Source organism: Boleophthalmus pectinirostris, unplaced genomic scaffold, assembly GCF_026225935.1.
Source record: "Boleophthalmus pectinirostris isolate CB_2022bp ecotype Guang Dong unplaced genomic scaffold, ASM2622593v1 HiC_scaffold_12, whole genome shotgun sequence".
Lineage (NCBI taxonomy): Eukaryota > Metazoa > Chordata > Actinopteri > Gobiiformes > Gobiidae > Boleophthalmus > Boleophthalmus pectinirostris.
This window is the reverse complement of record NW_026571018.1, coordinates 3,326,463-3,397,309: the sequence shown is the minus strand read 5'-3', so window position 1 is coordinate 3,397,309 and position 70,847 is coordinate 3,326,463. Positions and strand designations below refer to the sequence as shown.

At 43.7% G+C, this 70,847-nt stretch overlaps 9 protein-coding genes across 11 annotated transcripts in view; 6 read left to right on the top strand and 3 right to left on the bottom strand.

Moving 5' to 3' along the window:
• nup98 (nucleoporin 98 and 96 precursor) overlaps positions 1–1,113 on the bottom strand; it is a 49,846-nt gene extending 48,733 nt beyond the window's left edge. For 2 of the 3 annotated variants that reach the window (XM_055148804.1, XM_055148807.1), the window contains exon 1: positions 931–1,113. The gene's annotated coding sequence lies outside the window, so the exon portion shown is untranslated. Of the gene's footprint in view, positions 1–539; positions 716–930 lie in introns of those variants that run through there. The other variant, XM_055148805.1, reaches the window with a different exon arrangement.
• Positions 1,114–9,174: 8,061 nt separating this feature from the next.
• LOC129407485 (odorant receptor 131-2-like) lies at positions 9,175–10,149 on the bottom strand. Its single transcript, XM_055148691.1, has one exon. The coding sequence runs from the start codon at positions 10,147–10,149 to the stop codon at positions 9,175–9,177; it is 975 nt and encodes a 324-aa protein (XP_055004666.1).
• An 8,896-nt stretch (positions 10,150–19,045) lies between these two features.
• On the bottom strand, positions 19,046–20,017 carry LOC129407484 (odorant receptor 131-2-like). Its single transcript, XM_055148690.1, has one exon. It carries the CDS (start codon positions 20,015–20,017, stop codon positions 19,046–19,048), a length of 972 nt encoding a protein of 323 aa, XP_055004665.1.
• An 8,505-nt stretch (positions 20,018–28,522) lies between these two features.
• On the top strand, positions 28,523–29,548 carry LOC129407483 (odorant receptor 131-2-like). Its single transcript, XM_055148689.1, has one exon. The coding sequence runs from the start codon at positions 28,523–28,525 to the stop codon at positions 29,546–29,548; it is 1,026 nt and encodes a 341-aa protein (XP_055004664.1).
• A 4,087-nt stretch (positions 29,549–33,635) lies between these two features.
• Positions 33,636–34,598, top strand: LOC129407482 (odorant receptor 131-2-like). Its single transcript, XM_055148688.1, has one exon. The coding sequence runs from the start codon at positions 33,636–33,638 to the stop codon at positions 34,596–34,598; it is 963 nt and encodes a 320-aa protein (XP_055004663.1).
• Positions 34,599–40,280: 5,682 nt separating this feature from the next.
• LOC129407481 (odorant receptor 131-2-like) lies at positions 40,281–41,306 on the top strand. The gene has a single exon (XM_055148686.1). It carries the CDS (start codon positions 40,281–40,283, stop codon positions 41,304–41,306), a length of 1,026 nt encoding a protein of 341 aa, XP_055004661.1.
• A 14,527-nt stretch (positions 41,307–55,833) lies between these two features.
• On the top strand, positions 55,834–56,796 carry LOC129407480 (odorant receptor 131-2-like). Its single transcript, XM_055148685.1, has one exon. It carries the CDS (start codon positions 55,834–55,836, stop codon positions 56,794–56,796), a length of 963 nt encoding a protein of 320 aa, XP_055004660.1.
• A 4,873-nt stretch (positions 56,797–61,669) lies between these two features.
• Positions 61,670–62,677, top strand: LOC129407479 (odorant receptor 131-2-like). The gene has a single exon (XM_055148684.1). It carries the CDS (start codon positions 61,670–61,672, stop codon positions 62,675–62,677), a length of 1,008 nt encoding a protein of 335 aa, XP_055004659.1.
• A 7,053-nt stretch (positions 62,678–69,730) lies between these two features.
• LOC129407478 (odorant receptor 131-2-like) lies at positions 69,731–70,738 on the top strand. The gene has a single exon (XM_055148681.1). It carries the CDS (start codon positions 69,731–69,733, stop codon positions 70,736–70,738), a length of 1,008 nt encoding a protein of 335 aa, XP_055004656.1.
• The last annotated feature ends 109 nt before the right edge of the window (positions 70,739–70,847 follow it).

Here is a 70,847-nt window from a genome sequence, read left to right as displayed (position 1 = left end):
AAAAAAACCAAAACATTATATTTCATACAATTGTGTTGTAGGTGTAGTTGACTGTATTATTAGAAGTAATTATTGATAAATCGCAATATATCATCCATTGATTTAGTATCGGGATGTATCGGGATAAGGTGAATCGTGATATACTGAATCATGATATGTATCGTATTGTTAGACTAAAGGCAATGCACACCACTAGTATTTACCTTTTATAAGAATGTGTCATCATTTAATACACTGTGAATGCCAAATGACGACTCCAAAGCAAAACTTTACCTCTAAATATTAACCAATCAGGCTGATATTTTACATGGAACATTTTTGTCATGGGTTAGACTCAAATACAACATCGGGAGGAAAGAAATTTGAAACATTTATGATTAAGTGGACCACCCTAATGTCGCAGCTACATTAAAAAGAGGATAAAAACAGCCATGGGTTATTTTTTTTCAAGTATTTTGGGGTAAAACTGAAACTAGGACGTGATGTTTACTGGTTAACGTGACCCTCCGCCACACGTGGGTCTCCCCCCCAAACCGAACCTGACAGTCTCCGGGATAAAAACACCGGGTCCGGGCTGACCGTACGGGTATGAGCGCTTCTGCTTCTCAGGATGTTTCGGTACGAGAGCTGAAACTTGTTTGTCGAGATCTGCTTTTACAAAAGTGAAAACATCCGTAGCTTTTAGCATTAGCTTCATTAGACAACATCCCCCGACACAAGCGAAATAAAACCAAAACTAAAACAGCACACGTGCCAACATTACGCACGAGTAAAACTATAAAGAGACGTGTTTATATTCTCACCTAATCACGTGTTGTTGAAGTTATAAGCGGCTTCTCTGCTAAGTTACCAACTAGCATCGCGGGCTAGACCCAAACCTTGTACCGTGTCGCTCAGAAACGGGACTAAATGCGTGGCGTGCGGGTTTACCTGGTGTCTCACGTTGCCCGGAGTGTCGCAGTGTTTCGGGGAGTTTTTTTATTCGAGTCTGGAAAAACTGCGGCGCCGATGATAAGGTTTTATCTTCAGACGCACACTTAGCGCGTTAGCTTTAGCCGCTTAGCTCATCGCCGCCGCGGAGGGAAAACTGACGGACGAAAAGAGACTTACGCTCATTCAAACGTCATCACGCACATTGCACACACGGCCGATTGTTTTTTTTTTTTTTTTTTTTTTGTTGTTTTTTTTTAATACAAACAAATACGCCACCTTATAAAAGTAAAACGGAACTGAAAATAAACTAAATGTATAAAATGTATATAAAATATTTACATATAAACATAACTTGTAAAGCGTGCCGGAATGGAGGCAGCGGGAGGCTAAAGTGAAGAGAAACAATGTGATTTTTTTGTTTTTTTTTTTTTTAAAATAACAATAAAGTAAATAAAATAAAACAATAAAATAAATACACACAATGCAATGTTAATACAACAAAATATAACGCAAGAGGTCTTATGCATCTGACTGCATAAAATAATTTATTATAACGGCTTGTTTAGATTTAATGTGACGTAAGGATCTCTTAAATTGCAAAAAATCATGACGATATACATTAAACAAGGGTTTTATATTTGAGATTTGCATTTATGAATAAATTGTCTGGCTAGTAATAAACAAGAATTATAGAACAGTTCCTTTTTATTGTCTAGCAAAATGACTCCATATTTTATATCTTTATAAGTTACATTTGGTAAATCTGTGTCATATTCCACCATCCACAGTTTGAATGAGTTCCAAAACGTTCTAATATGGTTACAATAACAGAACAAATGTTCAACAGTTTCTATTTCATTGTTACAAAATGTGCAGGTTTTGGACTCCATATTAAAACGTTTTTTCAAGAATTCATTACAGGGGTAACTATCATTTAAAATTTTAAAGTGAATTTCTTTGGCTTTAGGGGAGATTGGAAATGAGAGATAATTTGTTCAAATTTTTGTATGATATTAACTGGAAAGTCTTTAAGTATATTAATTCATTTTAATGGGAGAGGACACAATTTGGTAGTAATAATGTTCCTTATTACTTTATTTGAGCAGTTTTTGTCTTTAAATTCAAATTCATCTATGGTGAGTAAAGGGAATTTTGGTGTAATTTTATCATATGTCAACATACCACTAACTAGATTTAATAATTCTAATGGGAGAGCTTTGATGACTGTATTATATTTCCGTTTTGAGCATTGTAAATCATATTTCTTCATAAGAGCGGGAGGCAAAAGTGAAGCGAAACATAATGTGATTTTTTTTTATTTATTTTTTTTAATACAAAGAAATACGCCACCTTTTAAAAGTAAAACGGAACTGAAAATAAACTAAATGTGTAAAATATATATATTTTTAAAAAATCATATAAACATAACTTGTAAACAATTCCGGAATGGAGGTAGCGGGAGGCAAAAGTGAAGCGAAACGTAATGTGATTTTTTTTAATTTTTTTTTTTATACATATTTTTTATTGTAAATACAAACAAATATGGCACCTTATGAAAGTAAAACAGAACTGAAAATAAACTAAATATAGAAAATGTATATTAAAAAAAATTCATATAAACATATGAGGCAAAAGTGAAATGAAACATAATGTGAATTTTTTTATTTAATTTTTTTTTTACTTTTTATTTATTTAGTTTTTCAAGTATTGTGAAACAAACAAAATACAAAACCTGGGGTACTGTTCCACTGTTATAAGGATATAGAAGTCAAGTCTCTTTTTCTTTATATTTCAACCATTTTGTGCAGCGTTTAATGAAGAAATGTCCTTTGAGACGTAGAAAAAAGTTAGTCGTTCTGTGGAGTATATTTCTTCTATAATGTCGAGCTGCTGGTTCACTGACGGTGGGTCCTTTTTAAGCCACCTTCTTGTTATTGCTTTTTTTGATGCCAAAGTCAGTATCTTAAAAAGGAATCTGTCCGCTTTTTTCGATCACCTCTCCAGGCAGAAGGCCGCACAAAAATATCTTCGGGTCCTTGGGGACAACATAAGTCAAGATCGCATCTATTTTTTCCATCACATTGTTCCAGAACGATTTTAATTTTGTACATGTCCAAAAAATCTGAGAGTGACTGGCGTTTGAGCGGCCACACTGTTTCCAACAATGAGAATCAAACCCTTGTGCTCTAGCAGGAATTTGAGGAGTAATAAAGATAGTGCTGTCATGTAATTAAAAAAATTGAGAGATTAATTAATTATGATCTGTAATTAATTAATCTAATTAATCTCTTTTTAATCTCACCTAAAAATTGCTGAGAAAAGCCTTCAATTTGAGGTATTTTCATTTAAATTCATTATTACATTATTGTGGCAGATCAAAAGACTGATATAGAACAAAAAATGTGACTTTACAAAGTCATTTATTGTTTAACAAATCTCTCCAAATTGTCTGTTGAGCCCAAGTCTCCATGAATAAGAAACTGTTTGCTGTAAAGTAGCAAAGACGAGGAAATCTGAACATAATAACTTTTGTCTACTTAAAGACAATAAAAAGTCCAGTCTTTCCTTAACCATATTAAAAATATTATTGATAGAGAAATGCTTTATATATGAGATCACTGGTTTTAGTCCTGGTTTAGACCTGGTTTAGACCTACTTTAGTCCTAGTTTAGTCCTGGAATGGATTAATCCTGGTTTTAGTCCTGGTGTTAGTTCTGGTTTAGTCCTGGTTTAGTCCTGGTTTAGACCTGGTTTTAGTTCTGGTTTTAGTTCTGGTTTAGTCCTGGTTTAGTCCTGGTTTAGACCTGGTTTAGACCTGGTTTTAGTCCTGGTTTAGTCCTGGTTTAGACCTGGTTTAGACCTGGTTTAGTTCTGGTTTAGTCCTGGTTTAGACCTGGTTTAGACCTGGTTTTAGTTCTGGTTTAGTCCTGGTTTAGTCCTGGTTTAGACCTGGTTTAGACCTGGTTTAGTCCTGGTTTAGTCCTGGTTTAGACCTGGTTTAGTCCTGGTTTAGTCCTGGTTTTAGTCTTGGTGTTAGTTCTGGTTTAGAGGCGCACAGGAGGAAGTGTGGTTTACGCAGCGTACGCGAGAAAACGTACGCGGCTCACGGGAGCACGTCGGTGTCCACGCAGTAACTACGGAAAGAAACGTGGTCCGCGCGTTCTCAGGTTAATGACGATGATGAAGGTGTGTGTTTGTGTGTGTTTGTGTGTATTTGTGTTTGTTTGTGTGTGTGTGTTTGTTTGTGTGTGTTTGTGTGTTTGTGTGTGTGTGTGTGTGTTTGTGTTTGTGTGCGTGTGTGTGTGTGTTTGTGTTTGTGTGTTTGTGTGTGTTTGTGTGTGTGTGTTTTTTGTGTGTGTTTGTGTGTTTGTTTCTGTGTGTGTTTGTTTGTGTGTGTTTGTGTGTGTTTGTGTGCGTGTGTGTGTGTGTTTGTGTGTGTTTGTGTTTGTGTGTTTGTGTGTGTTTGTGTTGTGTTGTTTGTTGTGTGTTTGTGTGTGTTTGTGTGTGTTTGTGTTTGTGTGTGTTTGTGTGTGTTTGTGTGTATTTGTTTGTGTGTGTTTGTTTGTGTGTGTTTGTTTGTGTGTGTTTGTGTGTGTTTGTGTGCGTATGTGTGTTTGTGTTTGTGTGTGTGTCCCCTCATGTGGCAGGTCACTATAGGACAGTAGTGCAGATATTATGAGTCTATGCAGGTTGTTTTCACCAGTGACATTTAAGTTGTAGGTGATTTTATATTTGTTATTTTCTTTTATATTTCACGTCGGGAGAATAATTTCCAAGACACGAATGTGTTTTTCCCTGTGCACTGCTGCCTCTGTTCTACTGGCTCTTCCACCTCGTCCATTGTGTGACTGACGCCGCCAACGTGAACATGACGTTTACATCGCTCTTACTGCGTGCGTTTTGTGTGGGTTTCCGGCAATGAGTGGAATTACCGAAATAAAAAAAAATTATAAATGTGTTTTTTTGTGTGTGTGTAAAACAGATTTTATAATAAAGCAACTCGCATACAGAAACAGTAAAGTTAGAGATTAAAAATGAGATTAATGCGATTAAAAAACATAACGCGCTAAATATGACTGTAATTAATTAATCGCAATTAACGCGACAATGTGACACCCCTAAATAAAGAATTGTGTAAAACACTTCCACCCGAATTCCCTTCAACTTTTGGAGCTAGTTGTTGTTTGTTGTGTACTGAAACATAATGTGATTTAATGGAAAAGCTGGGATTAATTTCAGAATTAGACTGAGACAAGACTTAGACAAACTTTAATGATCCACAAGTTTTTATTATTTGGACACAGGAGCTCACTCTTTGCAATATAATACAATAACAAAGAGTTAAAAAAAATATAAATGGTAAATAAATAAATTCTAAATAAGTAGCAAAAAAAAAAAATAGCAGGAGACAGGTGTCAAATATAAATGTAAATGTACAAGTAAAAATAAAATAGAAAGATAAGTAATAAAATATAAAATCTGCTTTATACAAGAGGTTAGAATATCACAAAATATAAAAAAATCAAGGACAATTTGCTCCAAAAAGTCTATTTTGCCTCTTCAAGGATCAGGATGCGAGAAGACGACTTACTGTAAAAAATATCTTTTAAATTTAAGAACACATTCCTGTAGAGTTTGGGCAGTACTCTTTCTTTTCAGAGTACTTTTCTAGCAGCATAATTTTACTTCTACTTGAGTAAGATATTTACTGATAGTACTCTCACTGAAGTAAAGTTTGTGGATACTTGACCAATTCTGACGGTGCCTTTCTACACCACAGGACCTGCTCCAAACCAAGGAGGCTGTGTGGATCTTCACTCAAAGTGGAGAGAAAGGACAATTATAATTCATTAAAGAGTCGATATTACTAGTATTAGTATTTGCCAGAGGTACTCAGGGACCAAGATGTTGTTTTGCAAGTCTCAAGTAAGTCTCAAGTCCAAGTCGTCTGCTTTGAGCTTCAAGTCATTTCAAGTCTTTAAACCAAAAAAGTGCCAAATAGAGTAAAGATTTTTGCTATTTATGTGACTTTTAAGCTCAATTGTACTTAAAAAATCATGGTACATTCATATAAGAGTTGTAGAAATGCTCATTTTTCCTTTTTAAATGTCTTGACAAAACCACACTGGCACATATTCAAGTTGTTTTTATTGTGGATGCAGTGTTCGTTCACACTAATCTGAAAACGACTCCAGAGACGGAACGAACTGGTGCCTCCAGCTTCCACGAATTCATCTGAGTACAGATCTGATCTGACACCGTGTGGACACCTGAAAGCACTGATACTCTGATAGGTCTGTCTCTGATTAATATATATACATACATACATACATACACAGTCCCTGACAAAAGTCTTGTCTCTTATCCATTTTGTAGAAACAAAAGCCTATAACCTGACTTTAAATTAATCGATTGGTTTTAGAAATGTCTCATATGAAGCTAAAACCCTCCCAAATTATGCTCAATATACTAAAATAAATTTGCTTCACTGAAGAAAGATTGATCATTTAATGAACACAGAAAGGTCAGATTTTGGCAAGACAAAAGTTTTGTCGCCTACAGAAAAGTGAACAAATAATTTACTTCAAATACAAAAATATGTTGCATAACTTCATTGAATGAAGTCGTGGTGCTGTGAGATCCAGATTTAATATCTTGTCTGACTTCCATGAGCTTGAAGGACACATCCATGTGGTTCAACAATGATTCATACAATTTGTTGATGAAGTCATCAGGAATAGCAAAGAAAGCGTCTTACATGCCTCCCAGAGTTCATCAAGATTCTTTGGTTTTCCTTCCATGCTTCCTCTTTCATTCTACCCCAGACATGCTCAATGATGTTCATGTCTGGTGACTGGGCTGGTCAGTCCTGGAGCACCTTGATCTTCTTCACCTTGAGAAACTTTGATGTAGAGATAGAAGTATGCGATGAAGCACCATCCTGCTGCAAAATTTGACCCTTTTATGGTTGGGAATGTAAGAGGAACTAATACTTCTTGATATTTTAGGTTATTGATATTTGCCTTCCACCCTGTAAATGTCTCACACACCCCCAGACTGGATGGAACCCCAGACCATGATTTTTCCACCACCAAACTTAACTGTTTTCTGGGTGAATCTTGGATCCATGTGGCTCCAGTAGGTCTCCTGCAATATTTGCGGTGGCTGTGATGTAATTCACCCGAGGATTCATCTGAGAAATCCACCTTCTGCCACTTTTCCAGTGTCCATCCTTTTATCAGGCTGTGGGCCTTGGCAAAAGCCACACGGTTTTTTAATTGCCTTTTGTTTAGTGCTGGTTTCTGTGCACTGATTCGACCATGGAGGCCATTTCCAGACAGAATTCTACAAACTGTTGTGGTTGACACAGGGACTTGAGGTGACCAGGCCTGGTGGAGTCTGCTGCAGTGGAAAAGGGGCCTTGGATTTTTGAATCAACAAACGGTCCTCCCGAGCAGTTGTCTTGCGGGGTCTGCCGGACCTGGGCTTGTCAAAAACATCTCCAGTCATTTCAGATCTTTTTCTTATTCTTTGTACTTGACGCTGAGACACATTGAAGGTGTCACCACCTCAGCAGTGGATCTGGTCTTCAGCCTCTTGATAATTAAGGCTTTGGTCTCAGGGTGGATCTTAGGCATGTTGTCAGAGGTCAAGTTGCAGTTGATGTGAAGGTCTGGTGTGCTGGGTTCTTTTTATACACAAATACTAACTGATTGATCAGTAACTGATCACAGGTGAGGCTGTAATCTAGGATTGGGTGCATCATATGACAAGACGACAAGACTTTTGTCTTGCCAAAATCTGACCTTTCTGTGTTCATTAAATGATCAATCTTTCTTCAGTGAAGCAAATTTATTTTAGTATATTGAGCATAATTTGGGAGGGTTTTAGCTTCATATGAGACATTTCTAAAACCAATCGATTAATTTAAAGTCAGGTTATAGGCTTTTGTTTCTACAAAATGGATAAGAGACAAGACTTTTGTCAGGGACTGTATATGTAGTTTTTTTTTTAAGGAGAAGCATCAAGTCTTCTCAAGTTACAAGCCTCAAGTCTGAGTCCATGTCACGACTTGCAAGTCCCACCTCTGGTATTTGGTATTTTCTGATCTGTTTTATAATGTCATTTCCTCATCACGAACAGACCTGGAGTTGTGTTTTGTTTCATTCATACACGTTTAACACACAAACCCTGTGTATTTAAGCTGAGTTCTTCTCTTAAACTTAGAACACTCTGCTCCACCTGGTGATGTAATGTGGTAATACAGGAAGAGCTCCTCTGTGTTTTTAAACTCTGTACATCTTCACTAGAATCATTTGGGTCATTTCAGCCCTGGAATTTACACTCTCTATTCAACTATAGCTAAAAGGAGCTGTTAAAGGGACAGTTTGGACATAGGGCCTCATTTCCTCGTGATTCAGAGTGTTGGAGACGTGTGGAGACACTTTTTAAAATATTCCATCCAGTCCTTGTATTTGCAGAGGTCACTGGTGTTAGACTAGTGCATGTCAATGGTCATAGTTTATCCTGCCACTAAAAACAGTCTTACCCACTCCACAAAACACCTGAAGTAAATCTATTATTGTGTTTATAAGGGTGTCTGGGCGCTCCCTTAGAGATAGGGTGAGGAGCTCAGTCACACGGGAGCAGCTCGGAGTAGAGCCGCTGCTCCTCCACGTGGAGAAGAGCAGCTGAGGTGGCTCGGGCATCTGTTCCGGATGACTCCTGGGCGCCTCCCTCAGGAGGAGTTCCGGGCATGTCCCACTGGGAGGAGGCCCTGGGGCAGACCTAGGACACGCTGGAGGGACTATATCTCTCGGCTGGCCTGGGAACGTCTCGGGGTCCCCCCCGGAAGAGCTGGAGGACGTGTGTGTGGAGAGGGAAGTCTGGGAGTCCCTTCTCAGACTGCTGCCCCCACGACCCAACCCCGGATAAGCGGAAAAAAAGGAATGGAATGGAATGATTCTATCAACACAGACATTCACATGGACAGTCTGGTGTAATAATAGATGGCTCACTAGGTAATGAGACCCTATGTCCAAAATTCCAAAATGTCCATCAGTTGATATGACATCACGAGGTGGAACAGAGCATTTTGAGCTTTAGAGATGAAGACAGACTAATAACAAAGAGTTACTCAAACATGAGAATGAAACAAAATACAGCTCCAGATGTTTTTGAGTACAGAACATTATAATAGTCTTTAAAGCTCACGAGTCCATTTTGAGAAACACAGGACCTTTAAACTTTGGCCGACCTCTGTAGAGTCATGTGCAGTTTGACAGGGCCGAGCCTGACACGGACGCAGCAGCAGAGGCGCGACAGGAGCAGCGGGCGCAGTTTGGGGTCGCGCAGTCCGTACGTCAGAGCAGAGACGCCGCGCGGAGTCAAGATGACCAGTATATAAACCACCACGAAGAACTTCCCCACCAAGTGCTGCTGCCCCGACTCCTCGACCGTCGTGAAGAGCGTCATGTTCAGCGTCGAGACCAGATTCAGAAACAACTGGAACATGTGCAAGAGCAGCGTCTTCTTTGCTTTATCCGCAGACTCTTTTTGCGAGGAGGCGGCGTGAGCGACCACCATCACGGCCACGAAGGAAGAGGAGATGATGAGGCTGCACGACAGGAATAGGATGTAAGTGAAGACGTCGGAATACACTTTGGATCCGGGGTTGAGCAACATCCCGACGTTGTTGCAGTAGCTGGGCATCAGTAGAGTCGGCAAGTCACGGAACGGGAACCGGAGAAGGAGGACGACGCGGGTTAGGATGTCTGCAAAGCTAAACATCCAGGTTAAGAAGATGCAAATGAAGGTGTTCCTCAGAGTGACAACGGCGGAGTGTCTGAACGGGAAACACACGGCGACGCAGCGCTCCAACGACATGAATATTAACGTGTACGGAGAGATGTAGCTGGTCAGGAAGGAAACCATGGCCAGACAGCCGCACAGAGGGTACGAGATCCGGATCTGAAAGGAAGCGAGGAGGTACAGAGTCTGGGCCTGAGCGATGAGCACTGTGTCGCCGAGCACCAGGTTGAAGAGCAGGACGTACCGCGGGCACTGGGAGAACGAGGGTTTACTGCGCAGGACTGCGAGGATGGTGCCGTTGATGATGAGGAACAAGCAGCAGGGGGCGGAGGTGGCGCACAGGAAGAAGACCTTGGCTCCGGTCAGGTTTTCAGACGACGAGTTGCTTTGGAAGGAAAACTCCATGATCCACACCTGAGACACAAGTTTACACAATTTAACAACAAGTGACTAAAGTGCTATGAAGGGACGCTTAAATTATCCCGACAGACCCCCACCCCGACATTCCGTCATTCCGACATGCCCGAATTTCAGTACCTTCTATGTCGCCATTCGAACAACCTACTCATAGTCTGGAGCATCACTTTTTTGCCTTGTATACGCCGTGTCTCTAAACCAGGACTAAAACCAGGACTAAACCAGGACTAAACCAGGTCTAAACCAGGACTAAACCAGGACTAAAACCAGGACTAAACCAGGACTAAACCAGGACTAAAATCAAGACTAAAACTCGGTCTAAACCAGGTTTAAACAGGATTAAACCAGGATTAAATCCAGGTCTAAACCAGATCTAAACCAGGTCAAAACCAGGACTAAAATCAGGACTAAAACCAGGTCTAAACCAGGACTAAAACCAGGACTAAACTCAGGTCAATAGCAGGACTAAACTCAGGTCTATAGCAGGTCTAAACTAGGACTAAAACCAAGTCTAAACCAGGACTAAAACCAGGACTAAACTCAGGTCTATAGCAGGTCTAAACCAGGACTAAAATCAGGACTAAAACCAAGTCTAAACCAGGACTAAACCAGGACTAAACCAGGACTAAAACCAGGACTAAAACTAGGACTAAACTCAGGTCTATAGCAGGTCTAAACCAGGACTAAAATCAGGACTAAAACCAGGTCTAAGCCAGGATTTAACCAGGAATAAACTCTTCCCATACACCACCTTCCCACACGCAGAGCGCGACTGAGACGGAGACCATGCCGGGACCAGACTGGGACCAGACAACAACAGTTTTTTTGACTGGCGCCCCCCTGTGGCACCTGATTTTCCCAGTGGAGTCCCATTCAAGTACTAACCAGGCCCGGCCTCTGAGCTTCTGAGATCTGACGGGATCAGACTTTGACGCAATCCAGTCGCCTTCTGCACACAGGACTGTAGAGTTCACACATAAAAATTAGGGCTGGGCAAAAATAAAAAAATTTAATCGCGATTAATCACATGTTATACGCAAAACCAATTAATGAATTAAAAAGTAGAGTATAGCTGCTCTTTTATTGGAAATGTAAATGAAAGAGCCAAACATTTGTTGTGTAAACAGCATTTCTTTCCCAGGGGAACCTCAGAGTCTTCAAGGTGTTCAGGGAAGGCTCAAGAAAAAATATGGAATGGACATTTGTACTACTAATATATTTATTGAATATTTTTTATGCTGTGAGTAATGAACACTACACTAGTAATAATTTCTAGATCAGTGTTATAAACTTGGACTGATATTTCTTAGGAAACAAAGGGTTAATATAATGGAATGGAAATGGACCAATCACATTTTTTCTTCCAATGGTATCTGGGGAAATCAGTGATTCCCCCTGCAGCACTGAACTAAAGAAATAAACTCAGTTCAGAGCCGGTGCCCGCGGCTGAAAACGCGGCTGAGTCCGCAGCCGGAGCCGGAGCCTGCGGCCGGAGCCGGAGCCGGAGCCGCTCGGGCACGTTGCATCTCACGTGGTCAGAAAAAAGTGAAAAAAAGTGTAAAGAAAAGACGTCAAACTTAAAGAAACGCTCGCGGTGGACTTTTTCAAAATAAAAGCCAGTGAGAAACAGACGTTTACAATAAAATAAATAATAAAAACTGCGTTAACGGTGTTAAAATAATTGTCAGCGTTAATGACTTAATTAGTTAATGCAAAGTTAACGCATTAACGTGCCCGGCCCTAATAAAAATTTATTTTGTTTGCAATGTGAACATTTCCTCAAAAAAAAAAAAAGTTATTTATTGCAATTCAAGTCATGCAAATCCAATGACGAGCTTGAAATGGTACAAAAAAAAGGTTAAAAAAACACAAGTCCAAGCTCTGCCAAAACTACCTCAGGAAAAAAAACAAGTTGGTGAGTTTGAAAACCTGGAGAGTCCAGCAGCAGCACAGTGTCCAGACTTAAACCTCATGGAGCTGGTTTCGGAAGAACGGGACAGAAAAGTGTCACACATTTATGGAAACTTCTGCAACAGACTTGGGAAGAACTTTCTGAACAATATTTGATTTCTGTTGTAAAAAGACTGAGCCACGAGTGTGTTCAGCTGTTCTATCTGCAAAAGGTGGACACACACATCAAGCAAAAGTTTAGAATACGTTTTGGTCAACAGTAAAAAAATGGAAAAAGTGTGGTGTTCTAAAACTCTTGACGTGCATTGTACTGTACACATAAAAATGATGACTAAACAGGGAGTTAACACAGAACTAAACCAGGACTAGAACAGGACCAAACCAAGTCTACATCAGGTCTAAATTAGGCACAAACCAGGACTAAACTTAAACACATTTCCACCTGAATTATCATTTCCTCATCTGATTTGTCCAAAAGGCCCAAAGTAAAAAATAAAACAAAATTACAAATCATCACGTTTTGTTTTTTTTTGTAGTAGTAGAAATAGTTGCAAAATACCCCAAATACTTCTCTGATACAGTTTTCGGGAGTATCACTGCTGCTCCCAAATAACAAGTTAATGACAAAAGTTTTCACAATTAAAACTGTTAAACTACGACTTTGGTGTTTTAGCATTAAGATAACATTTTTGCATCGCATTAGACATGGAGTAAAGGATAGTATTTATCATTGAACAAAATAAAAAAATATAGGATTTGGATGGTAATAACAGTAAAACACCAAAAAAAAACAAAAACTGATATATGTTTAACTAAATCATCACAAATGATGACACAATTATAAAGGTAAAAACAGCTGGAAAAGACTACAAAACATCTAAGCCAGATCAAAATCAGGGCCGAATCAGGTCTAAACCAGGTCTAAATCAGGACTGAAACTCATCTAAACTGGGTATGAATCAGGACAGAACCAAAGGACAAAAAAATAAGCGTGTACCAGGACTAAACTAAAAAAACTACCAGGCCAAATCAGATCCTGTACAGACACGGCATCATAACTGGGACTAGAGATAAAAACAAGGACTAAACCAGGACCAAACTGAGTCACCTGATGCCGGACGTACACTGTGCGATATTTTCGGTCGTGTCACTCAGCCTCAGCTTAAACTGTACGAACAAATCTCAGGGTTTAAAAGTTCACAGCTCACGAATCATGTTCTCACACTGTACGAACCGACACTCGGACGCGACCTGCCTGCACACACTGTACACTCACGTAACGACCGGAGATGTTGGTCCGGAAGTAGAAAACCACGGAATTAGAGAACCACAGACACAATGCTGATCCAGGCAAAAAACAGAAGCACTGCCTTGACAATTTGTGCCATTCTCTGCGCAGACAAGCCCAAAAAGAAGAGGCGATGAATCTGATCAAAGAAATGTCTGGGCAGGCGTGGGCAGTACGGGTTGTCAGTTCTTCAGAAGGAACTGGTGGTAAGTAGCATCAAGTTCTTCACCAAACTTGTGTTCTGTGTTGTTGGATTAGCTGCGCCTCCATGTCCTGTGTCCAAAACACTCACCGGCGCCATCGTCCTCCACAGCCTCATATCCTGCTTCCTCTTCTGCCTCCACACATGCTCAGGAAAATCGGCTCGTGGAACGACTTCAACAGTAAAACCCTCACGAGAGGCGACTGGATTTCAAACAGATTTGATTTTCTTGCGACCTACGAATGCCGATCAGGAGCTATAAATCAGTTTTTTTTACCCCATGTTTACGACACGAAGCACGACACACGATGAAGCCAAAACTCGATCCCCAAAACAGTCGCACGAGTGAAAAATCGGCTCAAAAATCGCACAGTGTACACCTGGCTTAAGACCACTTCAATGAAAATTAAGACCAACATTGCACCCGTTATGTGGACGAAAAACACCAGATCCAATTTTAATAATGACCAACCAACTACCAGCATTTTATCTAGAATCTAAGAGCCGCTGTGGATTCGGCCCGATCCCTAAAAGAGTCGCACAAGTGAAAAATCGGCTCAAAAAGGGTCAAAAATCGCACAGTGTACACCCGGCTTGAGGATTAAATCAGGGCTGGACCAGGACCAAACCAGGACTAAAAGAGGAAAAAGTGAAAAGCCTCAGTTCGGAGACTCTGCACAGTGAACCTGAGGAGAAGCAGCGTCAGTATCACCGGCCTCCCTGTCGCCCTCGTCTGAGCTCCCACAATGCACCGCTTTAAATCAGAGGTGTCACGTGACCTCAGACAAAAAAGGACTAGGACTCAGATTAAAATGTTGACATGAGCTGATTAGTTTAAAGTTTGGATTTCACCAAATGTTTTCTCATGTTTAATGTTTTTGAATGTGACAGAGCTGAATATGGGAGACAGTAAAAAGTCCCGCAAAGTCAGAAAGTCAGACGGCCTTGCCACTTGAGGTCCTCCTGGGTGGTATTTGCCCTCATATCAATAAAAGTCTCTCCCACTGTGGTCACCAGCTTCACCACAGACACGTTTTGCACAGAATCCCGCTGTAAACGAGCAGCTTTTGCCCTCATCAGCTGTAAATTTCACTCTTTAGACTGTTTAAACTGGGGCTCAACACGGACTTAAACCTGGATCAGAACAAACCAAGTCTGCATCAGGTCTAACTTGGGTTCAAAATCAGGGATCATTTCCTCCCTGAATTCGATGTGTCCAACAAATGCTCAAATGTGAAGTAGTTTTTAAAGAAAGTGGTAAAAATGTACATTTGTGTTTTTCTCATCAGAGCATCAAAGTGTCGCTCTTAAGTGAAGTTTCCATTTAACAACATCACTCATTCTCATAAACAGGAACCTGCATGTAACGCAATTTTGTTAGGGTTAGGGCCAGACTACGACCACAAAGGCTGCATCAGAAGATTGTCCTTTTAGGAGCCTGAGTGTGAATGAAGAGACAGACAGGAATTTGAAGTTTGGGTGAAGTATATTGAAAATAGTTTAACAGAACAAAACAACAACAAACAAAAATAGAAAATAAAAAACAGTCCAGTTATTTGGTATTTTAGACCAAGTCAATCTCAGTTCAGGTTCTGGGTAACCTGGCTCGCCATCAATTGGTTTCTAGTTGAGTTGAGAATTTCTGCGAAACTGGAGTTCAATCAGTCCATAGAAAAAAAAAACCTTGACCTTTGAATTTTGGGTTGTGATCTTCTCTCCAAACACGGCCCGGTGTGTATGAATGTGTATGGAGGCTCTAAAAGTGGATGTTGTAGGATTCTTAGTTTAAAAGTTTATTGGAATTGTTTGCCGACGGCCAGACCACGCCACAGCCACAGCGGAGCGGAGGAGGAAGTGACACGGTGACCCCGCAACATAAAGGAAGTGGGGGAGATCGGTAAAGCGGAATTGACCCGCAACAATAAAAGTGTCTCAAATGCGGGTTACATGCACACTGTGTGCATGGGCCATGATATGTGTGCGGCACTGAACTAAAACTTAAAACATTACGGCTTTATCAAGCTCAGCTACGTTAATAAGCGTTTTATACTAAATCATTAATTCAGCTGCATCTGCATCAAAATGTGATCGTTATGTCTGAAACATAATAAAAGGCTAATGAATGTTGGTCTATTCATAATAAGTAAGTCTTTATTTATATAGCACTTTTCACAGACATATGTCACAAAGACACTTTACAGAGCATTTTTCATAGATTCATTATTCTTTTGTCTCCAAACCAGCTGTTGGTAACCTACTATTGTAGCCACAGCTGCCCTGGGGCAGACTGACACAAGCTCGGCTGCCATGCCAATTGGTGCCATCGATCCCTCTGACCAGCACCATCACTCACACACACACCACTTTCATACTAGGCAATGTGGGTGAAGTGTCTTGCCTAAGGACACAACAGCAGTTTTTGTGACTGGCGCCTCCTGTGGCTCCTGATTTTCCCAGTGTCTCCATCCAAATATAAACCAGGCCCGGACCTGCTGAGCTTCTGAGATTTGACAGGATCAGACTTTGTCAAGCTGGTATGGCCACGATAATAATGTAATAATCTTACAGTTCTGTTGATGTACAGAACTCGGCCTTCAGCACACACCTCACCACAAACAATGAGACACTGTAAAGAAAAAGGTATGAATGTTTTTATATTTATGTTCTGTTATGTCTCTAGTCAGTTTGTGTGTGTGGGCCTGTTTATGAGTGACACACTGAAAACTGTGTTTTGCCACTTTTCCACCAGCTGTAACCAAACCTTGCTATTTTCTTTTTTGTGTGGTATTGGATGTAACAATCAAGCAGCTGTTTACTCTAATGTTACATGTGAAAGAGGCTCAAATTTCTGTCTTTTTAAAAATGTTTTCTTCTGCGTTACCCTGTGTGTGTAACAAATTGCTCAAATAAAAATCTATGGATGAATGTTGTTTTAACTCACACTTCACTTTACGTTATTCATACATCCACACTGTGGTGCTGAGGCCACAGACGCCGTGGGGCAAACTGACAGAAGTGAGGCTGACAGTTTACACCATCGGCTGCTCCCTCCACCAACGCTCAGGTTGGTGTGACACTTCACTAAAGCCACTGGTTTTCCCAGAGGTTTTCCATCCAAGTACTGACCAGACCCAACCCTGTTTGCTCAAATCACTTTTTAATCTGTTTGTTCATTAAATAATCAAAGAACTAAATCCTAAAGTTCCAGTTTAGTGTCAGATTTGTTTCTCTGGGCTGAGCTTGTTAAAGCACACCAAATTATTATTATTATTATTATTATTATTATTATTTAGAGCTTTTAACCATGTTATAGTTGGTTCCCCTCAGCATTTATACTCTGAGTTATATTTGAAGTGATTGATGTTTATTCTAGATCAATATTGATCCATTTAAAACATCTACATTGTAACATAATGATCCACATCTGTTATGGATTATATCTATATTACAAACAAAAGCACAATATGTCTTCTTTAAGGGGTTTTGCAACTTTAAATTAGTTTGTGCAGTGAGTATAAAGTGTTGATGCCAAAGTTTAAAGTTTAGTTTTTGAAAAGTGAAGTTGGTTTGTCCCAGAGCTCAGGGTGGCGCTGCTCTGGGGCTGCGTCTGGAGGGTTTGTACCTGGAGATTGTGTCTGTGTCTGGGGTTTATGGAGCTTTAATATTTGATGAGGTGAAACTCTGTGCATTTTAGATGAGGTAAAACAAGTCTTTAGGGAACAGACTGAAGAACAAACACATCAGACAAATATAAACTTTCTCAAACAATAAACTTTAATGATGTAACAGCACTGAGCTCCTGCAAACTCAGCCAGGCCCCACAGTTTGGAACCAGGATGAGTCAGCTGAAAAAAAACTTTTAAATCACAAATTATTCCAGACGTCCAAATTTATATTGAGTGTAAGCAGAGGAAAATGAGGCAAAAACAACAAATTGTCAATTTAATATTCAATCTAACTGCTTTGCATTGGGCCGCTCATTGATAATAGCCTGTACTCGCTCTTTTCAGCACTGCCCACTTACTCTGTAGGCTTTTCCTCTGGCAGAAGAAATACTGACCGAGGAGTATAATTATTAGGCCAAAAGACCCATAGAACCACAATTATCCTGGACCAGGGATCACATAGACAGAACAAACATGACACTGGAGAGCAGAGACACCAAAGACGTGTAAAGGTCAGACGACGAGTAAAACAATGAAGCACTTTTTATTGAATGACTTCGATTTGTCAATGGCAACAGTTCCAGGGCCCAGTTATAGGTCATCATCAACTTAAGACATCATCAATTTATTTAAGGGTCTGGTCAAGTGGTAATGGAGGGAAATGGGCAGATTTTTGACATTCAAATGTCTCTTATTCAGAAACTAGAGGGACTATTGAAATAAGTAAAGTATCAGAATGTAGGAAAGAGTTACACTCCAACAGGGTCAAGTTAAACCTGTGATATTCTTTCAAGTTGTTGACAAAAAATTAAAAAACTCATGTCGGTAACAGAGGGAATGAAATATGCAGCACTTTTTGGGCAATAAATCCAAACAGTGATAACTCTTGGTTCTCACTTCCATATCCTTAACAAACTGGTTTGAATATTTGCTTCATATAGTTTTCTACCATATGGTACAAGATTAGGTTGAAAAACCTCTGACTTTTTGACTCATGAGATTTTTTATGAAGAAAGGTCATGGTAACGGAGGGAAAAGTAACGGAGGGAAAATTGTACAAACAAGTAGAAGGTGCAGGATTTTACATCATTTGTCAGTTTTTTTCTTCTGAAATACTTTAATATTACTTCAAAATGAAAGGAAACTATTTCTATAAAATATGTCAGTCCTTCCAAGCAAATTTTTATCATTTTAAATAATTTTTTTTTTTTGAAAAATCCTGTACCTTCATCAACAGTTCAAAGATGGAATAACACAAGATATGATGAAATACATCCATTTATTGACATGATTTGCAGGTCTTTGAAATTTGGGAAATAATTTTTGTTCCATGTTTCATACATGGTCTGTTTAAAACATATGGAACTTTAGAACCAAAAATGTACAGAAAAAAGGTCAACAGTTTCATAAACTAGAGTACATATGTATCTGTTCAATACATTTTTATATCAGATGCATTAACTTGAATTTTTGACCTTGCTGTTTACTTCTGCTTGACTGGGCCCTGAAATAAAGGTTTGAACATGGAAACTAAAAGATATGACAAGTTATTTTCAAACCACAAAGAATACAACACATTTTAAACACGTGATCATTTTACAGTTACAGATTTTATTCTTTTATTCGACAAAAGTCAGTGAAACAGGATCAGGATACAGACTGTGTGCTCTTTGTGTCAGCCCCAAGCCTCTGTTTATGTGTGAGGAGAATCTGGCCTGTCTGTAGACTCAACTTTACAACACCTGTGTGAGGCTGGACATTGAGGTCAGTCAGTCACAGCCTGAACGAGCATTTGCACACTGGTCCTGTCGATATCATTTACATGTGCTTGTTCCTCAGAACCAAACCCTTCACCTGGATCCTTCCTGCCCGGAGCTGCAGCCCACAGCTCAGATGTGTCCCCAGCGCCGGTCTGAGGGCGGGGTCCCGGAGGCCGTACGTCAGAGCACTGAGGCAGCGCGGCATCAGCACCACGCACACATACACCATCACGAACAGGCGGCTACGCAGGCCACAGCACATCACCACCGCCACAAAGACGTACGTGTGCATCACAGACAGGAAATTGAGTCCCAGCTGAAACAGATGCAGGAGTAGAGTGTTTCGGGTCTTCTCCACCTGAGCCTTGTCCTCCGAGGCCAAGCAGGCGATCACCATCACGGCCATGAAGGAAGACAAGATGACCAGCGCAGACGTAGCAAACAGGAAATACGTGTAGACTGTGTTGTACATTGAGGATTTAGGGCCAAATGACATGTTGTCCATACTGCAGAACTCTCGCATCTGCAGGTCCGGAAGCTCGTGAAAGGGAAACTCGAGTATGAGCATGACCCGGATAAAAACGTCTAAACAGCTCACAGACCACATCAGGAGGATGGTGGCGTAGGTGTTTTTCAGCGTGATGATCGTGGGGTGTTTAAGGGGCAAACACACGGCGACAAATCGCTCTAAAGACATGAACATCAACGTGTACGGAGAGATCTGGAAGGACAGGTAGGAGACCAATGTGAGGCTGATGCACAGGGGGTAGGACATCCAGACCGAGTAGGTGGCGAGGAGGTAGAGAGTCTGGGCCTGAGCGATGAGGATGGTGTCACTGAGCACCAGGTTGAAGAGCAGGACATAGCGCGGGCACTGGGAGAACGTGGGTTTACTGCGCAGGACCGAGAGGATAGAGCCGTTGATGAAGAGGAACATGAAGGAAGGCAAGGAAGTCGCCATCGTCAGCAGGAAGCGCGTCGGAAACTCGTCGTACGGGGGCAGAGAAGACGAGTTTGAGCTGCCTTCCATCTGTCAGAGAGACGGAAAAAGAAACGTCACTGCACAGAACAGCACTCTAAAGGGCCGTTCACACCAAAGTGTCAAAGGGTCCAGTTTCTATGTAAAGTCTATGTGGACGCGCGACTAGAGCGTCCTGCGTTTTTGCGGCGCGTCTTCGGCGTCAGCGCAGTGCAAATCTTGCGTCGACGTGACGCGTCTTGAGCGTTTTCACGTCGGCAGTCTAGACGTGCGTCCAAGGCGTCAGCGTCAACCAATCAAGGACAAGTATCCAGTAACACAGCGACGTTATTATCAGGAAGAAAAACCCGAGAACCAGAGCGAGAGACACAAACATGAGCGGAGAATAAATATATACACCACAATCACTGAGCCAATCGCGAGGACTACACCAGGACTAAACTAGGACTAGACCAGGACTAAACAAGGACTAGACTGGCCTTAGACCGTGATTAGCCCGGGACCGGTATTAGACCAGGACTAGACCGGGACTAAACCAGGACTGATCCAGTGTCATTAGCGGAGTATAAATATATATACGCCCCAGTCGTCGACCCGATCTCCTCCGCTGATGTTTTATGTCATAAAAACACTCTATCAGTCTGGTCTGACATTGTTTCGGGAAAAGACCAGGACCGGGCTCTTGTTTCCAGGGCAATGGACACGCGTCAAGTATTTTTCTCCCGTTCGTCCACAGTGTCAAAGACACGCGTCGGGGGCGTCTAAACGCAAATGTAAAGGCTCCAAATAGAGACGTCAAGGAGTTTTTGACGCTTTGGTGTGAACGGCCCTTAAGACTTCACATTGAACAGTTTAATTTAAAAGGGCTGAGGTCCAGTTCCAGCTCAGGGTACCTAAGACGAGTCTTAAAACCAGGGCGGGACAGCTCTGGAACGCTCTGCCACTCCACGTTCGAACAGAGTTTTAAGTCTCGTCTTAAGACCCACTTTTATTCTCTGGCTTTTAATACTGCGTGAGCTGTGTGGTCCTCTGTGTTTTTTTATTTATTTATTTTTATGCATTTTTATTGATTTAATTTATTTATTGGTTTATTTATTTCTATTCTTTGATTTTGTTTTTAAAACAAAGCTATGCACCTTTCTATGAAAAAAGTTCAGGCGAACACCAATCTCTGCCGTTTGGTACAGTTCATGTTTGCATTCATTTTCCAGGTTTAAAATTAAGCATTTATTTAATTTACTGTATTCAAATAAATGTTATTGGTGATTAAATCTAACTTTGTCTGTTTAATTATGCCTCAACTCTGTCTGGTCCATTATGCCCCGAAATGATTCACCCCATGCACTGATTCACCCGACCCCGGTACAGGGGCAGGGTGAATAAAAACATTTTCCCATTTAAATGTTCGTCAGTAAAGACCCGAAGCGATTATTTGAAACTTAGAAGCATTTTTTTTAATGGACAACACACAGCATTACTTATAGTAAAAAAGAAACTCTACTGAAAAATAACTTTTCTGATCCACTGTGCCCCGGTCTCCCCTAAATACTAAACAGCCAGAGGTTTAAAAAAAAAAAAAAAAAGATAAAAGACACAAAACACATGTCCAAAGGAGGAAAAAAGAACAAGATGGTAAAGCTTGAAAACCCGCAGTATCCAGACTTAAACCTCATGGAGCTGGTTTGGGATGAACTGGACAGAAGAGTGAAGCAACCTACAAGTGTCACACATTTATGGAAAATTCTGCAACAGACTTGGGAAGAACTTTCTCAACAATATTTGATTTCTGTTGTAAAAACAACAAGCCACGAGTTTGTTCAGCTGTTCTATCTGCAAAAGGTGGACACTTTCATGGATCAAAAGTTGAGAATATGCTTTAGTCAACAGTAAACAGCAAAAAACTAAAAAAGTGTGGTGTTCTAAAACTTTTAATCAGTAGTGTATGTTCAGTGTTGGGGAGTAACAGATTACATGTACCAGCTTTATGTAATCAGAATACAAATTATGAGTAACTGTATTCAGTTACAGTTACTGTTTCAGTGAGTGGTAATTGGATTACAGTTACTTTGTTGAAATAAATGGATTACATGGTGGTATTTTCCTGTTTTCACATTTTGGGCTAAAACCAGGACTAAACCAGGACTAAACCAAGACTAAACCAGGTCTTAACAATATGACACTAACAGTAGTGTGGACATAATTTAAAGCAGCAGTGATCTCATATAAAAATCGTTTCTCTATCAATAATATTTTTAATATGTTTAAGTAAAGTCTGGGCTTTTTATTTTCCTTTAGCAGATAAAACTTCTCATGTTCAGATCCTCGTCTTTGTTTCTCTACAGTAAAACAAAAATCTGTTCATGGAGACTTGGGCTCAACAGACAATTTGAAGAGAACAAACATGAATTTTCAGGATGTGGCTGGTACATCCATGTAGTTTTAAAAGCACGACAATATCAAGTAATCCAAAGTATTCAGATTACATTACTCACTTTAAGTAATTTAATGGATTCTGTTACAAACTACATTGTGGCATATGTAATCTGTAATCTGTAGGGGAATACATTTTAAAAGTAACCTTCCCAACACTGTGTATATTATGTTTAACATAATTATAATTTGACATACATTGTAGATAAACAAACATGAGAACAGAATATGTGTTTATGTGAAAATCAGAGCAGGCAATACTGACACAAATTTAGTACTTTGACTCTGACTTACAAAATCATACCATCAAAAATTTGCTAAAACAATCCTGTTAATATCTTGGTTGAGTTTTATGTTTTTTAAAGTAAAAGAATTGAATATTAGCCACAAAAAATCAACAATATAATCTTAAACTCTTTATCTAAATGACGATAGGAAAAATAGTTATGCTCACACATCGGCTATTTGGAAGCTCTTCTTTTTTCTTTTAATTCACTATTCCGATTTATCTACAAAGCAATGCACGTGGCTAGCGATTTTATACATTTCACCCAACCAAAGATGAAAGACAGAATGACTGACTTGTGAAATGAAACGAGACTAATGCAAATTTGAAGTTTGAGAAGCGCTGGATAAAGAAAGCTGCTCTTAAACAATGATAAAAGTCATTCAAAACACTTTGTAAAGCCACAATCATCTTCTCCCTCTCGCACAGAAGCACATGTCGTGTTATAGTACCTGACTCGCGCGGCAGATCTCTCAGACTGGAGTTGGAGTCCGGCCGTCCGAGCTCCCACAATGCACAGCTTTAAAACACTTCGGCACAGGTGACCTCACTGCTCATCGCCATTTTGTGTCTGATGTAAGTAGCAACAATGAGGCCTCACGTTTTCACCCTCGTTTTGGAGCAACACTTGGATTTTTAGAGTTCAAACTTTCACTGTGGGTCTGAATAAGAGAATAAAATCTGTGTATATGTTATTAGGTTCTTTTTTCAGAGTTTGTTTTCATACCTGGCAGTTTCATGTGATGTTGCTCAGCTGAGTTAAACAGGTTTTGGCGCTGTCTTCCTACTGGTGGAGGCAGGACGACAGCGCCACCTTCAGTCCCACTTTCATGGCACAGTTTCCCAGGTGTGTGAGAGTAAAAAAGCCCCCTCATCCCGGTTTATCGTCCCGTGGGCACGTTTCTGTATTTCTTTTGCCTCTTTAATCCAACGACGATGTTTGATGCTGCCGTTCCGACATTGACATCTAATTGTCGGAGTGGTGGCATTTCCATTTTTATCAAATGTCCCTGCACTTCGACTTTTTTTTTTCCTTGGTTGGAGTGGCAGCACTTTAGCTTTTTTTTTCAACATTCCGCCATTCCGACACACATGGGAATTACTCCGGCGGCACTCTTTTCGGGACAATATTTTCACGGATTGGCAGTTTAGACCTGTTTTACCTGTTCTCAGCACATGGGAGGAGGCGCGGCCCACGCAGCGTACACAAGAAGACATGGTCCACGCTGTGTATGTGAGAATGCACGGTCCACGTAGCATATGGGAGGAGGGAGGAGGGGTGGTCCACGTGTCGTACGCAAGAAGACATGGTCAACGCGGTGTACGCGAGAATACATAGTCCATGTGGCATACAGGAGGAGGTGTGGTCCACTCGGCATATGGGAGGAGGCGAGGTCAACGTGGCATATGGGAGGAGGGAGGAGGGGTGGTCCACGTGTCGTATGCAAGAAGACATGGTCAACGCGGTGTACGCGAGAATACATAGTCCATGTGGCATACAGGAGGAGGTGTGGTCCACTCGGCATATGGGAGGAGGCGAGGTCAACGTGGCATATGCAAAAAGACAGGGTCCACGTGGCGTACACGAGAAAACACTATCCACATGGCATACGGGAGAATACACAGTCGCAGTCCACGTGGCATACAGGAGAATACGCGGTCACAGTCCATGTGGCATACAGGAGAATATGCAGTCACAGTCCATGTGGCATACAGGAGAATATGCGGTCACAGTCCATGTGGCATACAGGAGAATATGCGGTCACAGTCCATGTGGCATACAGGAGGAGGTACAGTCCACACAGTGTACAGGAGAATACGTGGCCCACATGATATACATTAGGAGGCATGGTCCACGTGGTTTATACAAGACAAAAAAGGTGACACTCCAAACTAGGCTGTCAGAATGGCGACGTAAAAGGTGTTGGAATGAGGGCATGTCAGAATGACAGAATGTCGGGGTGGAGGTCTGTCAGAGTGGCAGTTTGTCAGAATAAAGGTTGTACCCCATGTTTGTTTTCCTCTGTCCCAGTGATGTTTGCTCCATCCCAGTCCCTAATGTGATTCTCTTTTACACTGGTCAGAAACAGCTGATTTGAGTTGTTCTTGTTCTATGTTGTGTTTTGTTGCTCATGTTTTGCCTTCGCTGTTTCCTTTTTCCTTCCTATGTTCCTTTATTTTGTGGACTGAACGCTCTCCCTGTTTCCCTGTATGTCTGATTGCAGGACATGCAGGGTATTATGTGTATAACATTGCATTTATGCACCGGTTCCAAAACAAAGGTGAAACTCTGAGGGCCGTGGGTCCCTGAAGGCATCATTTAGACTCACATTGTTGACCTCAGACACAAAATGGCGGTGAGCAGTGAGTTCACTTGTGGCGAAGTTTTTTAAAGCGGTGCATTGTGGGAGCTCAGACGGCCCTACACTGACTCCAGTCTCACAGTGCTGGATCACTGTATGTGCTTCTGTGGGAGAGTGAGTGTGGCTTTAGAGCTTTTATTACAAATGTCACAGTTTTAATGACTTTTATTATTGTTTCAGCGAGGCTTTCTGTATCCAGTGCTTCTCTGTGGGAAATAGTTTGGTTCAGTTTCGGTTTTCAAGAGTGGGGCGTGTAATGCTGGTGGTGCATGGCTTTCTCTGGTTGTATATGCAGTCATGTGTTTATTTTAGAGACAAATTAATTTATATGATGCTGTTTTTCTACTTTAGGTTAATTATTATTTCGTTGTTTTTTGGGGGAGTTTGTAGCCCCAAATTAGACCTGTTGTCATTTGGATTTGGTTTTGGGTGGTGATTTTAGAACCACTGTTCCAGTTCATCACACTTGGTAGTTGGAGCTTGAAACTGAAGCTAAAATTATTTGAATAGATTTGATTGTTCTACTAAAATATGTGCAGATCTATTCATAAGTTTCTGTCCAATACAAAACATTACATCTTGTCTCAAAATCCTTTAAATCAGAATAGAATTATTTCCCTTCAGCAGATAGATGTGCATGAAAAAGACGGTATTTTATTGGTTGTTTTCAGATTCTACAGTGTGTTGATGGGCAAGAGCCAGATTTCCCTGTTGATTATATTGTAATTTGTTGTGAAATATCCAAAAGGTAAACTCACAAATGTTGAAGTTGAATGTCTCTGTTATTTACTACATCCAAAATCTCATGGCCGCTAAAAAGAGTAGATCTCTGGCATTTTAATTTTGTAAAACTGCTTCCTCACCTACATTCTCTACATTGTGTTGATGTTTTTAAAAAGTCACTAAAAATGTTCCTCTTTGATCAAGCATTCCCACCCCCTTAGTTCTGAACTGCTATAACTGTTATTATGAATGTATCTTATGCTGTTTTGTTTGTTTGTTTGTTTGTTTTTTAAATCTTTTGTATGTGAAGCACTTTGTGACCCATGTCAACTTTACTTACTTACTTTTCTCATTCCAAGCTGATTTAAATGGACAGTCCAGAATTTTGGACATAGGGCCTCATTTCCTAGTGAGTGTGAATGTCTGTGTTGATAGATTAATTTTAGAAGTAAAACCAACGTTGCATTTGAAGGATTTCTGTCTGAGCAGCAGCAGTGAGTTGTACTTCCTGATAGAAAGTTCGGCAGAGGCAGACTGATATCACCTGGCACCAGTGTTGTACCTGAAGAATTCATTAACAATTCATTAAACGATAGTTGATGGATGGATTAGACAGATGTGTTCATATTTTGAAAGAGCGTGGACTGAACACAATGTATCACTGCCTGATGAACGAATTGTGAGTGTGTTCATTCTGTTGTCTGTGAACAACATGCGCTTCTATTTAGGGATGTCCCGATCACATTTTTTTGCCCCAGAGTCCAAGTCCGAGTGATTTGAGTTTGAGTATCTGCCGATATCAAGTCCCGATCCGATACTTCTATACAAATTATGAAGTGAACTAAGAGCAAAAATAAGATCCAGGATGTGTGCAGGGATCAGTGTAGTATTTGGCTGAACTTGTGACAAATCAAATGTATAAAACTTTAAATTTATTATTAACTTTCCTAACCATGAACCATCATTGTTGAAAATCTTGACTTTTACCACAATCTGGACTTGGAATGTGTAACATAGTAAACTTAATGAACTGGACAAAACAGGAACCAGACCAGAACCAGATCAGACCTGAGACTCGACTCTGCACAATCTACAGTTTGTATATTTGATATTATATGGAAGCCTGTGCTTTACATATTAAACATGTAGGTAAGTCTATGTAATCCAAACAATGCAAAATCTTACCAAATAAAAACGAGATGAAAGAAGCCCCACAGCCTCTCCCCCGCACCACCACCACATCCACAAACCCTCAGCAGAACACGCACCGCAAACAGCAGAGTGCGCGCCGTAACATCAGTCCCACCGCTCAATAGACGCTTCGTGCCACTTTTCCCAGCCTCCCCACCAAAAGCGCCAGATCCGTTGTGCAACATGCAAAACAAACAGGTGTGAACATGGGCCACAGAACCACAGGTAACAGCGCCCGAGCACGACACGGCCCAAAAGTCCCAGCGTAAGTGCGCCTCTAGTACAACAGGCGCTGGGACAGACAGTTGCGTTGACTGGACGTCCCTGAACAAATCCCGTGCCTCAGAAAAAACTGTTGTCCTGTGTTTTATATGTATATTATTTATCCTATACCTGATCAGACCATAACGACTGAGTCCGGATCGAGTCCACAGTCACGTTATCGGCACCAATTTCCGATCACGTGATCGGATCGGGACAACCCTACTTCTATTTGCCTTCGTTCAATAGGGTGCCAGATTTATTTAGTGTTCCAGGTGAAAAGCCGGCTAAACTAACCGTAAAAAGCCCTTAATATTTGGCTTGCAACAGCCACCACCATCCATAGACTGTATACATGAGTGAACAGAGCTAATGCACTAACTGCTGTGTGCCAAATAGGAAGTTCTCCAGGAGGCTCTTCTGGCTCTTTCTGACTCTGGCTCCAGCTGACTTACATTAGGATCTTGTGGCTTCTCTTCCTGTAATAGCTGCAGTGAGCCTCGTCATTTTGGTCTTAAAATGTTCGTCTTAACCTGCGACACATGATCCAAATTTTTTTTTTTCGCCATCAAAAAAAAATCCTATTCATAACACAGAGCCTGGCTCCAGATTCGCTCCTGTAACCGTGAGCATCACGAGCCTCGCTTAGTCCACTTCTTTTATACAGTCTACACCACCGTCACATCGCTCCATGTGTCACCGACACAAGATAAAACACTTGGCTCTTCTGCACATGTCTCCTGCAGATGGAGCCACTGTTCTGTCTGGTACATGGACCAGTTTGATCTCATCATATTGGACAGAACCAACTGGGCAGTGGATAGAGGAAACACTCTGCTTCTGTTCTCTGGAGAAGGTAAAAGGCTTGTTTTCGTTAGTTTGGGGCAAATCTGAGGTAAAATTCCGCTGCTGCTGAGAAAATAGTCCCTCAACATGCGACGATTTATGAGATGCAAGATTAGTTTTATTTCAAGCATTATTCTATCAACACAGACATTCACATGGACAGTCTGGTGTAATAATAGATTTGTTTCCGGTGTTTTGTGGAGTGGGTAAGACTGTTTTTAGTGGCAGGATAAACTATGACCATTGACATATTGCACTAGTCTAGCACCAGTGACCTCTGCAAATACAAGGACTGGATGGAATATTTAAAAAAGTGTCTCCACACGTCTCCAACACTCTGGCTCTTTCGGAAATGAGGTCCTATGTCCAAAATTCCAGACTGTCGCTTTAACGGAATATACTGAGCTAAAATCTTTTTCCTTCTCTGTTCCAGCTGATTCCTGAGGTTTATGTGCAATGGAGCTGCAGAACATCTATCAGAACCTCACGGGACAAGAGTGGACAATGATGATCACCTTTAAGTTTGCCTTTGTCGTGCTGATTAACCTAGCCAGCCTCATGTTCCTGGTCATAAACGGCATCATCATCCACACCCTGTGCAGCCGACCTGCGTTCAGGGAGTCACCGCGGTACATGCTCCTGCTGAACCTGGTGGTGGGGGACTCCATCGTGCTCTTCATGGGGCAGTTGTTGTACATGAAGAGTACTGCTAACCTAAATCTGTCCTACCCTCTGTGTGGATTCTACATCATGATCTCCTACCTGAGCATCCAGATCGCTCCTCTCACTCTGACAGTCATGTCCATCGAGCGTTACATCTCTGTTTGTTTCCCGTTTCATCACCCCACCATAGTCACCACGAGGAACACGGCCTTTGCCGTCCTCTGTGTCTGGGGGCTGGGCTGTGTGGACATTTTGGTTCGGGTCCTGCTTCTTCTTGAATTCCCTTTTCACCTGCTCCCCAGCCTTCAGATGAACTTCTACTGCGTCGCTACAGCCTTGTTGCTTGGACCTCGATCTAAGATCTACGAGACGATATCCACTGTTGTGCTGTTTCTCCTCTCAGGTTTAGTAATCGCATCGTCCTTCATCGGTGTGATGGTGGTCGCAATCTCTGCCTCCACAGATAAGGTCTCTGCAGACAAAGCTCGGAACACTCTGCTCTTGCACACGTTTCAGTTAAGTCTAAACTTGTTGTCCACCATGGGCCAGCCCATCTACACCAGTGTCGCTGCTCTGGGGGACCCAATTTTGACCGGAAGGCTTTTTGTGATGGTTCATGTGTTTGTGGTGATGATGCCGCGCTGTCTGTCGGCTCTGACTTACGGACTCAAGGACCCGAGCCTCAGGCCGGTCCTGGTGTCTCGCCTCTGCTGCCACCTGCAGGCCTGTCCAAATACTGTCACTGCTCACACACATGATCTGCAGAAAAAGACGAGGCCTCCTTCAGCTCCTGGATGTACCCAGAGCCCCAGTCTATAATCATGACGAAAGAATGGACGACTCAGGACGGCCCTGGCAGAGTGTTAGTTCAACTTCAGTTCAGTTCATCTTTATTCTTGACTCATGGTCCATTTGTAAAACAGACAAGGACAGTGACAATACAAAACAATGTTTATGTTACATGCACCGAACTGGAAAATAATAGATGGTTCTGTCTGTACATTTTGGAATTATTTTATGTGTCACCAGTTTCAACAAATCTATGGACAACAGTGACTGATGTGTTCAATAAAAATATTCATCCACTCATTCTTGTTACAGTGATTTAGATTTCATTGCTCCCGAGAAAACCCCTCCAGATTTTTTATAATGTTGTAGTAGACATACAGGGCTACATTTATTCTACTGGTGTCATTGAGGTTGGGCGTGTCCCTTATTGACAATTTTAAGATCTAAATATAGGTCAAAAGGTAAATGCAATTTGAAATTCGGCAACAATGCAAAAAAGTGAAAAAATTAAATTCTGATATCTCAGAAACCTTTACTCCGATCATGCTAAAATTTTAGATTTTGGTTTTCTTGGCTATGTCTTACCCATACACCAATTTTCTTTGCAATTGGACAATGTAAATGTTCAAATTGCAATTATTTTGGGTGAAATTAAGAATGACCCATGAGAGGGTTACAGGAGCAGAGGAGATGTTCAAATGGAGTGGAGACATTTTTTGTCTGACATAAATGGGCCAACAGGCCAATGTGAATAAATTACATTTTCAGGTGCACTATTATCTCAAACAGTTTGTGTCTCAATGCACAGCATTCAAAAGAACCATGTGCAAAGGCTCAAACAGGCCTGCAATTTAAAAGTGGCACACTAGTGAAACCAAACCCAAAGGTTGGTCTGGAGCCCTGATAATATCTGATGGTTTTGGGTAACGTTAGATCTGGGTTGAGTAACTCTGCTCTGTTCAACTGGAGCTGGGGTCTTCAGTGAACCTGGATCTCAAAACTCAGACCAACAATGAAAGTCTGAACTCCCAAAGCCGCTGCTCTTCCACTTTGAGAGGAACAGCTGAGGCTCGGGCATCTGTTCTGATGCCTCCTGGGCGTCTCCTTTGGGAGGTGTTCTGGGCATGTCATCGGGAGGAGGCCCCGGGGAAGACCCAGGACACGCCGGAGGGATTATGTCTCTTGGCTGGCCTGGGGAATGCCTCGAGGTCATCCCGGAGGAGCTGGAGGAAGTGTCCAGTGTGAAGAAGTCTGGGAGTCCCTGCTGAGACCGATGCCCCTACGACCCAGCCCCGGATAAGCAGAAGAAAATGGATGGATGGATATCTGAAAATAAAATTGTCCAATAGAATGTTGTGAAGTAATCTGAAATCCAAATATTTATCTACACTGCAAAAATATAGTAATTTGAACTGTGTAGAACTGAAGTTTCTTTAAATACACTACAATAACACTTCAACAACAACATGTCAAAAGGTCAGTGGGCTCAGACATTGTAAACTGGCCAATTTCTTTTCTCATTTTAAGCTCTAATGAAACCAGTGAAGTATTCCATGTTGCACAAGCAATTCAATTTTTCATTAAAATATTGAATGCATTATATCTAAATATAAACCTTTTCATTCCAGCTGATCCCTGAGGTCTATATGCGATGGAGTCCTCTGGACACTGAACCTGGATCTTTAAATATACCAACAATGAAAGTTTGAACTCCCCAAGTCCAAGGGTTTCTCCAAAACAAAGGAGAATTTCTGAGGGATGCGGGTCCCTGAAGGCATCATTTAGACTCATGCTGTTGACCTCAGACACAAAATGGCGGTGAGCAGTGAGTTCACTTGTGGCGAAGTGTTTTAAAGCGGCGCATTGTGGGAGCTCAGACGGCCCTACACTGACTCCAGTCTGAGTGATCTGCTGCAGGACTCACAGTGCTGGATCACTGTATGTGCTTCTGTGGGAGAGTGAGTGTGGCTTTAGAGCTTTATTACCTCTGCCAAGGAGGTTATGTTTTTGCCGGAATTTGTCTGTTTGTTTGTTTGTCTGTTAGCAACATAACTCAAAATGTTATGGACCGATTTTGATGAAATTTTCAGGATTTGTTGGAAATGTGAAAAGGAAGAACAGATTTCATTTTGGGGGTGATCCGGAAGAAATCCTGGATTCTGGATCACTTTGAAATTTTAGTTAACATTGTGGTCAATGGGGCCAAAAATTTTGTTTCTCAATATCTCGATTAATTATTGACCAAACCCCATGAAATTTGACTCAGGGATGGACAATGGGATCCTCTTTCATATTCCAAATTGAAAGATACGAGACAAATATTTATGGAAAACACAATTAATATGAGGGGGACTGTAGTCCTTGGCAGAGGTCTGCGCTCTCTGAGTGCTTTTCTAGTTTACAAATGTCACAGTTTTAATGACTTTTATTATTGTTTCAGCGAGACTTTCTGTATCCAGTGCTTCTCTGTGGGGAAATAGTTTGGTTGGGTGCTTTTCAAGAGTGGGGCGTGTAATGCTGGTGGTGCATGGCTTCCTCTGGTTGTATGTGCAGTTATGTGTTTCTTTTTTAGAGACAAATTAATTTATAAGATGTTGTTTTTATTATTTTTGAACTAACTTATTCATGGTATAGTCTTATTGCAGCCCAAATTAGACCTGACGTCGTTTGGATTTGGGTTTTTGGATAGTTGTGGTACCTGAAATGCCAAATATGACCTTACATGGCACTGTGAAAAATTTGAGAACCGCTTGCTCTAGTTCATCGCACTTCAGTCCTGTTGTAGTTCGAGCCTGAAACTGAAGCTAAAATTATTTTAATGAAGAATCTGTATTTGATTGTTCTATTCATAGATTTCTCTTCAATACAAAAACTTACATCTTTGGAATTAGAAAAACCCTCACAAAATCCTTCAAATCAGGAATTAATTATTTCTCTATTTCTGTGGTAAAAGATCATTGTAGAATATTCTGTTGTTTGTTTTCAGATTCTACAGTGTATTGATGGGCAAGAGCCAGATTTCCCTGTTGATTATATTACATTGTACTATGTTGTGAAATATCCAAAAGGTAAACTCACAAATGTTGAAGTTGAACATCTCTATTATTTACTACATCCAAAAACTAAAATGAGTAGCTCTCTGGGATTTTTATTTTGTAAAACTGCACTCTCTACATAGTGTAGATGCCTTTAAAATGTCACTAAAAATGTTCCTCTTTGAACAAGCGTTCCCACCTCCTCAGGTTTAGAGCTACTATGACTGCTATAGCTGCCGTGTCTTTGAAAATAGTTATATAAATACATTTGACTTACTGACTTTTTCATTCGAAGCTGATTTAAAGGGATAGACCGGATATTTGGACATAGAACCTCATTTCTTAATGAGCCAGAGTGTTGGAGACGTGTGGAGACATTTCAAAATATTCCATCCAGTCCTTGTATTTGCAGAGGTCACTGGTGCTAGACTAGTGCATGTCAATGGTCATAGTAATCCTGCCACTAAAAACAGTCTTACCCACTCCACAAAACACCCGAAGCAAAACAGTTATTACACCAGACTGTCCATGTAAATGTCTGTGTTGATAGAATAATTGTAGAAGTAAAACCAACCTTGCATTTGAAGGATTTATGTCTGAGCACAGCAGCAAGTTGTATTTTGTGATAGAAAGCTTGGCAGCGGCGGACTGGTATCACATAGCACCAGTGTTGTACCTGAACCTGTACTGTTTATATTCTGGGCGAACGTGAACTGAACACAGTGTATTACTGCCTGATAAACAAACTGTGAGCATGTTCATTCTGGTGTCTGTTTGCCTTCGTTCAATAGGGTGCCAGATTTCTATAGTGTTCCAGGCGAAAATCTGGCTAAATGCACCGTAAAAAGCCCTTAATATTTAGCAGAAAAACATGCAATCTGGCATCATCGAAACAAGATAAAACACTTGGCTCTTCTGCACATGTCTCCTGCAGATGGAGCCACTGTTCTGTCTGGTACATGGACCAGTTTGATCTCATCATACTATGTCCAAAATTCCGGACTGTCCCTTTAACGGATTACAGCTCTGAGGTAAACTTTTTTTCCTTCTCTGTTCCAGCTGATTCCTGTGGTTTATGTGCAATGGAGTTGCAGAGCTTCTATCAGAACCTCACGGGACAGCAGTGGACAACGATGATCACCTTTAAGTTTGCCTTTGTCATGCTGACTAACCTAGCCAGCCTCATGTTCCTGGTCATAAACGGCATCATCATCCACACCCTGTGCAGTCGAACTGCGTTCAGGGAGACACCGCGGTACATGCTCCTGCTGAACCTGGTGGTGGGGGACTCCATCGTGCTCTTCATGGGGCAGTTGTTGTACATGTACAGTACTGCTAACCTGAATCTGTCCTACCCTCTGTGTGGATTCTACATCATGATCTCCTACCTGAGCATCCAGATCGCTCCTCTCACTCTGACAGTCATGTCCATCGAGCGCTACATTGCTGTTTGTTTCCCGTTTCATCACCCCACCATAGTCACCACGAGGAACACGGCCTTTGCCGTCCTCTGTGTCTGGGGGTTGGGCTGTGTGGACATTTTCATTCGGGTGATGCTCCTTCTTGAATTCCCTTTTCACCTGCTCCCCAGTCTTCAGATGAACTTCTACTGTGTCGCTACAGCCTTGTTGCTTGGACCTCGATCTAAAGTCTACGAGATGATATCCACTGTTGTGCTGTTTCTCCTCTCAGGTTTAGTAATCGCATCGTCCTTCATCGGTGTGATGGTGGTCGCAATCTCTGCCTCCACAGATAAGGTCTCTGCAGACAAAGCTCGGAACACTCTGCTCTTGCACACGTTTCAGTTAAGTCTAAACCTGTTGTCCACCATGGGCCAGCCCATCTTCAGCAGTGTGGCTGCTCGGGCGGACAAGGTTTTGGCAGGGCAGCTTTTTGTGGTGATTTATGTGTTTTTGGTGATGATGCCGCGCTGTCTGTCGGCTCTGACTTACGGACTCAAGGACCCGAGCCTCAGGCCGGTCCTGGTGTCTCGCCTCTGCTGCCACCTGCAGGCCTGTCCAAATACTGTCACTGCTCACACATGATCTGCAGAAAAAGACGAGGCCTCCTTCAGCTCCTGGATGTACCCAGAGCCCCAGTCTATAATCATGACGAAAGAATGGACGACTCAGGACGGCCCTGGCAGAGTGTTAGCTCAGCTTCAGTTCAGTTCATCTTTATTCTTGACTCATGGTCCATTTGTAAAACAGACAAGGACAGTGACAATACAAAACAATGTTTGTGTTACATGCACCGAACTGGAAAATAATAGATGGTTCTGCTAGTTGCCTCAGGACAACCTAAGAGGGATGTGGTTTCCATTCTACACTAAATTAAATACAGGCAAATAGTAACAAATAATCCACAAATAAAAAACTTAAATATTTTTTAACATTATTTTATGTGCCACCTGTTTCAACAAATGTATGGACAACAGTGACTGATGTGTCAACAAAGATCTTTTTTTTTTTTTTTGCAAAAGATAATAAAAGATATTTTAATAAAATGATCTGTTCATGTTTACTTTCCTTCCTCCATTCATTCTGGTTACCATGATTTAGATTACACTGCTCATGTGAACGACACGTGACAACCAGAAGTCAAATCATTTCCACTAGAGAAGAAGGCAAAGATGTTCAGACTGAGATGGCTTAGACCAAAGGATGCAGATGAGAGGGTTGGAGGAGCAGAAGAGAAGATCAAATGGAGTGGAGACATTTTTTGTCTGACATAAATGAGCCAATAGGCCAATGTGAATGAATGACATTTTCAGGTGCACTATTACCTCAGACAGTCTGTGTCTCAATACGCAACATTCAAAAGAACCATGTGCAAAGGCTCAAACAGGCCTGAAATTAAAATGTGGAAGGAAGCCAGAAAGACATGGCAGACCCAAGCGTATCGTGAAGGTCTGGCAGAGCCCTCTGTCAGGGTGACTTTCAACTTGCACCTCCGGGAGGGCTTCTCACAGATTCTGGGGGAGGCTGGGGAGTCCAAGTGGGCTTTGTTCTCAGCCTCTACTGTCAATGCGGCCACTCGTAGCTGTGGGCGTAAGGTCTGTGGTGCCTGTTGCAGGGGCAATCCCCAAACCTGGTGGTGGACACTGGAAATAAGGGATGCCGTCAGGCTTAAGAAAGAGTCCTATTGAGCCTTTTGCTGGTTTGTAGGACTGCTCAGGCAGCTGTAGGACTGCTCAGGCAGCTGACAGGTACCGGTGGGCCAAGCATGCTGCAGCCCAGGCAGTCACAGAGGCAAAACCTCAGGCTTGAGAGGAGTTCAGGGAGGCCATGGAGGAGGACTATCGGACGGCCTGGGGACTCAAAGGCAAACTCGTCCATCACCCTGGCTGTAGTCATTGAGGTGGTTGGCAGCTCCTTAGTGGCAAGGCTCCAGGGGTGGATGAGATCCGTCCTGAGTATCTTAAGTCTCTGGATGTTGTGGATCTTGGCTGACATGTCTCTTCAACATCGCTTGGCGGTCAGGGAAGGTACCTCTGGACTGGTAGACCAGGATGGTGGTCCCTCTGTATAAGAAGGGGGACCGGAGGGTGTGTTCCAACTACAGAGGAATCACACTCCTCAGCCTCCCTGTTAAAGGTCTATTCCAGGGTAGTGGAGAGGAGAATCTGACCAATAGTCAAACCTCAGATCCAGGAGTAGCAGTGTGGTTTTCATCCTGGCTGCAGAACACTGGACCAAATCTACACTCTCCATTGGGTGCTTGAGGTTCATAGGAGTCGGTCCAACCAGTCCACATGTGCTTTGTGGACTTGGAGAAGGCATTCGACCGTGTCCCTCGTGGTGTCCTGTTGGGGGTGCTCTGGGAGTATGGGGTTTGGGGTCCTTTGCTAAGGGCTGTCCGGTCCCTGTATGACCAGAGCAGGAGCTGTGTTCATTGCTGGCAGTAAGTGAGACCTGTTCCCGGTGCATGTTGGACACCGCCAGGGCTGCCCTTTGTCACCGGTTCTGTTCATTGTATTTATGGACAGAATTTCTGGGCGCAGTCAGGGACCGGAGGGGGTCCGGTTCGGGTACCACCGGATCTCGTCTCTGCAGATGATGTTGTCCTAATGGCTTCATCAAGCCAGGACTTGCAATGTGCACTGGGGCGGTTTGCAGATGAGTGTAAAGTGACTGGGATGAGGATCAGCTCCTCCAAATCTGATGCCATGGTTTGTGACCGGAAAAAGGTGGCTTGCCCTCTCTGGGTGGGTGGAGAGTCCCTGCCTCAAGTGGAGGAGTTCAAGTATCTCAGGATCTTGTTCACGAGTGAGGGGAGGATGGAGTGTGAGATTGACAGGTTGATCGGTGCAGCATCGGCAGTGAATTGGTCGTTGTATCAGACAGTTGTGGTGAAGTGGGAGCTGAGTTGAAAAGGCAAAGCTCTCAATTTATCCTTCAATCTACATTCCTCCCCTCACTATGGTCATGAGCTTTGAGTAGTGACTGAAAGGACGAGATCACAGATACAAACGGCCGAAATTAGTTTCCTCCTGGGTGGCTGGGCTCTCCTTAGAGACAGGGTGAGGAGCAGCTCCTCCAAATCGAGAGGAGCAGCTGAGGGTCAGATATCTGTTCCAGATGCCTTCTGGGCGCTGCCCTCGGGAGGTATTCTGCGCACATCTCACCAGAAGGAGGCCCTGAGAAACGCCTTGGGGGTCCCCTTGGAGGAGCTGGAGGAAGTGTCCAGGGTGATGGAAGTCTGGGAGTCCCTGCTTAGACTGCTGCCCCTGCGACCCGGCTGTGAATAAGCGGTAGAAAATGGAAGGACATCTGTAAATACAATTGTCCTAAAGAATGTCGTGATGTCATCTGAAATCAAAATATTTATCTACACTGCAAAAGTATTATCTATAGATGAGATGACTTTTCTTGTATACAGGTAATTTGAACTGGGTAGAACTGAAGTTTCTTTAAATACACTACAATAACACTTCAACAACAACATTTCAAGTCAAAAGGTCAGTGGGCTCAGACATTGTAAACTGGCCAATTTCTTTTCTCATTTTAAGCTGTAATGAAACCAGTAAAGTATTCCGTGTTGCATAAGCTATTCAGTTTTTCATTAAAACACTGAATGCATTATATCTCTAGTTAAGTTAAATGTTTAAACTTTTTCTTTCCAACTGATCCCTGAGCCTGGATCTTGAAATTCACCAACAATAAAAGTTTGAACTCCCCAAGTCCAAAGGTTTTTTCAAAACAAAGGTGAAACTCTGAGGGCTGTGGGTCCCTGAAGGCATCATTTAGACTCATGTTGTTGACCTCAGACACAAAATAGCGGTGAGCAGTGAGGTCACTTGTGGCGAAGTATTTTAAAGCAGTGCATTGTGGGAGCTCAGACGGCCCTACACTGACTCCAGTCTGAGTGATCTGCTGCAGGACTCACAGTGCTGGATCACTGTATGTGCTTCTGTGGGAGAGTGAGTGTGGTTTTAGAGCTTTTATTACAAATGTCACAGTTTTAATGACTTTTATTATTGTTTCAGCGAGGCTTTCTGTATCCAGTGCTTCTCTGTGGGAAATAGTTTGGTTCAGTTTTGGTTTTCAAGAGTGGGGCGTGTAATGCTGGTGGTTCATGGCTTCCTCTGGTTGTATATGCAGTCATGTGTTTATTTTAGAGGCAAATTAATTTATGTGATGCTGTTTTTATTATTTTTGAACTACCTTATTCATGATTTAGTCTTATTGCAGCCCAAATTAGACCAGATGTCGTTTGGATTTGGGTTTTTGGATAGTTGTGGTATTTGGAAAGTCAAATATGATCTTACATGGCACTGTAAAAAATTTGAGAACCGCTTGCTCTAGTTCATCGCACTTCAATCCTGTTGTTGTTGGAGCCTGAAACTGAAGCTAAAATTATTTGAAAGAAGAATATGAATTAGATTGTTCTATTTGTACATTTCTGTTCAATACCAAAGTTTACATTTGGTCACAAAATCCTTCAAATCAGGATAGAATTATTTCCTTTTGGCAAATAGATGTGCATAAAAAAGGTGTTCGTAGAATACTCTGTTGTTTTTTTTTCAGATTCTACAGTGTGTTGATGGGCAAGAGCCAGATTTCCCTGTTGATTATATTGTACTTTGTTGTCAAATATCCAAAAGGTAAACTCACAAATGCTGAAACTGAACATCTGTTATTTACTACATCCAAAAAACCCGCTGTACTGCAACAGAAATCTACATTTTAACAATACTCATTTTAGCCTATCCAAATCTGTATTAAATAATATTGAACTATAGCAGGGGTCTCCAGCCTCGCCAAGGGATTTCAGAATTATACCATTGTGCTGAACATTTTTTTTGTGTGCACATAAAGCAGATGTCACAGAGAAAAACAATTGGTCATGATTTAATGTGACCATTTTTATTGAAGGCATCTAACTGTACCCAAAGGCTCGCCGTCTTTCTGACAAGCTTCTCAATTTCTTGCGGCCGCTAAAATGAGCAGCTCTCTGGCATTTTTGTTTTGTAAAAGGAGCTCACCAGAGGAAAAAGGTTGGAGACCCCTGTCCTGTAGAATGTTTTGATGTCATCTGGAATCCAGCAATTTATCTACACAGCAAAAACATTATTTGTAGATTAGTTCACTTGTATCCAGGTAGTTAGGTCTGTGTAGAATTTAATTTAACTTGTTTTAATACACTTCTTATTTCAGGTCAAAAGGCCAATGGGGTCAGAAATTGTACTGGCCGATTTCTTTCTCATCTCCCCTAAACTCTGGAACAAACTGACTCCACACCTACACTCTCTAAATCATTGTTTTCCAAATACCAGGTGGGTCGCAAGAGATTTTTTTTTGGGTCGCCTTGTCACGATCTGCATGTAGGTCTGCAATGTACAGTTCTGATACATGAGAATGTGTGTGACTGTATGCTTATTCCTTTCACGACTATATATATATATATATGTATGAATTTGAATTTTCTGTGCTGACAAAAATGAAGACAAAGCACAGAAACAGACTGCATGCCGCGCCTGATCTGCTGCTGCGTCTTATCCTGCACCCGGACTGGAACATGCTACAAAAACACAGACAGGCCCACCTATCTCATTAGAAATGTTAAAATGTTAAGACATGTTTTTTATCATTTCTAATCTTTTAGTAATTATTTTATTGACTATTTTGTTCCAATATTGCTGGTTCAATTGAAGGTTGAAAAGAAAAAGAAATGGGCTACATTGAATGTCCAAATAGGTGACTTATGGATCCTTTTATTGCTGCTTCAATTTCTGTTTCTCGTTTAAAACTTGAGTGATACTAATTGTTCAGAGAGACATCGATCATGCAGTCAACAATAAAAAGTCCTCATTAATGTTCAATAATGGTCAAATCTATCTTTATCTTGTGAAATACGAATATTGTCTTGAATAATGACTTGGGTCGTGAAGGTTTGTGACTTTTAAACTATGGGTCCCCAGAAAAAAAGTTTGGGAAACACTGGTCTAGATAATGTAGATGCTTTTTAAAAGTTTTAAAAGAACAAACAATCCTACCCCCTTAGATTTAGAGCTTCTATGACTATTATTTTATTATGACTGTACATAAGCTGTTTTTATCTTTTGTATGTGAAGCGCTTTGTGATCTATGTCTGTGAAGATAGTTAAAGTTTTAAGTAAACTTTACTGACTTACTTTTCTCATTCCAAAGGGACTGAATGGATTACATCTCTGAGATATTTTTTTTCCCTTCTCTGTTCCAGCTGATTCCTGTGGTTTATGTGCAATGGAGTTGCAGAGCTTCTATCAGAACCTCACGGGACAGCAGTGGACAACGATGATCACCTTTAAGTTTGCCTTTGTCGTGCTGACTAACCTAGCCAGCCTCATGTTCCTGGTCATAAACGGCATCATCATCCACACCCTGTGCAGTCGACCTGCGTTCAGGGAGACACCGCGGTACATGCTCCTGCTGAACCTGGTGGTGGGGGACTCCATCGTGCTCTTCACAGCGCAGTTGTTGTACATGTACAGTACTGCTAACCTGAATCTGTCCTACCCTCTGTGCGGATTATTTATCATGATCTCCTACCTGAGCTCACAGATCGCTCCTCTCACTCTGACAGTCATGTCCATCGAGCGCTACATTGCTGTTTGTTTCCCGTTTCATCACCCCACCATAGTCACCACGAGGAACACGGCCTTTGCCGTCCTCTGTGTCTGGGGGTTGGGCTGTGTGGACATTTTGGTTCGGGTCCTGCTTCTTCTTGAATTCCCTTTTCACCTGCTCCCCAGCCTTCAGATGAACTTCTACTGCATCTCTACAGCCTTGTTGCTTGGACCTCGATCTAAGATCTACGAGACGATATCCACTGTTGTGCTGTTTCTCTTCTCAGGTTTAGTAATCGCATCGTCCTTCATCGGTGTGATGGTGGTCGCAATCTCTGCCTCCACAGATAAGGTCTCTGCAGACAAAGCTCGGAACACTCTGCTCCTGCACACGTTTCAGTTAAGTCTAAACCTGTTGTCCACCATGGGACTGCCCATCTTCAGCAGTGTGGCTGTTCGGGCAGACCAGGTTTCGTCTGGGCAGCTTTTTGTGGTGATTTACGTCTTTGTGGTGATGATGCCGCGCTGTCTGTCGGCTCTAACTTACGGACTCAAGGACCCGAGCCTCAGGCCGGTCCTGTTGTCTCGCCTCTGCTGCCACCTGCAGGCCTGTCCAAATACTGTCACTGCTCACACACATGATCTGCAGAAAAAGACGAGGCCTCCTTCAGCCCCTGGATGTACCCAAACCCCCAGTCTATAATCATGACGAAAGAATGGACGACTCAGGACGGCCCTGGCAGAGTGTTAGTTCAACTTCAGTTCAGTTCATCTTTATTCTTGACTCATGGTCCATTTGTAAAACAGACAAGGACAGTGACAACACAAAACAATGTTTATGTTACATGCACCGAACTGGAAAATAATAGATGGTTCTACTTGTTGCCCCAGGGCAACGTAAGAGGGATTTGGTTACCATTCTACAATAAATTAAATACAGGCAAAAAGTAACAAATAATCCACAAATAATTAGAGAGATGAAGGCAAAAATGTTGAGACGGTTTAGACCAAAGGATGCAGATGGATGGAGGAGCAGAGGAGACGATCAGATGGAGTGGAGACATTTTTTGTCTGACATAAACGGGTCAACAGGCCAATGTGAATAAATTACATTTTCAGGTGCACTATTGTCTCAGACTATCTGTGTCTCAATGCACAGCATTCAAAAGAACCATGTGCAAAGGCTCAAACAGGCCTGCAATTAAAAAGTGGCACACTAGTGAAACCAAACTCAAAGGTTGGTCTGGAGGCCTGACAACATCTGATGCTTTTGGGTAATGTTAGACCTGGGTTGAGTAACTCTGCTCTGTTCAACTGGAGCTCGGGTCTTCAGTGAACCTGGATCTCAAAACTCAGACCAACAATGAAAGTCGGAACTCCCAAAGTCCAAGTGTCGTTCCAAAACAAAGGTGAAACTCTGAGGGCTGCAGGTCCCTGAAGGCATCCTTTAGGCTCATCTGATGTAAAATGGTGGCAAGCAGTGAGATCACTTTTGTTTTAAAGCGGCACATTGTGGGAGCTCAGACAGTCAAACACTGACTCCAGTCTGAGAGAGCTGCTGCAGGACTCAGGTACTATAACACTATATGTGCTTCTGTGCCAGAGTGAAAGGATGAGTGTGACTTTAGAGCTTTTGTCAGATTCTTTAGTTCTACCAAACTGTTTGGAAAGAAATGGGCGGATATGCAGTCAGTTAAAAGTTTAGTCAGTGAAGCACAACATTTAAAATGAGAATAGCTGGTTCGGCTAAAATCTGAATTAAAAAGGAGTCGGGTGCTGCGGTCACTGTTTGAGGGTCCGTGCAGATCTGGCTCGATAGTCCCTCTGGTCCAACCACCGCCACACCACGTAGTTGTCTATAAAACAAGATTAAAACAAAGTCTTTCAGACTACGAGAAGGACCGCCTTTGATCAGCCACAATGCACACCAGGGTTGACCAAGTGACGTCCCTTTACTTAGCACTTTCATGCATGTGATTAGAGCTGCCACGTCCCCCCCGCATCCAGGCCTCCGCCTCCGCTCTGCCATGGGTCCTCCGGCTCCAGAGCCGCTGCGGAAACAGAGTAACTCTTAACTCTAGTGTGGCCTGTTCTACTGTCTGGCTGCCCACACGCCCACAAGGTCCCCCAGATACATCCCTCTATTTAGCTCTTTTCAGGTGTTGTATCTGTCCTTGTTGCCGCGTTCCCGCTCCTGCACCTGTCTTGCCTTGTCTCTTCTGGTTCCGGTGTCACGCGTGCACACCCCAGGTCCGCTTCCCACTCATGCCCTCTGTCTCTTTTCAAGCTCCTGCTGCTACGGCCAACGCCAATAATACTGGGTGGGAGGGAATGTTTAATTAGTTCAGTCCACCCAGTCCTTCACTCCAGTATAAAAAACACAACACTAAAATCACCACAAATAAAATCACCACAAATAAAATACATACAGAGTAAAAAAAACAAGTGCTCTACTCACATTTGACATTTCCCCACACCTTTAACATTGGTCATCTCGGCCAATTACATGTGGTATCTGACAGGGACCACACCTATATTGGGGCGCTGAGAGCGGCGCAAGAGGCATTGGCATTGGTTCATCTAGAGGATCTGGTTGGCCACCTTGTGGTGGGGCTTCAAGTCCTTCTTGAGGTACATTCTGGTTAAGCATTAGTCTAGGTAACCAAACAGTGGGAGGGAGCAGTTGGTCTGGTTGTTGCGCTGGGGTAACTGGTTCTGATGGTTCTGGGTTCTCCTGCACAAAATCAACAGGACAGAGGTGCAAGTTATTACGATGTATTGTGCATGTGGGGCCCTCCCTGCCTTCCGGACACACTACATAGACTGGGTGGTCCTCTCTCAATTGTCTCACCACTACATATGGTTCTGGGCTCCATCTTGGGGTCAATATCCCTCTGGCTCTCCTGTGAAAATTACAGATTAAAACATGCTCACCTGGCAATAGTGTCATCAGTCTGGCTCTACTATTGTATCTAGCCTCATCTTGTCCTGCTCTTGTGCCCCGAGTGTTGTTTTGCAGTCTTATAAGCGTAACACAGGGCGGTGTGATGTTGTTTCACCCAGTCATCTAAGGTACAGCTCGGAACAGTGGGTCCAAGACCGGTGGTCCAGTCCACAGGGAGTCTTGTGTGCCTTCCGAACACCAAATAGTGAGGGGTCATTCCTGTGGTACTGTGTACTGTGTTGTTGTAAGCTTGTACTAAGGTGGGAAGCCTGCTGGGCCACTTTGCTTGCTCAGTCTCTGTTAAAGAGCTTAAAAGTCTTAACAAACTTTGGTTAAATCTTTCGCATGCTTCGTTACCTTGTGGGTGGTATGCTGTAGTCCTGCTTTTCTAGCACCCATAAAGTCCACACAGTTGACTCATAAGGGAAGATTTGAAAGCAGTGCTGCGATCGGTTAAAATACGTTCTGGGCAGCCAAAGGTATGGATCAGATGGGTATATAGGACACGCACTGTGGTGTCTGTAGACTGGTCCTTGGTGGGCACTGTAATGGCATATTTTGAAAAGAGGTCAGTGATAACAGGAATGTATTGGTACAGGTAATTTGGGCGTCCCAGGGAGAGGTAGTCTATACCCACAACCTCAAACGGGTATGATGTACAAATGGGATGTAGGGGGGCTCTTCCAGATGGGTCAACTTTGTTACAAACACAGTGAGGGCAAGATTCTCCCCAGTCTTTATTGTTCTGGGAGCCTGGAAAGAGCATCAGCATTTTTATTTTGTGTGCCGGGTCGATATTTGATTGTGTACCTGTAGTTTGCGAGTTGACCCACCCACCTCTGTTCTGCTGCTCCTAAATGAGCAGTTGCGAGGTGCATGAGAGGGTTGTTATCTGTGAAGATTGTGAACTCTGACCCATACAGGTAGTCTTAAAATTTTTCCGTCACTGCCCACTTTAAGGCCAACAACTCTAACTTGAACGAGCTATAGTTCTGATCATTGCGTTCTGAGGGTTGGAGGCTCCTACTAGCATAGGTAATGACCCTCTCCCTCCCATTCTGGACCTGGGCTAATACAGCTCCAAGGCCATCAAAAGCATCAGTATATAGCCTTAAAGGCTGGGAAAAGTCTGCATATGCCAGGATGGGAGCATTTATTAAAGCCTCTTTAAGCTGATCAAAAGCTTATTGACACTGATTAGTCCAAGTCAGTAAGGTGGATCTTTTATTATGGGTAAAATTTCGGGTGAGGGCATTAATAAGGGGTAATGCAATTTTGGCAAAGTCTGGGAAAAATCTACTGTAATATCCAGCAAAGCCTAAAAATGATTTCACTTGTTTCACCGTCTGGGGTATCGGCCAATCTCTTACCGCAGCAATTTTAGTGGGGTCGGTTGCCACTCCTTCCCCACTAATAATGTGCCCCAGGTATGTCACTTGGCGCTGAAATAAGTGGCACTTCTTGGGCTGCAGTTTAAGGCCGTGTTGGTCCAACCGTTGGAAGACCTCTTCCAGGTGCTTCACATGGCTGTGGAAATCTGGGGAGAAAACAACATCATCCAAATAAATCAAGAGGGAATCGTTAACTAGGTTACCCAAACAGCGCTGCATGAGTCTCTGGAATGTGGCCGGGGCATTGCATAGTCCGAATGGCATCTGCTTAAACTCACACAGACCAAACGGAGTAGTGAATGCGTTTTTCTCCCTGTCAGCAGGGTCCACTTCTACCAGCCTGTAGCCGCTGGCCAGGTCAAGAGTGGAGTACCATTGAGCAGCCTTTAGTCCTGTTAGAGACTCCTTGATGCGGGGCAGGAGATAGGCATCCTTGTAGGTGAGAGCGTTAAGTTTTCTGTAGTCCACACAAAATCTCCAACTACCGTCTTTCTTTTTCACCAATACAATTGGGGCTGCCCATGGACTAGAGCTCTCCCTGACTACCCCACTCTCCAACATATTCTTTGAAAGTGTTTGCAGTTCTTGGTACAAACTAGGGGGTACCGGCCAATACCGCTCGCGACTTGGAGGTGCGGTGCCTGTTGGGATCTGATGCTTAATGATTCCTGTGTGCCCAAAGTCCTCCTCATGGAGTGAGAAGATGTGCCTCCATTTGTGCAGCACCATCGTCATCTCCTCCTGTTGGTCTGCCGTAAAACCCTCCCCTTGTAGAGATAGCACAGGCCTTCATCGTGGCCTTCTGCAGTACCCACTTGCCGCACTGCTACCTCTACAATGTCTGGGGCCACAGGGTTAAGCACCAGTTCTTGGCCCCAGTTCTTGGTCTGTGGTTGTAACCTCTGTGGCTCGGGCCAGGGGCTGTCGTGGGGCCTCCACTGTGTAGGGGTTGGGGTTACAGACCCTACATGGGACCTGCCCACTCACAACAGTGGCCAAGGTATGTCCCACACACCAGTCACCGTTTTCTACAAAAGGCTCCAAAAGAACATGGTAAGGGGTGTTAGAGATCTTATCAGTTACCTGTAGAAATAACACCATTTCAGATTGTGGAGAATAATAACTGCTGACTGACGAGGCAGCTTGTCGACTCCTTCATATCGTGGGGTTGGTACTTCGGTTGTCACTCGCTGACAGTCAGCAAAAATCTTTGGACCAGACTTCCCCCTCCGCAGGAGGCATGGTTGTCCTGAATGCCAGCAGTCCCAGGTGGTTGCCCTGTGTAAGAATGGACCAGACAGGTTTAATTATGTTCATTCCGAGTAGTCCCTTATCTGGACCCAAACAATGATCATTCACAATTACAACCCCTTTACCAGGCACTTTAATGCTCCCTACCACCCAGTCCACTATGGCGTAGCCAACGTAGGGGATACTCAACCCATTAGCCGCCCACAAAGACAGCCACGGTACAGTTTTGGCACTACTCAGTCCAGTCCCTTGAAGATGCTTTTTGAATAAACTCTGGCTGATCAGCGTGACCTGCGACCCAGTGTCTAGCATAAATGGGATAGATTGGTTATTCACTTTAACAAGAACGTTGGGGCACTTCACCAATTATGGCAGACTTCAAAACTGTTGGCAGGTTGGTTGCAGGCTCCAGGGTGGATGGTAAGCTGGGCTCCATTCTCAGACTGACTGCCCCCGCTGTTTGGCCTTCAGCGGCAGGGGGAGTCAAAAATCCTGGGACCTTGTACCCCTCTGTGGGCATCGGTGTTGTATGTGTCCTGGCACCCCACAATTCCCACAGATGGATCTACCTTCTGGGTCCCACCTGTAGGGGGTGCCAGAAGTTTGGCTTGATGGTCTTGTCCGAGCACCAATTGGTGTTCCATTAGGCTGACAGCTGGAATTGGCAAACTGGGCCCTCTCAGTTAAGAGATCAGATGAGAGAGTTTTGAGCTGTTCCTTGATTTTGTCTTTATCTCACCCTACAGTTCCTCTTTCAGTTCTGCCTTAATCTGGGTTTTCAATCATTCCGGGCTGATGTTTCCCCACTCTTGTGGAGCATAAGACACCCTATTTGACAGTGTGAGTTCCTCCTCATCCTGCAACTCCAGTGAAAGCGCCCTAGCCTCTTTACAAACTGCTTTAAAAGATGTGTTCTTGCTGTCGCATTTGTCGGCTCAGTTCTTGTTTTATTGGGCCCTTTTTCAGCCCCACCATCAGCTGGTCAAGCAGCAAATCATCCTCATCTGCAGCCCCATCTCTATCCTGTTTCTGCCATTAAAAAAATTATTCCTGGAGGTGTAGTATAAAAGCATCTACAGTTTCATCAGTCTTTTGTTTACAGTTTTAAAAAAATGCTACGTAACTGTGCTTTGCTCACAGGTTGTGCATACATAAACTGTAACAAATCAAGAACTTTATTACTCATGTTTTTTTCTCCAGGATCTATAAGCAGCAACTCTCTTTTTCCATCTCCCTCCAATGGCCCCCCCAAAAAAATCTGCCTCTTGTAGTGAGCTGAGACCTTGTGCCCTCAACATGGCCTCTACTTGGGCCCTCCATGGTTCAAAATGTTGTGCTTCACCATCAAATTTTGATATAAATGCGGCCCCCATAAACCAAGGCATAGTAAATTGTGCTGTAATGGGCGAACCCAACCCTTGCTGAACTGCATCCATTTCCAAACAGTTTTTGTTTTGGTAGATCCTGACAGCAACGCCAAAATAGAAGAATGTCAGATTCTTTAGTTCTACCAAACTGTTTGGAAAGAAATGGGCAGATATGCTCACTACAAATATCATGTTTTGAAATACTTTTGCCATTGTTTCAGAGCAGCTTTCTGTTTCCAGTGCTTTTAGTTTCCAGTGTATCTAGTTGAGTTCATCAGTACTTCAGTGCTGTTGTCATTGGAGCCCAAATATGAAATATAAAAAATGCAGAAATAAAAATAATTATCTTGATCTGACTATGTATGCAGGTGCGAGTTGAAGGTCCCTTCGACAGAGGGCTCCGCCAGACGTTCCCAGCAGACCCTCACTACACGCTTGGGTCTGCCAGGTCTTTCCGGCTTCCTCCTCCGCCAGCGAACCCAACTCACAACCAGGTGGTGATCAGTTGACAGCTCAGCCCCTCTCTTCACCTGAGTGTCCAAGACACACGGCCGGAGGTCAGATGACACGACTACAAAGTCGATCATCGACCTCCGGCCTAGGGTGTCCTGGTGCCACGTGCACTTATGGACACCCTTGTGCTCGAACATTGTGTTCGTTATGGACAAACTGTGACTAGCACAGAAGTCCAATAACAAAACACCGCTCAGGTTCAGATCAGAGAGGCCGCTCCTCCCAATCACCCCTCTCCAAGTGTCACTGTCGTTGCCCACGTGGGCGTTGAAGCCCCCCAGGAGAACAATGGAGTCCCCGGTTGGTGCACTGTCTAGTACCCCTCCCAGGGACTCCAAGAAGGCCGGAGGCCGAAACCACAGTGAGAGACCTGTCCCCGACCTGAAGGCGCAGGGAAGCCACCCTCTCGTTCACCGGGATGAACTCCAACACACAGCAGCTGAGCTGTGGGGCAATGAGCAGGCCCACACCAGCCCGCCACCGCTCCCCGCGGCCAACGTCAGAGAAATGGAGAGTCCAGCCCCTCTCAAGGAGTTGGGTCCCAGAGCCCAAACTGTGCGTGGAGGTGAGGCCAACTATATCTAGTCGGTAACGCTCAGCCTCCCGCACAAGCTCAGGCTCCTTCCCCCCCAGCGAGGTGACATTCCTGTGTCCCCAGAGCTAGTCTCCATGTCCGGAGATCCAGTCGCCGAGGCCCCCGCCGTCGACTGCCGCCCAGATCTCTCTGCACCGGCCCCATATGGATCCTCCCGTGGGTGGTGGGCCCACGTGAGGACTGCCCCACGTCGCTCCTTCGGGCTGAGCCCAGCCGGGCCCCATGGGGGAAGGCCCGGCCACCAGGCGCTTGCTGGTGAGCACCCACCCCAGGCCTGGCTCCAGGGTGGGGCCCCAGTGACGCCAATCCGGGCGACATAATTGACCTCTGTGTGGAACTCATCATATAGGGCTTCTGAACCGTTCTTCGTCTGACCCGTCCCCCCGGACCTGTTTGCCTTGGGTGACCCTACCAAGGGCATGAAGCCCCCGACAACATAGCTCCCGGGATCATTCGGGCACTCAAACCCCTCCACCAGGATAAGGTGAAGGTTCAAGGAGGAATCAAAGAGATTCTGGCAAACTGTCCAGCGCCTCAGGAGGGGGAAGCAGTTCTTCACCAACACTGTTTACAGTGCGGGGGGAGAGTTGTTGACCTCGACTGGGGACGTTGTCCGGCGGTGGAAGGAATACTTTGAGGATCTCCTCAATCCCACCGTCACGTCTTCCGAGGAGGAGGCCGAGGCTGGGGACTCGGAGGAGGACTCGTCCATCACCCTGGCTGAAGTCACTGAGGCGGTTGGCAAGCTCCTTGGTGGCAAGGCTCCGGGGTTGGATGAGATCCGTCCTGAGTACCTTAAGTCTCTGGATGTTGTGGGTCTTGGCTGACACGCCTCTTCAACATCGCGTGGCGGTCGGGGACAGTACCTCTGGACTGGCAAACCGGGGTGGTGGTCCCTCTGTATAAGAAGGGGGACCGGAGGGTGTGTTCCAACTACAGGGGGATCACACTTCTCAGCCTCCCCGGTAAGGTCTATGCCAGGGTACTGGAGAGGAGAATCCGGCCGATAGTCGAACCTCGGATCCAGGAGGAGCAGTGTGGTTTTCGTCCCGGTCGTGGAACACTGGACCAGCTCTACACTCTCCATCAGGTTCATGGGAGTTTGCCCAACCGGTCCACATGTGCTTTGTGGACTTGGAGAAGGCATTTGACCGTGTCCCTCGTGGTGTCCTGTGGGGGGTGCTCTGGGAGAATGGGGTCCGGGGTCCTTTGCTAAGGGCTGTCCGGTCCCTGTATGACCGGAGCAGGAGCTGTGTTTGCATTGCCGGCAGTAAGTCAGACCTGTTCCCGGTGCATGTTGGACTCCGCCAGGGCTGCCCTTTGTCACCGGTTCTGTTCATTGTATTTATGGACAGAATTTCTAGGCGCAGTCAGGGGTTGGAGGGGGTCCGGTTTGGGGACCACAGGATTTCATCTCTGCTGTTTGCAGATGATGTTTTGTTGGCTTCATCGAACCAGGACCTGCAATGTGCACTGGGGCGGTTTGCAGCCGAGTGTGAAGCGGCTGGGATGAAGATCAGCTCTTCCAAGTCTGAGGCCATGGTTCTCGACCGGAAAAAGGTGGCTTGCCCTCGCCGGGTGGGTGGAGAGTCTTTGCCTCAAGTGGAGGAGTTCAAGTATCTTGAGGTCTTGTTCACGAGTGAGGGGAGGACGGAATGTGAGATTGACAGGCGGATCGGTGCAGTGATGCGGTCGCTGTATCGGACCGTTGTGGTGAAGCGGGAGCTGAGCCGAAAGGCGAAGCTCTCGATTTACCGGTCAGTCTTCGTTCCTACTCTCACTTATGGTCATGAGGTCTGGGTAGTGACCGAAAGGACGAGATTGCGGATACAACAACTCAAAATGAGTTTCCTTCGCAGGATGGCTGGGCGCTCCCTTAGAGATAGGGTGAGGAGCTCAGTCACACGGGAGGAATTTGGAGTAGAGCCGCTGCTCCTCTACGTTGAGAGGAGCCAGTTGAGGTGGCTCGGGCATCTGTTCCGGATGCCTCCTGGGCAACTCCCTCGGGAGGTGTTCCGGGCATGTCCCACCGGGAGGAGGCCCCGGGGAAGACCCAGGACATGCTGGAGGGACTATGTCTCTCGGCTGGCCTGGGAATGCCTCGGGATCCCCCCGGAGGAGCTGGAGGACGTGTCTGGGGTGAAGGAAGTCTGGGAGTCCCTGCTCAGGCTGCTGCTCCCGTGACCCGGCCCCAGATAAGCGGACGAAAATGGATGGACGGATGGACTATGTATGCAAGTGTACGTACATTTATCTGGCCTAGATGTTTTTAAGTAGTGAGAAAATAACTTTAAACAGAGGAAAGTCTCACCACAATGACAGATAATTGTGCTTGAACAAAAAATCCTGTTTTGTACTTAACTATCGTGAGTTTTGCTTAAGACCAAATTGAAGTCTGGGATGTAAATAATTAAGCCTTTTCACAAGTATTATAAGAATGTATGTGTAATTCTTTATTTTAAGATAATTTAGCATGTGACACCACTGGACAGTCACTACAATTTTAACATATTGAAAATATACAATAGATAATTCAACATTTTTTTATATTCAGATGTTTATTTTTTATTAAGCTCAAAGTTTTTCAGAACAGTTGCATTTTATAAAAGTGAGAATGTTATAATTATTACTTTTGGCCTGTATCACAAACCCTTAACCACAGAGCTCTGAATGAAATGTGAGTTCTACTGAGTGGTCAGAGATGTTTTGGGAGCTTGAGTCAGCACTTGAGGGAAAAAAAAAATCTCACGTAATTTTTTCTGCTAATAGGCATAATGTATGAACACTATGATATTAATGAAACATTAAATGCAAAGAATACATAAGGGTACAACTACAGTAAAGTTGTAGTTTAAATGTGAGGTCTTTTAGTTCATTTGGTTCAACTAGTTTTATAGCTCAGAATTTTGTGCTTTCTCACGCTATTTTATTTTTATAATATAGTCAGTCTACTCTTAATATAGACTGCATTCAGGCTCCAGAGAAAGCCTGGACTGTAGTTTGTTTTATTTTATTTATTTTTTATTAAAATGTGGAATGGTTCCGTAAGTTTAATTGGTCTGCCTTCTCTGTTCCACCTGATTCCTGTGGTCTATGTGCAATGGAGTGGCAGAGCTTCTCTCCGAACCTCACAGAGAAGCAGCTGACAACAACGATCAGCTTTAAATTGTCTTTTGTGACATTGACCACCTTGGCCAGCCTCATATTCCTGGTCATAAACAGCATCATCATCCACACCATGAGCACCCAGCCTGTGTTCAGGGAGACATCGCAGTACATGCTCCTGCTGAACCTGGTGGTGGCGGATGTTTAAGTTCCAGTCACCAGCGAAAGCCACACTTTGAAGAAAAAGAACAAGTTAGAACTAAGTTCTTTAATGACCCCTTCAAATTCTTGAAAGGAAAATGGCAAGCTTGTAACATCAGAGCAAGATCTGGAGGCGTACCTGAGAAATGTTCATTCAGACATTCATCGCACTGACCCCAACACCCTCCCAATCGACATGCCTCCAGTCCCCGCGCCAGACCACCAGTTTGACACCCTAAGTGGAAAAAAGTACTAGTGACAGTCTGACACACAATTGCAGCATCTTACCTGGGGCCCAATGGTGCTCCCTATAGAGTCAACAAAAATGCACCAGGAGCGCTACAAGGTCTATGGAAGTTAATGAAAATCTTGTGACAAAAGGAGGAAATACCAACAGTCTGGAGAAAAGCAAGTGTAAGTAAGTAAGTAAGTAAGTAAAAGAATGCCACCACAGTTGACCAATTTCACAACATTAGCCTCCTGAATGTTGAGGGCAAGATATTCTTCAGCATTTTGGCGTACACAGACTGGCTCTTGGGAAAATTGAGTACATAGACACAGCCGGGCAAAAGGCAGGAATATCAGGCTTTTCAGGATGTCTAGAGCACACCTCCATGACCTGGGACCAAATTCAGGCGGCCAAAAGGAAATCCAAGGGCCTGCATGTAGTTTTTCTAAATCTTGCAAATGCCTTTGAATCTGTCGCCCATGTGGTAATTTGAGTTGCTTTCAACTACTTTAGTGCCAAAAGTCATAATCAATCTAGTCCAGTCCTACTTCCAGAACATACAACTCTACTCACAACAGATCAATACACCACTGCACGGCAATCCTTGGAAATAGGAATCATGGTAGGATGTCACGAGTGAGGGGGGGATGGAGCATGAGATTGACAGGCGGATTGGTGCAGTGTCGGCAGTGATGCCATCACTGCATCGGACCGTTGTGGTGAAGAGGGAGCTGAGCTGAAAGGCAAAGCTCTCGATTTACTGGTCAATCTATGTTCCTACCCTCACCTATGACCATGAGCTTTGAGTAATGACTGAAAGGACTAGAACTCAGATACAAGTGGCCAAAATGAGTTTCCTCCGCAGGGTGACTGGGAGCTGCATCAGAGATCGGGTGAGGAGCTCAGTCACATGAGAGGAGCTCGGAGTAGAGTCGCTGCTCCTTCACGTCAAGAGGGGCAGCTGAGGCTCGGGCATCTGTTCTGATGCCTCCTGGGCGCGCCCCCCGGGAGGTGTTCTGGGCATGTCCCACCAGGGGGAGGCCCTGGGGAAGACCCAGGACATGCTGGAGGGACTATGTCTCTTGGCTGGCCTGGGAATGCCTCGGGGTCCCCCCGAAAGAGTTGGAGGAAGTGTGTGTGGAAAGGGAAGTCCGGGAGTCCCTGCTTAGACTGCTGCCTCCGCGACCCTACCCAGGATAAAGCGGAAGAAAATGGATGGATGGATGGATGGCAGGATGTTTAACTCTCCCTTGGTTTTCCCAGTGACTATGGAGTTCATCATTCGTGCTTCATATTGGGTGGTCAGAGGGGAGCAAACATCAGAGGGACTTAGGCTCCCCCCAATCAGGGTGTATATGGATGACCTGACCACTCTAACAACCACCAAGGCATGCACCCGACGACTCCTGGGCAAGCTGCAAGACAACAACAAATGGGCCCGGATGAAGATCAAACCCTGCAAGTCCAGCAGTCTCTGGCAGATTGGGAGGTAGTGATAGAATTCACAGATGGAATTCCCTTGGTTCCTGCCCCCTGACATGTTGATGATTTGTTAAAAAATGTAAAAACAGTTTAAACACATTATCATTATTATCATTATCATCACATTAGACACATTATCTGGTGTTGGAGAAAAAAAAAGGTTAAAAAGCAAAGTAAAGAAGGAAGCAACAGGAGCAAGCAAGGACAGGGTCCACACTCTTCAGAAGCAGGAAGTCAAGGTGAGATAATAATTATTATTTTTTTTAAATTACTTGTATGTTTTGTTTTTCTTCATCTACTCATTCTAATTCTGAAAAAGAAATGAAGGAGTGTGGTATATATCATTGCCCTGTCAAGAAACTTCACCAACCCCAATTCTACGGAAGCCGAGAGGGGTCACAACAAATGCAAACGCTGCAACAAATACAATTGCAACAACGCAACAAAAAGCCAAAACAAACCAAGAAAAGCCACAACGGAAATGACCGAGGGACTTTATTTTCTGACAGACCGATCAAGCGGCAAGTGAAGAAGAAGAACTACAACGTGAAAAGTAAGTTTATCATTAGTCGTTTCATCGTTTATCTGCTTAGAATAAATAGATCTTGGACCTCAAAAAAAAAAAAAAAAAAAAAAAAAAGAGCAGCAACCAAACTTGAGATTTTGGGGGACCACAGCACCCCCCCTTAATAAAGATACACAATATTTGACAACAGATTCAGAATCTATGACCAAGAATCTACCATAATACAAATATTCAGCTTCCTGGCTCTATTCTTTATAAAGTTATGGTCTCTCAAACATGCTTAGAAATTAAGGCTTCAGAAAAAGTTTGCATGGCCCCAAAATTTCAATGGGCCATAACTCAGGAACGACTCAAGGGATTGAGCTAAAATTTGAGATTCTATCATTTGGTGATTTTAGAAGGTTTTTGAAATTTTTTCAGCCAAATCTGAGATGGCTCATAGGGGAGAATCCTTGAAAACTGCTGATTTCATATAGACTGACCCTGCTCTGTTGACCTGGAGCTGGGGTCTTCAGTGAATCAGGGTGTAGAAACTCCAAAACCAACAATGAAAGTTTTGCTTCAAATCAAAGGGCAGGTCCCTGAAGGCATCATTTAGACTCATGTTGTTACTGTCACCAGACACACATGGCAGCGAGCAGTGAGGTCACCTGTACAAAAGTGTTTTAAAGCAGAGCTCTACACTGACTCCAGTCTGAGAGGTCTGCTGCAGGAATCATGGTACGATAACACTGTATGTGTTTCTGTGGGAAAGTGAGAGGCTGAGTGTGGCTTTAGAGTTTTAATAACAACAATCTCTGTTTTTTAATGACTTTTATCTTTGTTTCAAAGGAGCTTTTTGTATCCAGTGCTTCTCTGTGGGAAAACAGTTTAGTTCACTGTGAAAAAAATATATTATTTAGTTTTAACATTTCAGCTGAGGAGGTTGGACGTTACATAAAGTACCCATTAAAATATTTCATTAATCTCACATGTTTAAAGACACATTGTGATTTGTGGAAGTGGAGTGACCAAATTACAATAAATTGTGGACATTTAAAAAAAAATTGTCTAACTTAGTGATTCTCTGAGTGGTGGTTAAATAATTTTAGGGAAAAATGTGTGTAATATGTATTTGTTTTCAGATTAATTTACTTCAGGTTAATAATCATTTATGGTTTAGTCCTGGTTTTAGACATGGTTTGGATCAGTTCAGGTCTGATGTAGAATTGGACTTTTGTAAAAAAAAAAAAAAAAAAAAAGAAGAAGACATTGACGTTAAATATGTGATTTTAAATTACGCTCATCTCTCTAGTACATCGTCACCACCGACACGTGATGTTCTACTAGTTGCTTCTCTTTTAAACGTACTTGGGTGAGGCTGGGGTCACTTTCTGTGGACATTAGTTCACTTTTTTCTCCCAGAAAATAAGGCACTACTGATTTGATCTTGATATATAGACATTCTCAGAGATGACTTATTATGCTTACCAAACAGTACATCAAAACTGTTGTTGTTTATTGCATTCACGTTTTTTTTTTTATTCAAATGTAGAAGGAATCTGTAATTAATGAATTCATTGTAATCTTTAATTGTTTAATTGTTCTGCCTTCTCTGTTCCAGCTGATTCCTGTGGTTTATGTGCAATGGAGCTGCAGAACATCTATCAGAACCTCACGGGACAGCAGTGGACAATGATGATCACCTTTAGGTTTGCCTTTGTCGTGCTGACTAACCTAGTCAGCCTCATGTTCCTGGTCATAAATGCCATCATCATCCACACCCTGTGCAGTCGACCTGCGTTCAGGGAGTCACCGCGGTACATGCTGCTGCTGAACCTGGTGGTGGGGGACTCCATCGTGCTCTTCATGGGGCAGTTGTTGTACATACACGCTATTATTAACCTGAATCTGTCCTACCCTCTGTGTGGATTATTTGTCATGATCTCCTACCTGTGCTCCCAGATTGCTCCTCTCACTCTGACGGTCATGTCCACTGAGCGCTACATCGCTGTTTGTTTCCCGTTTCATCACCCCACCATAGTCACCACGAGGAACACGGCCTTTGCCGTCCTCTGTGTCTGGGGGTTGGGCTGTGTGGACATTTTGGTTCGGGTCCTGCTTCTTCTTGAATTCCCTTTTCACCTGCTCCCCAGCCTTCAGATGAACTTCTACTGCATCTCTACAGCCTTGTTGCTTGGACCTCGATCTAAGATCTACGAGACGATATCCACTGTTGTGCTGTTTCTGTTCTCAGGTTTAGTAATTGCATCGTCCTTCATCGGTGTGATGGTGGTCGCAATCTCTGCCTCCACAGATAAGGTCTCTGCAGACAAAGCTCGGAACACTCTGCTCTTGCACACGTTTCAGTTAAGTCTAAACCTGTTGTCCACCATGGGACTGCCCATCTTCAGCAGTGTGGCTGCTCGGGCGGACAAGGTTTTGGCCGGGCAGCTTTTTGTGGTGATTTACGTGTCTGTGGTGATGATGCCGCGCTGTCTGTCGGCTCTGACTTACGGACTCAAGGACCCGAGCCTCAGGCCGGTCCTGGTGTCTCGCCTCTGCTGCCACCTGCAGGCCTGTCCAAATACTGTCACTGCTCGCACATGATCTGCAGAAAAAGACGAGGCCTCTTTCAGCTCCTGGATGTACCCAGACCCCCAGTCTATAATCATGACGAAAGAATGGACGACTCAGGACGGCCCTGGCAGAGTGTTAGCTCAGCTTCAGTTCAGTTCATCTTTATTCTTGACTCATGGTCCATTTGTAAAATAGACAAGGACAGTGACAATACAAAACAATATTTGTGTTACATGCACCGAACTGGAAAATAATAGATGGTTCTGTCTGTTGCCTCGGGGCAACCTAAGAGGGATGTGGTTACCATTCTACACTAAATTAAATACAGGCAAACAGTAACAAATAATCCACAAATAAAAAACTAAAATATTTTTTAACATTATTTTCTGTGTCACCAGTTTCAACAAATGTATGGACAACAGTGACTGATGTGTTCAATAACAATATTCATCCACGCATTCTTGATACAATGATTTAGATTTCACTGCTCATGTGACAGACACATGACAACCAGAAGTCAAATCATTTCCACTAGAGATGAAGGCAAAGATGTTCAGATTGAGATGGTTTAGACCAAAGGATGCAGATGAGGGTCAGTCCACCTCAGTTCACCCAAACAGACAAGGACAGTGACAATACAAAACAATATTTGTGTTACATGCACCGAACTGGAAAATAATAGATGGTTCTACTTGTTGCCCCAGGGCAACGTAAGAGGGATTTGGTTACCATTCTACACTAAATTAAATACACGCAAAAAGTCACAAATAATTAGAGAGATGAAGGCAAAAATGTTGAGACGGTTTAGACCAAAGGATGCAGATGGATGGAGGAGCAGAGGAGACGATCAGATGGAGTGGAGACATTTTTTGTCTGACATAAATGGGTCAACAGGCCAATGTGAATAAATTACATTTTCAGGTGCACTATTGTCTCAGACTATCTGTGTCTCAATGCACAGCATTCAAAAGAACCATGTGCAAAGGCTCAAACAGGCCTGCAATTAAAAAGTGGCACACTAGTGAAACCAAACTCAAAGGTTGGTCTGGACGCCTGACAACATCTGATGCTTTTGGGTAACGTTAGACCTGGGTTGAGTAACTCTGCTCTACTCAACTGGAGCTGGGGTCTTCAGTGAACCTGGATCTCAAAACTCAGACCAACAATGAAAGTCTGAACTCCCAAAGTCCAAGTGTTGTTCCAAAACAAAGGGGAAACTCTGAGGGCCGCAAGTCCCTGAAGGCATCCTTTAGGCTCATCTGATGTAAAATGGTGGCAAGCAGTGAGATCACTTGTGTTTTAAAGCGGCACATTGTGGGAGCTCAGACGGTCAAACACTGACTCCAGTCTGAGAGAGCTGCTGCAGGACTCAGGTACTATAACACTATATGTGCTTCTGTGCCAGAGTGAAAGGATGAGTTTTCACTACAAATATCATGTTTTGAAATACTTTTCGCCATTGTTTCAGAGCAGCTTTCTGTTTCCAGTGCTTCTAGTTTCCAGTGTATCTAGTTTAGTTCATCAGTACTTCAGTGCTGTTGTAGTTGGAGCCCAAATATGAAATATATAAAATGTAGAAATAAAAATAATTATGACTAATTGACTATGTATGCAAGTGTACATACAGTTATTTATCTGGCCTAGATCTTTTTAAGTATTGAGAAAATGACTTTAAACAGAGGAAACTCTCACCACAATAACAGATAATTGTGCCTGTTTTGTATTTAACCATCGTGAGTTTTGCTTAAGACCAAATTGAAGTCTGGGATGTAAATAATTAATCCGTTTCACAAGTATTATAAGAATGTATGTGTAATTCTTTATTTTAAGATAATTTACATGTGACACCACTGGACAGTCACTACAGAATCTCTTTGAGGCCGTCCGATACTCCTCCTCCATGGCCTCCCCGAACTCCTCCCAGCTTCGAGTTTTTGCCTCCGCGACCACACGGGCTGCAGCACACTTGGCCTGCCGGTACCCATCAACTGCCTCAGGAGTCCCCTGAGCCAGCAAGGCCCGATAGGACTCCTTCTTCAGCCTGACAGCATCCCTTACTTCCGGTGTCCACCACCGGGTTCGGGGATTGCCGCCTTGACAGGCACCACAGACCTTACACCCACAGCTCCGAGCAGCCGCATTGACAATAGAGGCCGAGAATGAAGCCCACTCGGACTCCATATCTCCAGCCTCCCCCGGAATCCGGGAGAAGTCCTCCCGGAGGTGCGAGTTGAAGGTCCCTTCGACAGAGGGCTCTGCCTGACGTTCCCAACAGACCCTCACTACACGCTTGGGCCTGCCAGGTCTTTCCGGCTTCCTCCTCCGCCAGCGAACCCAACTCACAACCAGGTGGTGATCAGTTGACAGCTCAGCCCCTCTCTTCACCCGAATGTCCAAGACACGCGGCCGGAGGTCAGATGATATGACTACAAAGTCGATCATCGACCTCCGGCCTAGGGTGTCCTGGTGCCACGTGCACTTATGAACACATTTGTGCTCGAACATGGTGTTTGTTATGAAACTGTGACTAGCACAGAAGTCCAATAACAAAACACCGCTCGGGTTCAGATCAGGGAGGCCGTTCTTCCCAATCACCCCTCTCCAAGTGTCACTGTCGTTGCCCACGTGGGCGTTGAAGTCCCCCAGTAGAACAACGGAGTCCCCGGTCGGTGCACTGTCTAGTGCCCCTCCCAAGGACTCCAAGAAGGCCGGGTACTCTGCACTGCTGTTCGGCCCGTAGGCCGACACCACAGTGAGAGACCTGTCCCCGACCCGAAGGTGCAGGGATGTGACCCTCTCGTTCACCGGGGTGAACTCCAACACACGGTGGCTGAGCTGTGGGGCAATGAGCCCACACCAGCCCGCCGCCGCTCCCCGCGGCCAACGCCAGAGAAACGGAGAGTCCAGCCCCTCTCAAGGAGTTGGGTTCCAGAGTCCAAACTGTGTGTGGAGGTGAGGCCGACTATATGTAGTCGGTATCGCTGATCCAGTCGCCGAGGCCCCCGCCGTCGACTGCTGCCCAGATCTCTCTGCACCGGCCCCATATGGATCCTCCCGTGGGTGGTGGGCCCACGTGAGGACGGCCCCACGTCGTTCCTTCAGGCTGAGCCTGGCCGGGCCCCGTGGGGGAAGGCCCGGCCAAAACATCACTGTGAATAAAATCTTTGAACAGGAACTACTTTATGTGTGTATCACTCTCAGCACCCATTCTAGAAAGCCTGCAATGTGTGTCTTTGTAATCATTCACACACTAAATATTAAATGTTTTTGTAACTGGTATAAAAAAAATCTGTATTTTTTTTCTGTTTTTCTTTTTTTTTTGAAGAAGAAAAGCTGGAGCATGAAATGTAAACTTTTTATTACAAACATTGCAAGAGAACAACCACACAGGGTTATTATTATCTACTCACATATTGAAGGATTATTATGGTAAAGTGTAACTAGCACCACTGGATTCCTTGACCTTTACAATGTGGGTTTAGCAGTAAAAATCTACATTTCAGTTTATTCAAAAGTCAAGATACTATAATTTTTACATTTACGGCAGCCATTTTTTAAACTTCAATATCGCCGCCATATAGACATCTGGGCAAATGCAAACATTGATTTTCTGACTCCATATACTATAACCTGACCAAAAATATATAGTTAATCAAATTCCCAGAAATTCCCACTAAGGTTAAAATTTGAATATAAGGAACTGGACTATACTGTTAAGTTATAAGTTAAATGTGATTTTAAGTTAATTTTTGTTCAACTGATTTATAGCTACCCCTCCCTAAACCACCACCTTAATGTGGTTGAGGGGTTTGAGTGCCCGAATGATCCCAGGAGCTATGTTGTCGGGGGCTTCATGCCCCTGGTAGGGTCACCCAAGACAAACAGGTCCAGGGGGATGGGTCAGACGAAGAGTGGTCCAGAAGCCTTTATGACAAGAGGAAAAACTAGGCCACTTACGTCGCCTGAATTGGCGTCACCCGGGCCTGACTCTGGAACCAGGCCTGGGGTGGGTGCTCAACAGTAGCGTCTGGTCTGGCCCCGTGAGGAAAGGCCCGGCCAGGCTCAGCCCGAAACAGCGACGTGGGGCCGTCCTCCTGTGGACCCACCACTCGCAGGAGGATCCATAGGGGCATGGTGCAAGGAGATCTGGGCAGCAGTCGAAGGCAGGGGCCTCAGCGACTGGATTTCTGGATATAGAATGTCACCTTGCTGGGGGGAAAGGAACCTGAGCTTGTGCGGGAGGGTGAGAGTTACCGACTAGATATAGTTGGGCTCATCACTCGGACTCCATGTTTGAGTGGGCTTTGTTTTCGGCCTCTATTGTCGATGCGGCCGCTCATACCTGTGGGCGTAAGGTCTGTCGTGCTTGTCGTGGCAGCAATCCCTGAACTCACTGATGGACACCAGAAGTAAGGCATGCCGTCAGGCTGAAGAAGGAGTCCTATTGAGCCTTGTTGGCTTCCTGCAGCCCGTGTGGTTGCAGAGGCAAATACGTGAAGCTGGGAGACGTTCTGGGAGGTCATGGAGGAGGACTGTTGGACGGTCTCAAAAAAATTCTATCAAACTGTCAGGCGCCTCAATAGGGGGAAGCAGTGCTTCACCAACAATGTTTACAGTGCGGGGGGAGAGCTGTTGACCTGGACTGGGGATGTTGTTGGGCGGTGGAAGGAATACTTGGGGACTCGGAGGCGGACTCATCCATCACCCTGGACTGTAGTTCATCTCATTTTATTTATTTATTTTTTATTAAAATGTGGAAAGCTTCTACAAGTTGGATTGTTCTGCCTTCTCTGTTTCAGCTGATTCCTGGGGTCTATGTGCAATGGAGTGGCTGAATTTCTATCCGAACCTCACAGAGAAGCAGCTCACAACAAAGATCAGTTTTAAATTATCTTTTGTCACAATGACCTGCTTGGCTAGTCTCATGTTCCTGGTCATAAACGGCATCATCATCCACACTCTGTGCAGCCGGCCTGTGTTCAGGGAGACATCGCGGTACATGCTCCTGCTGAACCTGGTGGTGGCAGACTCCATCGTGCTCTTCATGGGACAGTTGTTGTACATGCATGGTGCCTTTTTCATCTTCCTGTCCTACCCTCTGTGTGGATTCTACGTCATGATCGGCTTCCTGTGCGACCAGATCGCTCCTCTCACTCTGATGTTCATGTCCATTGAGCGTTACATCGCTGTTTGTTTCCCATTTCATCACCCCACCATAGTCACCATGAGGAACACGGCGTTTGTCATCCTCTGTGTCTGGGGGCTGGGCTGTGTGGACATGTTTGTTCGGCTGATGCTCATTGTTGAATTCCCCTTCCACCTGCTCCCCAGCCTTCAGATGAACGTATACTGCAGCCATACCGCCTTGCTGCGTGGACCACGATCCAAGGTCTATGAGACAGCGTCCACCATAACGCTCTTCCTGCTTTCTGCATTGGTCACTGCATTGTCCTTCATCTGTGTGATGGTGGTGGCAGTTTCTGCCTCCACAGATAAGGTCTCTGCAGAGAAGGCTCGGAACACGCTACTCCTGCACATGTTTCAGTTGAGCCTGAATCTCATTTCCACCATGGGACAGCCCATCTCCAGGGCCCTGGCTGCTCTGGTGGAACCGCCTCTGTCTGAGCAGCTTATTGTACTGGTTTACGTGTTTTTGGGGATGATGCCACGATGTATGACGGCTCTAACTTACGGACTCAAGGACTTGAGCCTCAGGCCACTCCTGGTGTCTTTCCTCTGCTGCCGCCTGCAGGCGTCTCCAAACGCTGTCACAGCTCAAACACATGATCTACAGAAAAAAATTAGGCCTCCTCAAGCCCCCAGGCACACAGCCTCCTTATCCATAAACATGACTAAAGAACAGATGACTCAGGACAACTCTGGAGTCCTACACTCCCCCCGTCTTGTCTAACTTTTGTACCCAACATGCGACGATTCATGCGATACAAGGTTAATTTTACTTCTAAAATTATTCAATCGACACAGACATTTACATCGACAGTCTGGTGTAATAATAGATTTGCCTCGGGTGATTTGTGGAGTGGGTAAGACTGTTTTTAGTGGCACCAGCGAATTCTCCAAATAAAAGGACTGGATGGATTATTTCAAAAATTGTCTTCACACATCTACAGCACTCTGGCTCACTAGGAAATGAGGCCCTATGTCCAAAATTCCGAACTGTCCCTTTAAGGCCAAATAGAGATTTCTTTCATGTCTACAGAGGAGTGTAACCTGAGCAGTTCAGCAGCCTGTTTCTCTGGAGCAAAATATGAGAAGCTGGAGCAATAAACCATTTATTCATGCTGGTCTTAAACAATGCTCAAAATGCTCTCGGAGAAAGACAGGGGATTTTATTGAGGTCTTCCCTTTGGATTTTCTTTCCTCTGGGCAGATGGAGCGGAGAAATTTTTTGTCTGACATAAATGGGCCAATAGCCCAATGTGAATTAATAACTTTTTGAGGTGCACTATTACTTAAGACAGTCTGTGTCTTAATGTGCAGCATTCATGATGTAGCAGAGCGGCGTATTTTCACGTGGACTTCAATGTAGCAAAATTACTAACAATGCCACCTGGTAAAACCAGGACAGTGTTATCCCCACCCACTATAGGCACACAGGTTTGCAAGGGGTTAATCACACACACATATCCTCGACCAATCCAGTACGTTCATTGTCCATTCGGTCCATGGCCTCGTTTGCTTGGGATTACCTTAGGGCCATTACCACAGTCAATATCGAGCCTCGCAGTAGTGCTTCCCACAAAAAGAAGATTTCAGAGCTCAAGTCCTTTCACCAAGGGCCATGACCAGAGAACAGACCGGGTACACAGAGAAAGAAACGAGGAGGCTTCCCGCCAGCAGGAGGCCTAGATATAACAAGTTAAATTTAACATACAATAAACATTTGACAAAGAGGGACACAAAATAAACCATAGTGACATACCATATAAATTTCACTGTGACACACCACCCAAACACGCCGAGGACCCCCCAGCGCCGAGCCACAGACACTAAAAACACAACCCATGTTAACCTCACGCACGGTGTTACTGAACCAACAAGACGATTTCCCCACTTACCCCCACGATGCAGCACACTCTCCGCAATTACTGAGCTGGACACCTCGCAACAGTAATCTTAGTGCACCTAAACGTGTCCACTCAGGGCCTCGCGTCTTGCGGCCATGACAGCTTGACTCTGCCAGCTTGCGGAGTTGATGAGGGAGGGGCCAGCGTAACGCATAGCACCTCTTTTATCGGCAGGTTTGTGACCAATAAACCCGATACTATTACAATGAGAACCATGTGCGGCTCAAACAGGCCAAATGTTCCACGGTCACTTGTTACTGATCGTTTCATGATATTAGCGCTCGCCTGTCGTGGCTGTGGTCAGCCAGCACCTCGTTCAGTCTCCTTTTTGTTTAGGTTTTTTGGTGCAGTGAAATTAAAAAGTGGCACACTAGTGAAACCAAACTCAAAGGTTGGTCTGGAGGCCTGACAACATCTGATGCTTTTGGGTAACGTTAGACCTGGGTTGAGTAACTCTGCTCTGTTCAACTGGAGCTGGGGTCTTCAGTGAACCTGGATCTCAAAACTCAGACCAACAATGAAAGTCTGAACTCCCAAAGTCCAAGTGTTGTTCCCAAACAAAGGGGAAACTCTGAGGGCCGCAGGTCCCTGAAGGCATCCTTTAGGATCATCTGATGTAAAATGGTGGCAAGCAGTGAGATCACTTGTGTTTTAAAGCGGCACATTGTGGGAGCTCAGACGGTCAAACACTGACTCCAGTCTGAGAGAGCTGCTGCAGGACTCAGGTACTATAACACTATATGTGCTTCTGTGCCAGAGTGAAAGGATGAGTGTGACTTTAGAGCTTTCACTACAAATATCATGTTTTGAAATACTTTTGCCATTGTTTCAGAGCAGCTTTCTGTTTCCAGTGCTTCTAGTTTCCAGTGCTTCTAGTTTAGTTCATCAGTACTTCAGTGCTGTTGTAGTTGGAGCCCAAATATGAAATATACAAAATGTAAACATAAATATAATGATCTTGATCTGACTATGCGTGCAAGTGTACATGTGTTTACTTGAGCGTTACCTATCTGGCCTAGATATTTTAAGTAGTGATAAAATGATTTTAAACAGAGCAAACTCTCACCACAGTGACAGATAATTGTGCCTGAACAAAAATTCTTGAAACCAATGTAATGGTATTATCGTTTTATGTTGATATTGCTTTTGTTTAGTCTTGTTTTGTACTTAAACATTGTGAGTTTTAATTTAGACCAAGTTGGGGGTGTAATGCCTTTTCTCTGTCCTGTGGTGTGTCAAACCTATGGAAGCCCATTTCTGTCAGTGAATAAAAAATAAAAGATTCACAGAAAGTCATAATTATCAGTTTAAAATTCATAATTATGAGTTTTAAACTCCTATTTATGATTTTTAAAGTCACACTTGCTTCTATACTTCTGTATTTCTGTGCTTCTGTAGGAGAATGACAGGAAGAGTGTGGCTTTAGAGTTTTCATTATAAATATCATGTTTTTAAATACTTTTACCTTTATTTTAGAGCAGCTTTTTGTATCCAGTGCTTCTCTGTGGAGAAATAGTTTAGGAACACGTTAAGAAAGTGAGGCATAACTGGACCGCTGTGAACAGTTTCAGAGGAAATTCCAATTACATTTGCTCATCATACTTCAGTGCTGTTGTATTTGGAGCCTAAATATGAAACGTAAAAAAAGAAAGAAAAATAATAATAAATGCTAATGCAAAAATTGTGAGAAAATGACTTTAAACAGAGGAAACTCTCACCACAATGACAGATAATCGTGCCTGTTTTGTATTTAACCATCATGAGTTTTGCTTAAGACCAAATTGAAGTCTGGGATGTAAATAATTAAGCCTTTTCACAAGTATTATAAGAATGTATGTGTAATTCTTTATTTTAAGATAATTTAGCATGTGACACCACTGGACAGTCACTACAATTTTACCATGTTAAAAATATACAATAGATAATCCAATTATGTCTTTAATGCCAACTATTAAACAAGTGTACACAGGGTTCCCACTCTTTTTCACTGACAACATTTTTTTAATACTCCATGAATTTTTCATGACCTAAAGTGAATTTTCCATGACTTTACGGCACCTACATGTGTAGAATTGATCAGAGTTTTAGGGCTAAATATGAAATGTGAACTCTATCCACTCACCTTATGGTTTGGTGTTATAGTTCTTAACATTCCAAATACTGTCAGTGCTTTTGTTGTCGTCTCTTTTAAACAACAGAAACAACGTTCAGAAATAATCATAATAGTTTAATGAGAACTTAACATAACACTGTAGTCGTGTGAATGAGTTACTAAAATTCCATGACTTTTCCAGGATTTCCATGACCGTGTGAACCCTGTATATTACTGTCTGTCTATATTTATTCAGACGTTTATTTTTATTAAGCTATATTCTGTTTTTCTCAGAAAAGTGGCATTTTATAAAAGTGAGAATGTTATAATTATTACTTTTGGCCTGTATCACAAACCCTTAACCACAGAGCTCTGAATGAAATGTGAGTTCTAGTGAGTGGTCAGAGATGTTTTGGGAGCTTGAGTCAGCACACACAGAAAAAAAAAAATCTCACGTAACGCTGTAGCCGCCGCGCGCCAAATAGGAAGTTCTCCAGGAGGCTCTTCCGGCTCCTTCTGACTCTGACTCCAATGAACTTACATTATGATCTTGTGGCTCCTCTCTCTGTAAGTGCTGCTGTGAGCCTCGCCATTTTGGTCTTAAAATGTTTGTACTAACCCACGACACATGATCCTGAATATATATATATATATGTGTGTGTATAAACAGCTACACCCAGCAGGAATAATGTACCGGCCAAAGGAGGAGATACAGACCACAGATGTTAAGACACAAAAGTGCCTGACCTGCATGAAGGGTTCATCCCAAATCCAGGACCCTGAGACTGTACACGCGCCAGAAGGAAGGAGGCCGAGGACTAGTGAGTGTGGGAACCACTGTCCAGGATGAAACATCCAACCTCCATGAGTACATCAAGGACAAGGCCCCGACAGATGAGGTGCTCAGAGAATGTCTCAGACAGTGGGGTCCAGAGGAAGAGGAGCTGGAGGGACCATCATGGCAGGACAAACCCCTACATGGGGTGTACCACCGGAACATAACTGAAGTGGCTGATATCAAGAAATCCTACCAATGGCTTGAGAGGGCTGGTCTGAAGGACACACAGAGGCACTGATCCTGGCTGCTCAGGAGCAGGACCTGGGCACTCAAGCAATAGAGGCCCAGATCTACCACACCAGACAAGACCCACGGTGTAGACTGTGCAAAGAGGCTCCTGAGACAGTCCAGCACAGAACTGCAGGTGTAAGATGTTGCAGGGAAACAAACATGGTGCGACAGAACCAAGTGGTGAGCAGAGTGTACAGAAACATCTGTGCAGAGTACGGGCTGGAGACTACAAGGTCAAGGTGGGAAACACCTCCAAAGGTTGTGGAGAACGACCGAGCCAAGATCCTGTGGGACTTCCAGATACAGACTGACAGGATGGAGATGGACCAACCAGACATAGTGGTGGTGGATAAACAACAGAGCAGAGCTGTGGTGGTGGACATCACAATACCAAGAGATGGTAATATCATGAAAACGGAACACGAGAAACTAGAGAAATACCAGGGGCTCAAGGAGGAGCTGGAGAAGGTCTGGAAAGTGAAGGCATCAGTGGTGCCTGTGGTGATCGGAGCACTTGGGTCCGTAACCCCCAAACTGGAAGAGACTACAGCAGATAATGGAAAAAACAACAGAACATCTCAGTCCAGAAAAGTACAGTACTAGGAACAGCAAAGATACTGAAGAACTCTCAGGCTTTTTATGATATATATGATACATAATGATCTTGAAATTATTACTAGTGTATAGTTTTTTACTCACTGAATAAATCAAAAGTCTGAGGAGCCAAAGTGATATATGACACATACTATACAGTAATATTTGCCAGTTAGCTGTAGTCGTATATGTCTAAATATGTTCTTAAAATATATTACATATCTTCTGAGTTAAAATAAAGATAATACTTACTGTGCGTGTGTTAGATGCTCTATAAATGCTCTTAAGGGATCACACTTTCTGAGAATAGCAATTGGCTCAAAACGTCACTGTAAATAAAAATCTTTGAACAGGAACTACTTTATGTGTGTATCACTCTCAGCACCCATTCTAGAAAGCCTGCAATGGGTGTCTTTGTAATCATTCACATACTAAATATTAAATGTTTTACTAAGTGGTATTAAAAAAACTGTTTGTTTTTTTGTTTTTGTTTTTTTGAAGAAAAGCTGGAGCATGAAATGTAAACTTTTTATTACAAACATTGCAAGAGAACAACCACACAGGGTTATTATTATCTACTCACATATTGAAGGATTATTATGGTAAAGTGTAACTAGCACCACTGGATTCCTTGACCTTTACAATGTGGGTTTAGCAGTAAAAATCTACATTTCAGTTTATTCAAAAGTCAAGATACTATAATTTTTACATTTACGGCAGCCATTTTTTAAACTTCAATATCGCCGCCATATAGACATCTGGGCAAATGCAAACATTGATTTTCTGACTCCATATACTATAACCTGACCAAAAATGTATAGTTAATCAAATTCCCCAAAAATTCCCACTAAGGTTAAAATTTGAATATAAGGAACTGGACTATACTGTTAAGTTATAAGTTAAATGTGATTTTAAGTTAATTTTTGTTCAACTGATTTATAGCTACCCCTCCCTAAACCACCACCTTAATGTGGTTGAGGGGTTTGAGTGCCCGAATGATCCCAGGAGCTATGTTGTCGGGGGCTTCATGCCCCTGGTAGGGTCACCCAAGACAAACAGGTCCAGGGGGATGGGTCAGACGAAGAGTGGTCCAGAAGCCTTTATGACAAGAGGAAAAACTAGGCCACTTACGTCGCCTGAATTGGCGTCACCCGGGCCTCACTCTGGAACCAGGCCTGGGGTGGGTGCTCAACAGTAGCGTCTGGTCTGACCCCGTGAGGAAAGGCCCGGCCAGGCTCAGCCCGAAACAGCGACGTGGGGCCGTCCTCCTGTGGACCCACCACTCGCAGGAGGATCCATAGGGGCATGGTGCAAGGAGATCTGGGCAGCAGTCGAAGGCAGGGGCCTCAGCAACTGGATTTCTGGATATAGAATGTCACCTTGCTGGGGGGAAAGGAACCTGAGCTTGTGCGGGAGGGTGAGAGTTACCGACTAGATATAGTTGGGCTCATCACTCGGACTCCATGTTTGAGTGGGCTTTGTTTTCGGCCTCTATTGTCGATGCGGCCGCTCATACCTGTGGGCGTAAGGTCTGTCGTGCTTGTCGTGGCAGCAATCCCTGAACTCACTGATGGACACCAGAAGTAAGGCATGCCGTCAGGCTGAAGAAGGAGTCCTATTGAGCCTTGTTGGCTCGTGAGACTCCTGAGGCAGCTGATGAGTACCGACGGATCAAGTGTCCTGCAGCCCGTGTGGTTGCAGAGGCAAATACTTGAAGCTGGGAGAAGTTCTGGGAGGTCATGGAGGAGGACTGTTGGACGGCCTCAAAAAAATTCTATCAAACTGTCAGGCGCCTCAATAGGGGGAAGCAGTGCTTCACCAACACTGTTTACAGTGCGAGGGGAGAGCTGTTGACCTGGACTGGGGATGTTGTTGGGCGGTGGAAGGAATACTTGGGGACTCGGAGGCGGACTCATCCATCAGCCTGGACTGTAGTTCATCTCATTTTCTTTATTTATTTTTTATTAAAATGTGGAAAGCTTCTACAAGTTTAATTGTTCTGCCTTCTCTGTTTCAGCTGATTCCTGGGGTCTATGTGCAATGGAGTGGCTGAATTTCTATCCGAACCTCACAGAAAAGCAGCTGACAACAACAATCAGTTTTAAATTATCTTTTGTCACAATGACCTGCTTGGCTTTTCTCATGTTCCTGGTCATAAACGGCATCATCATCCACACTCTGTGCAGCCGGCCTGTGTTCAGGGAGACATCGCGGTACATGCTCCTGCTGAACCTGGTGGTGGCAGACTCCATCGTGCTCTTCATGGGACAGTTGTTGTACATGCATGGTGCCTTTTTCATCTTCCTGTCCTACCCTCTGTGTGGATTCTACGTCATGATCGGCTTCCTGTGCGACCAGATCGCTCCTCTCACTCTGATGTTCATGTCCATTGAGCGTTACATTGCTGTTTGTTTCCCATTTCATCACCCCACCATAGTCACCATGAGGAACACGGCGTTTGTCATCCTCTGTGTCTGGGGGCTGGGCTGTGTGGACATGTTTGTTCGGCTGATGCTCATTGTTGAATTCCCCTTCCACCTGCTCCCCAGCCTTCAGATGAACGTATACTGCAGCCATACCGCCTTGCTGCGTGGACCACGATCCAAGCTCTATGAGACAGCGTCCACCATAGCGCTCTTCCTGCTTTCTGCATTGGTCACTGCATTGTCCTTCATCTGTGTGATGGTGGTGGCAGTTTCTGCCTCCACAGATAAGGTCTCTGCAGAGAAGGCTCGGAACACGCTACTCCTGCACATGTTTCAGTTGAGCCTGAATCTCATTTCCACCATGGGACAGCCCATCTCCAGGGCCCTGGCTGCTCTGGTGGAACCGCCTCTGTCTGGACAGCTTATTGTACTGGTTTACGTGTTTTTGGGGATGATGCCACGATGTATGACGGCTCTAACTTACGGACTCAAGGACTTGAGCCTCAGGCCAGTCCTGGTGTCTTTCCTCTGCTGCCGCCTGCAGGCGTCTCCAAACGCTGTCACAGCTCAAACACATGATCTACAGAAAAAAATTAGGCCTCCTCAAGCCCCCAGGCACACAGCCTCCTTATCCATAAACATGACTAAAGAACAGATGACTCAGGACAACTCTGGAGTCCTACACTCCCCCCGTCTTGTCTAACTTTTGTACCCAACATGCGACGATTCATGCGATACAAGGTTAATTTTACTTCTAAAATTATTCAATCGACACAGACATTTACATCGACAGTCTGGTGTAATAATAGATT

What these genes read in the sequence shown, in the direction of transcription:
- LOC129407483 (XM_055148689.1), top strand. Translation starts at nt 28,523, where the DNA reads ATGGAGCTGCAGAACATCTATCAGAACCTCACGGGACAAGAGTGGACA.
- LOC129407481 (XM_055148686.1), top strand. Translation starts at nt 40,281, where the DNA reads ATGGAGTTGCAGAGCTTCTATCAGAACCTCACGGGACAGCAGTGGACA.
- LOC129407479 (XM_055148684.1), top strand. Translation starts at nt 61,670, where the DNA reads ATGACCTGCTTGGCTAGTCTCATGTTCCTGGTCATAAACGGCATCATC.
- LOC129407484 (XM_055148690.1), bottom strand. Translation starts at nt 20,017, where the DNA reads ATGGAAGGCAGCTCAAACTCGTCTTCTCTGCCCCCGTACGACGAGTTT.
- LOC129407485 (XM_055148691.1), bottom strand. Translation starts at nt 10,149, where the DNA reads ATGGAGTTTTCCTTCCAAAGCAACTCGTCGTCTGAAAACCTGACCGGA.
- LOC129407482 (XM_055148688.1), top strand. Translation starts at nt 33,636, where the DNA reads ATGGAGTTGCAGAGCTTCTATCAGAACCTCACGGGACAGCAGTGGACA.
- LOC129407480 (XM_055148685.1), top strand. Translation starts at nt 55,834, where the DNA reads ATGGAGCTGCAGAACATCTATCAGAACCTCACGGGACAGCAGTGGACA.
- LOC129407478 (XM_055148681.1), top strand. Translation starts at nt 69,731, where the DNA reads ATGACCTGCTTGGCTTTTCTCATGTTCCTGGTCATAAACGGCATCATC.